At 35.5% G+C, this 72,089-nt stretch overlaps 2 protein-coding genes across 2 annotated transcripts; one reads left to right on the top strand and one right to left on the bottom strand.

The window, feature by feature from the left end:
- Positions 1 to 10,296: 10,296 nt before the first annotated feature.
- Positions 10,297 to 17,309, top strand: LOC105051215 (protein PUTATIVE RECOMBINATION INITIATION DEFECT 1). Its single transcript, XM_010931538.4, is given in 11 exon segments — positions 10,297 to 10,822; positions 11,987 to 12,099; positions 12,174 to 12,361; positions 13,066 to 13,371; positions 13,493 to 14,462; positions 14,545 to 15,244; positions 15,555 to 15,714; positions 15,717 to 15,834; positions 15,902 to 16,571; positions 16,880 to 16,940; positions 16,943 to 17,309. Coding segments are annotated over 11 exon segments (3,963 nt in total). The 5' UTR covers positions 10,297 to 10,303; the 3' UTR covers positions 17,101 to 17,309.
- A 17,216-nt stretch (positions 17,310 to 34,525) lies between these two features.
- Positions 34,526 to 42,196, bottom strand: LOC105051214 (uncharacterized). The gene is made up of 5 exons (XM_010931537.4): positions 41,409 to 42,196; positions 41,010 to 41,112; positions 40,133 to 40,893; positions 35,028 to 35,132; positions 34,526 to 34,918 (listed from the first exon to the last, which is right to left on the bottom strand). Exons 1-5 carry the CDS (start codon positions 42,090 to 42,092, stop codon positions 34,868 to 34,870), a joined length of 1,704 nt encoding a protein of 567 aa, XP_010929839.4. The 5' UTR covers positions 42,093 to 42,196; the 3' UTR covers positions 34,526 to 34,867.
- Positions 42,197 to 72,089: the final 29,893 nt, after the last annotated feature.

Below are 72,089 nucleotides of genomic sequence, written 5' to 3' on the forward strand. Positions count from 1 at the left end.
TTAAAATATATTATTGATATGTGAAAGTATGCATAGATTTAAATTTTATTCTAGAATAATTTTTAGTTCAAATTGTGTGATATGTAGATACATGTATAAATCTAAAATTTTATTTGACCTAATTTATGATTCATATATGAGATATATGATTGCATATTTAGGTCAAAAAATTATTTTTGATATGATATATTATTTGTATATGAGATATATGATATCATTTTAAAATCTGAATTTTTGTTTAGATCTAAATTTTACATATATATATATGAGATATATGTTTATATAATAAATTTAAAAATTATTTTTATGATTTCAAACTTATCTTTCAACAAAGAATTTAGATCTAAAATTTAGTTTTAGAATCTGAAATTTATGATTATGCATGAGGATTTTGGTTATGAAACAATCAAAAATTAAGTCATGTAATTAGATTGCATCTAGAATTTTTGATTTGAATGTAATAGATTTAATTTGATTAAGTAATTAATCAAACCAAGTGTTAATTAGGACTTGATCAATTAAGTTATATGAGCAAACAATTGTTGTTGATCAAATCAATTGAATTCTATATGTAAAATTAATTAACCTAAGAACCTAATTTGGCTCAATGATTTAAGCATGATTCGCTTGAGTTAACCTATTTGAACCAATTGACCTATTGATGTATAAGGTAAGTAATTGAGAGATGGTTATTTAATTGATTCACTTAGCTGACCTAGTCAATTTATTAGTGTCTAAGGAAAGCAACAGGAGGATCCCTACTGATCTCCACTTATCTGGTCAATTTGAAAGATTGAGTCTTGAATAAGGTCACTTGACATTATGGTTTAGCCCATGTCAATTAGATCAGTCATATGATGACTGATTAGATGAGACCTAAACCTAAATCTCTCTATAAATATTAAGTCCATAGGTCTTCTACCGTTGTACATGTGCTGGCATGCTACTGGTGTTGATTGTTCTCGTGGTACAGTTACACTGGAAACACGCAACCACTTTATTAGCAAAGAGTTGCTCCAGAGTAAGGATGGGGTTGGGCCCCAATAACTGTTAGGTGAGGGATCCAATGACGGCCTTGCACCTACTTGTGAATGATGGGTCGGGCTTAACTAAGGAATGTAATCAATAACTGTTAGATGAGCCCACATAACTTAGAGACCAAGTTGTAGCAATATGCTTAGAGAAGTATCTGAGCAAAGAGTTGTCCACGTATTGGTGTGCATGTTACAAATAACTATTAGATGAGGTACATGGCATCGGTGGGACCATAGCACTCACTAAAAATTTATTTATCGCATTAGTGTGAGTCATTGTTTGTATCTTAAAGTCTCTAGAAGTAAATATAATTTTAAAAGTATAAAAGTCTAACTTGAATCTCTACTCTCGTAGTTAAATAATATCAGCGTCAAACCTTTTACTCTGCATCTTTGAATCAAATCATTTGACCGAAACAAACTATAAAGACTGACTAAGAAATCTCAGGATTATCCTGACTTCTAGAAAACTAGGTCATGTACTCGACTAGAAACCCCTATGTTACCAAACCATCCTACTGCTGAGCAAAGAGCTGCTTATGAAAAGTGGACGGATGAAGACAATCAGGTCAAGTGCCATGTGCTGGCATCTATGTCAAATGAGTTGCAAGTCAGTATGAGCATATGCCCACTGTCAGGGCTATGATCACTCACCTACAAGAGTTGTATGGTGAGCAAAGCCGTATAGCACACTTCGAAGTATCCAAGAGACTCTTCAATTTGAAGGTGCACAAAGGACAGTCATTTCATAAGAATTATATGACAGTAATCAAGGACATTGAAGAGCTTGAGAATCTCGAACTTAATATGCAAAAAGAATTGCAGATGGATTTGATCTTTCAATCCCTTACGAGTTCATATAGTCAATTCATTATAAATTTTTATATGAACAAACTTGATTGCACTATATCAGAAGTGGTCAACATGTTGGTCACTACGGAAGGAATCTTGAAGAGTTCAAGGAGCACTATTCTCGTTGTGGAGTGGACTTCTTTCAAGAGAAAGTCTAGTTGAAAAAAGAAGATAAAATCTGCTAAAAAGCAGAAAAAAGAGAGCAAGCCAAAGAAGAACGTTCCAAAGAAGGCTGAAGCAAAAGGAAAGTATTTCCACTGTGATGCTAAAGGCCACTGGAGGAGGAACTGTCCACTCTATCTGGAGAGCCTAAAGATCAAGAAGGGTGATAAACCTTTAGAAGGTATGTTCGTAATTGAATCTAACCTTACTGTTTCTTCTACTTTTAGTTGGATATTAGACTCTGATTCGAGTGCTCATATATGTACCTTAATATAGGGTCTAATAGAAAGTAGGAGGTTGAGAAAAGATAACATGATCTTTTCGATCGACAATGGAACAAAAATTGCTGTAGAAGCCGTTGGCACTTATCTTCTTCGATTACCATCAAATTTTAGATTAGATTTAAGAGACTGTTATTTTGTTCCTATAGCTAGTCGGAATTTGATTTTCATGTCTGTGCTAGTATAGAAAGATTTTGAATTTAATTTTAATAAAAATTTTTATTTTATTTATTTATAAAATAAATTAGTTGCATGTGATCTTTTAATTCACTATCTGTATCACTTGCATGTTGATGCGAATATGAATTTGAACGAGCAAATAGTGAGTGCCGTAGGTCAAAAGAGATTCAGAGATGAAATTAACCAAAAGTACTTGTGGTATCATAGACTAGGCTATATTGGAGAGGACAGGAAAAATAAACTGAAAAAGAATGGGATCCTTGGCTCTTTTTATTTAAAGTCATATCCAGTTTGTGAATCTTATCTTCAAAAAAAAATGATCAAGTTATCCTTTATAGGACATGGAGAAAGAGCCACTGAGTCACTTGCCCTAGGACACATCGATGTATGTGGACCATTTGATGTGCAAGCTATAGATGGTTATAGCTACTTTATTACCGTGACCAATGATCTGTCTAGGTATGGATATGTGTATCTGATGAAACATACATCTAAAGCCTTTAAAAAATTTAAAGAATTCAGAAATAAAGTAAAAAAATAAACAAACAAGCCCATTAAGGTTCTTCAATCTGATCGAGAAGGAGAATATCTTAGTTAGAAATTTTTGAGATATCTTAAAGACAACGACATAGTCTCTCAATAAACTCCTTCCGGAACACCTCAGCTCAATGGGGTATCCAAAAAGAGGAATAGGACCCTATTAGATATGGTCAAGTTCATGATGAGCTTCGCTGATCTATCTTTATATCTTTGAAGACATGCCTTATTAACTGCCATTTACTTATTGAATAGGGTTCCATCAAAATTCGTTCCTACCACACCTTATGAGATATGATACGATAAGAAGCCAACTCTAGGTTATCTTAAGATTTGAGGATGTCCGACTTATGTCAAGAGATAAATGGCTAATAAATTAGAGGATAGATCTGTAATAGCTCATTTTATAAGGTATCCAAAAGAATCAATAGGATACTCCTACTTTTACAAGATCATAATGTGATTGTGAGTCGGAACGTCATATTCCTAAAAAAATAATTTATCTAAGATGGTGGCAGTGGGAGGTTAGTTGAGCTCGAAAAGAAGGTCTCTGAAGAGCAAAGAGCTATAGATCCTCAAGAACCCATTATTCATGAGTCAGTAGTTGACGTTCTTCTATCACCTCGTAGATCTAGCAGGATCTTCTGACCTCCTGAAAGGTACATAGGTATGCTTACAGAGGAAGTAAAGAAAATACTCCTTATAGAAGATAAGGATCATGGTGATGATCCTAATATCTTTGACGAGATGATGTCTGACATCGATTTCGAAAAATGGTTAGATGCAATGAAGTCAAAAATTGACTCGATGCATTCGAACCAAGTATGGACCTTAGTGAATCCATTCGAGGGTACAGTACCCATTGGGTATAAATGAATCTACAAAAAAAAATAGGTGCCGATGGTAAGGTAGAAACCTATAAAGCTAGGTTTGTAATAAAAGGTTATAGCCAGCACGAGGGTATTGACTATCAAAAAATTTTTCATCCATAGCTATGCTAAAATCTATCCATACTCTCCTTGCTATTGCAGCTTATTATGATTATGAAACCTGATAGATGGATGTAAAAATTACTTTTTTGAATGGATATCTTGAGAAAGATATCTATATGGAGTAGCCTTTGGGTTTCACATTTGATGATGGTGATCATAGAGTCTATAAGCTGTAAAGGTCCATATACGGATTAAAGCAAGCTTCTCGGAGTTAGAATCATCATTTTGATGATGTGATCAAATCATTTGACTTCATCAAGAATGAAGATGAACCTTGTGTATATAAAAGGATCAGTGGGAACGTAATAACATTCCTTGTATTGTACATGGATGATATTCTTCTCATTGAAAATAATATTCTCATGTTGACCACGATCAAAAAATGGTTGTCCAAAGAATCCTCCATAAAAGACCTAGGAAAAGCATCCTATATTCTTAGAATAAAGGTCTATAGAGATAGATCTAAAAGGATGCTAGGCCTGTCACAAAAGTTGTACATAGAGAAAGTGTTGAAGAGGTTTAGCATAGAAAACTCTAAAAGAAGACTTTTATCTCTTAAGCATGGTATTCATCTTTTCAAGACAATGTGTTTGACCACATCTGAGGAAGTTCAGTATATGAGTAAGATTCCTTATATCTTAGCCATAAGGAGCCTCATGTATGTCATGCTATATACTCGACCTGATATTGTCCTTACTGTAAGTGTTACGAACAGATATCAGTCGAATCCAGACAAGGAGCACTAGATAGCTGTGAAGAACATCCTTAAGTACTTGAGATGAACTAAAGATTTATTCTTGATCTTTGGAGGAGGTTCTGAGTTACGAGTCAAGGGGTATACTGATTTAGACTTCATATCTGATCTTGATGATAGAAGGTCTACGTCAGGATATATGTTCGTATGTAATGGTGGCACTATCAGCTGAAAGAGTTTCAAATAACCCATCATAGCGGATTCGACCATAGAGGCTGAATATGTCGCTGCTTCGGATACTGCAAAGAAAGGCTTCTGATTCAAAAAATTTATTACGGAACTTGAGGTTATGACATCAGATGTCATACCACTTTACTGCGACAATAATGGAGCCATAGCACTTGCTAAGGAGTCGAGGTCTCATCAGAAATCAAAGCACATCGAACAACGGTATCATATCATATGCGACTACCTCAAAAATAAATATATCAAGATGCGAAGAGTAAACTCTGCGAACAACATGATAGACCCACTGATAAAGTAATTGAGCCAACCAAAAATAGAAGTCCACCTTGAGAAGATGGGACTTAGATTAGTGGCCAAATAGCTTTAGTCCAAGTGGAAGATTATTAGATGTATGTCCTAGAAGTCAATATGGCTGACACATTGAGATATAGCTAGGACACAATTTTATATTTAATACATTGATTTGATCAATAAAAGGATAAGTTTATTTTTCATTCAAGTGTGATGTGTTCTTGAACTGTCCATGAAATTAATATTTCGATACATATTTTCAAAATGTTAAGAATTAGAGACATGTATTTAATTTCTAAATACTCTCGATCATAGTATCATCATGAAGACGGTACTCGATCCGGATAGATCGATGCATAGATCACTTCCTTCGAGGTAGATAAGTCTCTGGTCTACAGTATAGAGATACTGAACGATGAGTGCAGGTAGTTATTAGAGAACAACTAGTACTGAGCATGACCATACGAGAGATCACTTGGATTTCTATTCGATCGTCAGTGATTGTTCCAATACTGTAGTTGTGTGAATGATCTTTTGATCTGCGATGGTATGACTGCTCACAGTGAGGCTGCTAAAATTTGACTGACACATAAACATGGTCTCAATGAGCCCTTGTAGTGGATGTTGGCAATAGTTGGTCCACTGTAGGAGTAAAGTGCATATCAAAATAAAATTTATCGACCTTGATAGAAAGTAGTTCTATGAGATTTGAGAGGCTAAGTCTAAGAGTCTATGGCCATAGTAATGTGATTGATGAAAAAAAAATTTATAAAGATCACAATTGGACTTGAGCTGATCAAATCTATCATATGACTGATGATGAGGTTTGACGATTTATCCATGACCTGCCATCTAGTCGGGACTCATGATAGAGGGACTGAATCATATGTGAACTACACCTTGAGGTTCTTTTCAGTTCTACTGGATTGCCACTACATATTGCTCGATGTCACTGATGGATTGTGAGAGCTCACTAGGATTGCTCAGGATCGACAATCCTTGATGAGTTAGAGTAAAATTATTCCAACCCATTGAAAAGAGTTTTAATGATACTATGATAGAGATTATTATATATCTCACTATCTGATAGAATTAAATTTATGGGGTCACACAACAAAGGGATTAGATCTGGAATAAGCAATTGAACTTATGAAATCTCAATTGAACATAAAGAAATCTTATTGGGTTCAGGATAACCTTGCTAGCACATGGTTGGACCCAATTTTTTCTTTACATTTAATTTTTTATTTGATAAGATTAATTTAAATTTAATTATCTGCTAATAACCTAAATGAATTAGATTTATTGAGCTCCAATTATTGGGTGCCTAAAGCTTTGGATCAAATGAATTAAAAATTCAAGTCCTTAATTAATTTTCTTGATAGTTTTGATTGGACGCCACTTGATTTGATCAAGTTGGGCATGTCCACCCATTAGAGGGCATGTGGAACCATTATGGGGCATCCCATGGGTGCCATGTTGGGTGTGTTCTTGTGGGTGCAAAGGCTCTAATAGTTGGCACCTAAAGGATCTCCTAAAGGGAGTCAAATAACTAAAGAAATAAAGATTTTTAATGCAAGTAGGACTTGTATTAAATGATTGTTTGATTTTGAATAGGATTCAAATCTTAAGCCTATTTAAAGGGGCCTTCCCTAAAGCCTCTAAGCAATTCAACCAGCAGTCCCACACCTCCCTTGAAGAGCCTACGCCCCCTTTCTTCTCCCTTGGAGATCCAATGCCTAAGCTTGAGCGTTCTCCATCCTCAACACCCAAAGATGTTTGGGCATCCCATATTCCTTGCTGGTTTCTAGTCCCTGGTTGCTGCATAATCTAGAAAAGAAAAGTAAGAGAAGAAGAAGATCAAAGAAAGGATCAAAGAGTTGATCGTGATCCATACTTCATTCAGATTCACAGGCTGATTTTTTTTTAGAAAAAAAATCAATATCAAATAGGATCATTCTAGGCTGATCCTTAGTGAATATCCGTAGAGGTCAGACACTTGTGTGGCTAAGAAAGAGCTTTTTCTCTTTCAGATTCAGATTTAAAAAAAAAAATTATAAAATAGATTAAAAGGTGTTTTAATCTTCTATTCCGCTGCGATGTTTAGAAAAAATTTTTTGAAATAAACATGCATGCCCTGACATAGAAAATCTAACAGTTGCTGATAGAGATCATAACATATCTCACTATCAAATAGAATTGGACCCATGGGATCACACAAACAAGAATTTTAGTCTTGGATTGCATAATTAGGCTAAGTATAGTCTAATTGGGTTAGGATTAATTAAGTCCTAGCTTTGGATTTAAGGAAGCCATGCTAGCACATAGTTAAACCCATTTTCTCCTACTTAATTTGGATTTCCTATTAAATAGGATTTAACCAAGTAGAAGCAAGCTTGAATTGGGTTTCAAATGTTGGTTAGCACAGGTTCAATTCATGACCTAATCAGATTAGGTTTGTGGAGGGCGCTAAGTGTTGACGCCATCTAATTTTTCTCGCCAATGGAAGGGATGTGCGACCACATGGATTTGATCTATGTGTGTCGTCCAAATTCAGATAAGGGAGAGGGAGTGGGATAAGCCTCATCCACTGGTAGATGAGGATAAGAGATATGATCTCATTTGAATTCAAGGTTGATTCAAAATTTGAATTGTTTGAATTCAAAATAGAGGAGTTTGAATGGGTCAATAACCACCCTATCTTTTCTCCATGCCATCTAACTTTTCTCGTTAGTTTTGTGTGATGAAATGTGGGAGAAAATCAGATGGGGTGGTAATAGAAGAGTCCTTTTGTTTTAAGCATCTAATCCGATCAAATGAAAAGACATATAGCACATTGTCCATAATAGGAGCAGTTTTTTTTATAAGATAAAAATTCTATCGCCTCCTCCCATTCTCTCCATGCCAATTCCCTCTCCACTCTCTAATATCTAAAGCTTTTCAACATCCAACTGTGTTGGACACATCATCTGATGGATTCGAAGTGTCGAAAGCCATCAGATCTGTGCAAGGAGTGAGAAGGCTGTGATCTAGCATCGATCAAAGCCCTATCGGAGATCAGATTTGAATCTAATCGAGGAGCTTGCATATCCATCTAGGAGTAGATGGATTGAAGAAAGAGAATGCGTCTCAGATCAGACCCGAGTGAATACATATAGAAATCGGTCAAGTGCGTGGCTCGACAGCAAACATCGGATCCATGGATCATCGGATTGCAGTGTTCTTCTACCCGCACAAGATGATAAACATTATCATATTTCTCTTCTCTCTTATATGCTGATATAAATGGTTAATAAATCTGATTTAGATCTATGCATCGCATGCTGGGTCAGATCAAAAAAATTTTGAAATCCGTTGTCTCTGATCCAAAGTGATCCAGTACAAAATCTGATCGTTCACCAATGCCATGGTGGACAATCTATTTTATAATATATCAATATTTTTTTATTATTTTGTATAATAATTTTTATTTTTATTTTAAATTATTCAGTTTGCAAAATGATGGTGAGAGAATGTTAATGTAAAGGATTTTTCTGGCATGATCTTACAAAAAGAAAATACCTATTATATGTTTATTATTTCTTTATAGCTAGTAGTTTTGTCGTTTTTGTTATATAATTTGTTTTGACCTTTCCTTATATATGACTAGCTTTTTATTTTATTTTTTACTATATTGAAAATCATCATTTTATTTTTGATCATTTATTGTTACTTTTAATTAGGTAAAAAAGCAACAAATGATCAAAAAAATAAAACTATGTTTTTGATATAGTGAGAATTAAGACTTTTCATTTATCTAAGATCGAGATTTTATTTTTAATATATATAGCCAGAATAGTATAAGCAATATAGCAAAATATTTCTTGATTTCTAAACTTATGTATTTAATATAGTAGAGAGTAAACACTTCATAACTTAATATATCTTTTTGCAAATTTATTAGCTAATATGTATGTGATGCCAACTCTAATATTTGAATATCACTTGCTTCTTAAAAGAGCCAATAAAATAATATATCAAAATTTTAATCAATATAAAATTATTAATTTATTATAACTAGTAGTCAACCCCCATGCTGCAGAGATTTAATTGATAATAATAATAATATTTTATATTAAAAGTTACTCTCAACAATTAATCCCATGATGAGCTCAAAAGGATCTATGAGAGTTATTCTTTTCAAAGATGGTCTGCCAAATAAGTGAAGGTTGCTACATTTAGTATTTTTTATCATACTATTTATATTTTTATTTTTTATTTAAAAAATATAAAAATAAAAAAAAATAAAACTTGACACGTGGTGTTGCGAAAAATTGTCCTATAATCTTACGTGTCAATACAGAATATCACCTCTAATACCTGTATATTATTTTATTATTATTATTATATAGATAGATAAATTTTTTTATCATACTATTTGTGCTTTTATTTTTTATTTTTTATTTAAAAAATAAAAAAAATAAAACTAGACTTGTGGCATTGCGGGAGATTATCCTATAATCTTACGTATCAATACGAAATGTCACCCTTAATATTCATATATTACTTTACTATTATTATATAGATAAAATTTTTTATCATATTATTTATATTTTTATTTCTTATTTTTTAATTAAAAAATATATTGAAAAAAATAAAATTTAACATATAGTATTGCAGGAAATTATCCTATGATGTCACCTACCAACACGAAATATTATTTTTAATATTTATATATTATTTTATTATTATTATATAAATTATTCGATGTCTGGTTTTAGTTACATAAATAAAATTATTTGAATAAAATTTATCATTTTCGTTTACTGAAATTATGCATTTCTGATGTCGGACATCAAATTGTGCCAGCGATTGGGTTATTTGTTTGGTGCCACACGCATTGGATTGTTATTTTGCAAGATTTTGGCTCCTCTTGTCAGCTGTCACCATCGTCATACGTAAACGTTCTCCGGCGGAATATCTGAACCCCTCGCTCGTCCTATATTAATATACCCGTCAAACTCTTTCAAAATATGAAATTCCGGCAGGCGAGCGATGAGGCGAAGACGAGTGGAAGAAGAAGAGGACGAATTCGAAGCGGCGGAGCTCTCGCCGTCGCCACCAACGCCCCCGCCGCCGGCGGAGGAGGAGGAGGAGGACGAAGAGGCGGGGCCGCCAACGTGCGGGAAGGGTCACCGGTCGTCGCTGGTTGTGACGACGGCGGAAGGGGGGTTCATTTGCCTCGCATGCTTCTCGGCGCTGCTGTCCGATCCCTGCTCCCCCTCCCACCACGTCTCCTACGCTCTCTCCCAGCTCTCCCTCGCCATCCGGAGCCCCGCCTTCCTCCGCGACCTCCGCACGTGCCACCCCCACCTTCTCGTGCCCCCGCTCGTGCGAGCTCTTGCCGCCTCCGATGATGAGGCCCTCGCCCGCGAGCTGATCGACCTCGTCTCTGATCTCTGCTACCGCTGCGGTGGCGGCGGCGGATCCTCCGTGTCCGGCGATTTCATCGCCCTAATCGCCGATTTCCTCTCTTCCGGCGCACTCGCGTGGAGCCGACGCCAGGTTTATATGGTACTGTTTCTCCCTCCCCTTCTGTTGGTATTAATTTTTTCGCCTTTTTTTTTTTTTTTTTGCCGGCATTTAGATCGCGGGAAAGATTAAATTTTCGAATATTTGGGCCCGATATGGAAATTTTGGGGAATTTATGGCGTCTACGTTTTTTTTTAATATTTATTTATTATTATTATTATTTAAGTTATGGCGTTTTTCTACTCAAGCGTCTGCTCACCAAATTAAAAATTATATTTTCCGGCTGACCTGGGAATTTATATTTTAAACATATAGTTTTGTTCGTGTCAAAAGCAAACATCGTCAAATGAAGGTTTTTATTCCAATCTGTTATAGTAGTATCCGCTGTTTAATTTCCATTTTAACGTGCGTTTCGGAAGGGTCGGGGTCGTACCTTTCGTACGATAAAATGGTTGGATCATGTTTTGAACAGTTTTCAAAATACTTTGAAAGCTGTGCAAATACGATCCAGTAATTCATCTGGCGAAACAACATCAACCATTCTTTTGCACGAAAGATACAGTCCGAGTCCTTTTAGAGTTCTAACAGAATTGGACTGGATCTCCTATTTGCATATAAACTAGGATTTGGGCCAGCCCTTACAAGACTCGCTGGATGGGCCAACAGGCCTGATACCTTTAGAATATTCCTACATGAATATCGAAACAAGCCCGATACTGCAAAATGGGAGGAATTAGTATATATTTGGTTGCAAGAAAACCGCTTCGAAAACTTATTTCTTTCCTTCCTCTTCGTTTTTTTTTTTTTTTTTTTTTTTTTTCGCTTTTGCTCAGAGAAAACTTATTTTTCTTGAAAAATGTAATTTATCTTTTGTTTGTTTCATTAGGAAACTACCAAAATCGGAAAGTATAAATCTCTAGATTTCCAGAGAAATTAGTTTTCCTTTTGCATTTCCATGGATTTTCCTGTAACCAAAAGTATGAAAATTGGGTGCATTGGATATAATCCATACGAAGAGACTATATCGATTTTATTTGATTAAATGATTGAAAATGGATCATGAGTGCTGTCAGTTTGCTGGATGGATTTTGATGGTTTGCATCCTTATAATGAAGGCTTGGAATAAAGTTGGCGTTCATTTCTTTTGAATCTTGAGGTGTTCGCAGCTTAATTCACTGCTTGCATGGCTTTCAACCTGTAATGCAGCTGCATTGCTTTGGGATCCTACTGAATTCTCATCCGAATGATAACCCTGCATCCCACATCAGAGATAAAGATGCCCTTTTCTCCAACCTCATCATTGGTCTTCAGCTTCCAAGGTGAAGACAAAATACTAGACCTTATCTGACAACATTTGACCATCATACCTACCATCTCCTGTTCCCTGTTACAGTGAAGATATACGTGGTGAGATTATGTTCGTCCTGTATAAGCTATCCCTTTTACAAGCCACACCTTGGGATGAAGATGACAATGATCATGGTGACACTGATATGTCATCAACTCGAGAGAGGCTGCTGCACCTTTCACTTGAAGTTCTGCTCAAGACACAAAATGACGACGTCCGCATGAACTGTGTTGGTCAGTGTCATCTATTCCTGACTGCTGCAAAAACAAATGCTTCATTGCACAATGACATTATAATCTGCATGGGCTGCATAAGCTACTTCATTGGATGAGAGATTTCTATCAAGGTGCCTCAAGTATCATGTGGAATACATGATATTTATGAGACTCCAGGATCCACTGAAGTGATAGCTGGAATAATTTGCTTTTGTCAAAATCATTGAATCTGAAGTCTAAAAATTTGATGTTCTGATGATCAGATATTTAGATCACAAGCTGTGTAAAATTTGATTTTGACAAACAAGTACAAAAACTTCCAAGGGAAACCCAATTATATAAACTGATGATTGTCTAGAGATAGTGATGACCAAAGTTCTAAGACTTTAGATTTGGGAAATAGAGATGGTGATTCATAAGCAAGATGGTGTTGAATTAGGAGCTAGTAATGAAAATTGTCGCTATCAACAAACCTAAGGCATCCAAATTTATGGTTGAAAGATGACACATCCCAATAAAACCATTACCTTTGATAATATGCTGTAAAAGAGGGGCACTTCCTTGTAGATGTCTCTTTTCATTAATGCATAAATCCACAAGAGCCACATGTTCCATGCTAGGCATGTTTGTTGTAAATCATGTTGTCTGCAATGTATGAGCAAATTAACTTGCTTTCAAGTTTCAACCAATCACGTCTGGCATATTGTATGTTTACCTCTCAGCATTGCTAACGGTGTTAGCTCGAAGAGGCATCTTTGAGGACTTACCTGCAAATGATCAAACTGGTAGTAACGTCAGAGGAGATAATTTTGTGCATTCAGATGACACAGTGTTGCATATCCCTCTTATTAACTTGTTTGCTGATGCGATAAAAGGTCCTCTTCTTTCTTCTGACACTCAAGTGCAAATCAGCACCTTGGACTTGATCTTTCATTTCCTATCTTCGAGTGTGTACTGTGCTAAACAGATTCAAGTTCTTGTTCAAGAAAGTATTGCAGATTATGTTTTTGAAATACTCAGACATTCAGGTAACATGAACAAAATTTTTGATATCTGCAGGAAATATACTTCATAAAGAGAGTTGAAGAGTATCTAGTTCATTGCAATCTATAAAGATGGTTTCTCATTCAATGTAACGCTGATCTGCAGGAAGCAAGGATCCCCTGGTCATTTCGTGCATCCAGGTTCTAACTCTTTTAGCAACAGCAGAGGAAGTTTTCAGACAGCGAGCTGTGATAGGATTTCCTACATTGCTTTCTGTTTTCCGCTATGTAACAGAGATACCTCTCCATCCAGTTCAATCTCATGTGTTAAATCTTGTTTGGACTTGCATCTCAGACTGTCCAGGAATTATGTCCATGTCTCAAGTCGAAGAAACAGCTCTGATCTTGACCGGAATTTTCAGAAGACATACCAGTGGGGAGCTTGGTATGCTTCCCAAAACCTTCACCTTGGCCTGTTCAACATTCGTGGAGATTCTTAAATCACCATCTGTTTGTCATGTCCTGAAATTGACACCAGCAATCCAAGAGGCATCAAGAAATGCTTTGATGTTGTCTCTTACATCTCAAGAATATCCCAATGAACTTCTGTTATATTCCCTCTACCTTCTGAAAGAAGCACATGCCTACAGTTGTGAAGAAAGTTCTGCTACGAACTCAGGCAGCAAGGAACTGGAGAACAGCATAATAGAAACATGTGAAACATATCTGATGCCTTGGCTTGGAAGGGTCATTGATGAAGAGCAAGATGAGGAAGTAGTACTAGGAGTTCTCGAAACTTTTCATCTTATTTTGCTTAACGGATCTGAATGTCAATCCAGGAAGTTTGCAGAAACCCTGGCTTGCTCAAATTGGTTTAGTTTGTTATTTGGATTCTTGGGCTTGTTTCCATCAGAGCAGATGAAAATAAGAGTATATTTGATGTTTAGTTCAGTAGTTGATAGACTTCTGGGCACCAACTCTGGACAACCCATCAGAGATGCCTATGTTTATCTCCCGTCGGACCCTCTAGAGCTGATATTTTTACTTGGGCAAAGGAGCTCACATGATTTAAACTTGGCTTCCTGTCAAGATGCAGTTCTTCTAATGTTATATGTCAGCACATTGTATGGTGATAGGTAGTGTATCATCAATATAAATTTGCTTCACTCTGTTAAGCTTCTTCATTAGTTCTGCATAGCTGATAGTTCATCTTTCCAGGTTTATTGATGGGAACCAAGTGTTGGCTTCATTGGAGCAATATATCCTAGTAAACAGCAACGACTTCTCATGTGGGGTTGCTGATTCCATGATGCTGACTGAACTGGTGCATCTTTATGGCCTTGTCAGAGGTGCTCCAATTGGCTACAGGACAGCATACAGTCCAGAAGCTGAGAAAGCTGTGTTTCATTTGATAGCCGAAAATGAGTGGGATTTGCTCTCTATGGGCATCCATCCAGCAGCATTAAAGTGGCTTTTTCAACAAAAAGGAATTATGAAACCCTTGTCTTACCAGATCTTGAATTTCTGTACATCCTATAGCACAACCAAGACCCAAATATGTGCGCGCACTAACAATGTCCACACACTGGACCTCCAAGTGATTGCAGAACTCATTGTTTCTGAAGATAATTATGTTGGATTACTGCTGGTGTCATTACTTGGAAAGGCAATAGAAGAAGGAAGAGAAGATGATATAATGAGTTTGGTGAATGTCATGACAGGAATTCTGAACATTTTTCCTAACACTTCCAGCCAATTCTGCTTGCATGGCATTACTGATGCACTACGGTGTCTCTGCTACTCAACACAATCTCCACAGATCTTCATAAACTGCTTGCTTTTGATTTTCAATATTCTTTATTCAGCAGATTACAGGACACTTACTCATGGTGAAGACTGGCTGGCACTTTCAGTAAAGGTACTCCTGTTCTTCTAACTGAAGCAATTTCTTCTTTATCCATCCTCTCAAGACCAATAGGATTGTCAGTAGCCTTTACTGCCATCCACCATGAAGTGTTTCTGGTCCAGTTTATTACTAAAACACATCATTGTTGCCAGAAAACTGAACTGTTTGGAATATAGACCTTTAATTGAAGGACTCCCTTTGGGCTGCACAAAATCCTGCAGTTGTCAGAGGCTGCAAAAGAAATAGAGAATAACACAATGAATCCATCTGACTTCATACTTGTAACAGCACTTAGCTGATTGTATCATTATGTTCTGTGCAGTTGCTGGAACATTTAAATACTAGACTACCTTCCCAGTCATGTGGCCAAGAAGAGCACCTAATAATCAGCATTTTTTGCCTCATTCTTCACCAATCCACAAACCAAGTGCTCAAAGAAGCTTCCAAGGTCATATTGCTGAATAATTCTTTGGTTACTGCAGCTGGAGCCTAATACAGACAGCCTGTGCCAAAGGCCCAGCTTTAGTTGATTACGATGAAGAAACAACTCTTGGAGAATCCTTGATATTTGTACTTTTATTATATTTTTTCTCTTTAAAAAGGTCTGCGACTCTATATTTACCCCTCAAGCTGACTGCTGCCAGCCCATCTAACAATATTTCTTCTCAGCTTGCATGCTACATTGCAGGAAACCATGGATTGGCAGGATTTCCTTCAGTCATCCAATGAAGCCCACATGTTATCAGTGCTCTGTCTCAGATGCCATGATTTATGCAGGCTGATACACTTTGGATCTTCTCTTATCAAGTTGGTTGCCTCACAATGTCTTGTTGAGTTGCTCACCAGAATTTCAGATCAAAGGAACGGCAAAAATGATGAGCTGAGGTGCTCTCTGAGATACCTAGAATCCATGATGGCTGTGACAGAAGGCTTACTTTTCTATGGAGATACAACAGTAGCCACAAATTGTAGTGTCTGTTTTTCCATTATTTTAGGGTGGGAAAAGTTTGGGTTGCAGGAGAAGAGAGCAATCAAAGATTCCAAATGGTGTAGGCTAGTCATGGAGGAGTTGGCAATGACTTTGGCTGCTCCTGGTTTAGCATCAAGATCTTTCACAAATCAGCACAAGCCTGCAGCTCATGTAGCTGTTGCATTGCTCAAACTGGACCAAGTACCTGGGTGGATGAAATTCGTGTTTAATACTTCAAGCATCTCTGGGATAATTGACAACCTTTCTGCCAGAAGTATGACTGCAGAGATGGTTAGGCTCTTCACGGAGCTAATGACCAGGAAATATATGAACAAAGAACAGGTTTCTGCTCTACATCATTTGTTCCAGGTCAGAAATCTAACATTTTCTGGTTTTGGTTTTTTATTTTTTTCCCTACTAAGATAAAAAAAGCATATACAATATCAAATCGACATCTTTCCAGCTAATTTATTTAGTTATAATAATTAGTTTCAGTTTCAGTAGAATGCCTTCTATGGAATCTCATGTCCCGATCTCCATTTCAATAAATTCTAATTACTTTATGCTTCTACTATTTATTTTCAGTTATATGACAAGATGGAAGAAATGGTTCATGGAATGGGAAACAAATGCACTTACTATGATAGTTCAAAATTTATTTCGTTATGAAACTGCAGGTATGCAGAAAACAAGTGTACAATGACAGTTACAAAAAGCAACTGAGGGAGGAGAATCGTGACGTGTAGTTTTGATCCCTGAAGATATTGGTAAAGTGTGCAGCCTGCTCATTCACCTCATGCTGTCTCCACCTATGGATGATCATAATGAAATTCAAACAGAGCAAGAAATTCTTTTGAAAGAAATTGAAGTGTTTTTTCAAGAATCAAGCAGGGAGTAATAATAGATCAAATAAAGGCTTCACTTCTACTTTTTGAAATCCCATATATGTGCTCTAATTGATATCACTATTCTCATTATTGATACATTTTTTTGTGTATGTTGGTTGAGTGGATGGAGCAGCTATTACAATTTATAGCATGTCATTCATCTCTTGTTATCGATTCAAATATGGACATGAATAATACAGGGGCTATTTGTTTCCATTCAGTCAATTTTGCCTGATAGACTGACAATTCTGGGAGGTTATTGAGGAACGTGAATACTTTTTTATTTTTTCCTGAGTCTTTTTTCTAATTGGCTGTTCTTACTTCAGCAAGAGATTCTATAATCCCAATGTGCATAGAGTTTTCTTTCCAGTGTGCTTGATCGGATTGAATTCAAATTGAGAACGATATGCGTGTAGAATATAAAAAGAGAAGAGATACACATAGATGCCTAACCAATGGAAAACATATGTCAAAATATTTTGAGCTTAAATAATTCTGCCGAGAACATGGAAGTAATGCTTATAACGCCTGGATAATTGAATAAAATATTGACACATGATTGAACATCAGTCAGGCGTGTATACGCTTGCAATATTTCATATTATTGAACATGCAACTTGGAAAATATATGAATAAATTGGAATTTAATATATGTGGAATATAATGTATGGTTTGGAAACTTAAAAAGATTTTTTAGGACTCTGATCTTAGTTAGGGAAAAGCACCATAGGAAACTGGTTTAATGGCCAGGGAAATTTGCCCTTCATAGATTGACATACTACGAGGCAGCTCAAGTTGTGGAAACGTTCAAAGAACCGTGACGTTCCTCTACTGTTAAAACTTCAATCCCTCGTGATGAGAATCTTTCAAAATTTATGAAGCAGAACATGTCATTTTTTTATTCTTAAAGCTGATCATGAAGACCTGAGAAAGGCATAGAACTCCAATATTGTTCAAGTTGCACCAGATAACACCTCTGCCATTTCAACCCTAAAATTAGACTGATCATATGTCCACAATTTTACCTTTATTATTTTAGAGGCCAGGGGGTGTAAATTTTGTTACAAATGCTGTTTAAAGCTTGAGGATACAATTAAGAAGCATTTGGTTAGCCATTAAAAAAATAATTTTTTATTTTTTGATTTTTAAAAAAATAAAAATCAAAAAATAATATTTAATAATATTATGAAAAATAAAAAATTAAAATCAAAATAATCAAAATAATTGTTTCATATGTAAAGTAAAAATTTTTTGTTTTTCAAAATTTATTTTTCTACTTTTTTTTGCTTCCATACATTTAAAACGCTAACCAAAAAGTAAAGAGTCCGAATCTTTTTTTCTCGTTGAGCTCTTCACTTCCCCACCTCCTTCTCCTTCTCCTTCCCTTCTTGAATCATTCTCCCTCGTCGAGCTCTTCACCTATCGTTCCCAAACATTACTTTTTGCTTTACAACAACGTGGTTATCAAATATATTTTTTATTTTTTTATTTTTACTCAATAGTAAAAATTAAAAAAAATAAAAAATATTTTTTAAAAATTAAAAATCAAAAAATATAACGCAGCGCACCTCTAGTTAGTCCAATCTGTTTTCCATGCCACAAGGATCTGGCTTGAAGGCAATTCCTCTAGAGTCAACAGCTGGGTGAAATTGAATGGGAGGTATATCGTCCCTTGCTTCTTGCTTGAAGTCTTCTGTTGAAAGGATTGCTTAATCGCAGCCCAGGAGGCAGCTGTTGGGGCTGATGTAATGGAAACAACTTGTTTTGTTCACTTGACCGTCCGAATCCTGAAAACCTGGAGGCCAGCAAATGGAGAACACTACTCAATAAAAAGAGGCTAAAATATGAATTTTGATGACATTAATGGCCTTAAGTTTAGAAAAAAAGGATACTAAAGGTCCAAGCAATCCAACATTTAGTCAAGTCTTTTTTTTCTTTTTAATGGTCTGTAAGGTTTGATGATTTTCTACAGAAAAAATTCTTTGGGTTCGTTTGGTTGGGGTATGTATTGGTAGATGTCTGACCAGGACACCACTTTTTAGGATATTTTCGATACCACGTACTGCAGTAGGAAGAAAAAAGAAAAAAATAGAAACAATCAAATACGTGGATCAGTCAAAAAAAAAACTCGTCTTCACGGGACATGCAAACTTCACTATGAGAAAAGAGAAAAATTACAAGAGGAGATCATACCCTCAATCCTTGTACACCCAATCTCTCCCTCACAGGAAGCTCTCCCTTACAAAAGTTCTCTCTAGGAAGACCCCCCTGAACTCCCGAAGCAACCGCTGTCCAACAATCTGCCAGAAGCCCCCTCACAGGAAGCTCTCTCTCGCATCTATTCTCTGTTCTCTAGGTTTTCCGCCGAACGAAACTGCGCCACACCCTCTCTGTTCATGAACAGGGCCTTATAAAGGCTTAAATCCATGAAATAATAGGAATCAGAATCTACAGCACCCAAAAACCACCCAGGACCGTCGGATCATGACCGACAGCTCCCCAAGCCATCCGATCGCGACGTGGTCCACAAGAAGACACGTAGACCATGAGAAACGCCAGGAAACGGCATTCGATCCATGATGGATCGTGAGAAACAGAGGGGAAATGCCCCCTCGATCCACATGCCCCTTCGTGCACCGCTCGATCCACCGTGGACCGGGATACCAGGCGCTGAACCCGCGCGCGCGTGTGTGTGGGCCTGGGCCTGGCTGCGCTCTGGGCCTATGCTATGCGTGCTAGGCCATGCTTCGCGCGCGCGTGCCAACATGTCCGCATGCGGCTGCGCCACCGGCTACCGCCGGTTCTTCGCCACTCCAAACTTCGTACCAACTTCAATCGAGCATATCTCGATCATCTAGACTCCGTTTGAGGTGATCTTGTACTCATTGGACTCCATTCATCATCACGGATCTCGCTGTGAGCTCAATATGGATCAAATCTCGAGATATCAAATCCTAACAATCTCCATCTCGACTCAACATTCAGCCTCTTCCTGACTCTGAGAGCTTCTGGATCTCCTCGCCCCCATGTCCTGGGGCAATCGCCTGCTGATCATGGATGGACAGACATGAGAGTCAAGCCAGGCCGCTCGATCCCATCTCCATCGTATGCTGTGCTCTTCCTGATCTGAGATCTGCTTGGGGTATCATCTTGTGGCAATAGAAATCTCACCTTGCGATATCGCTTCTCATCTTTTCGAGTCTCGCATCTCGTGCCCGATCAATCTCTATCTGGAGCTCTACCTCGCTCTGGACTCCTCTTGGCTCCTGAAGCTCCACCTCGTACTGGGCTCCCCATTCGGTAGTAATGTCCTCTCATCTTCTTCTTTCCTTCCAAAATAATTCTATCGCCGCGTAGAACCTTCAGGATTCCTCCACCAGCTACTGTCCTATAGCCTCTCGAATCCAGTCTACTCAGTAAGATAAAATTCTGTCTGAAATCGAGTATGTATCAACCTCTCCCAATCTCCTCACTGCACCATTATGTATCTTCCAGCTGACCGTCCCAACATCTCTGATCGCACAACTCAATCCATCTGACAGATAAACATTGCCCTTACTGCTTTTCAGAGAGTCAAATTGCTCCTCTCTGCAACATACATGATAAGTGCATGCAGAATATAAAATTCACTACTGGAAAGAAGTAGATACCTCGTCAGATATCTACAAGGCATCACCCTCTGAATCGCTATTGGCCGTCGCTGTAGTAGCCCTCATCCGATTCCTAAGTTGAGAGCAATCTCTGACTAGATGCCCCAACTCGTTACAATAGTAACAACTGATCTTGCTCAAGTCCTTCATCTTGGACTTGGACCGCCTTCATCACGATCTTCTATCGCTCCATCTACCTCCTCTTACTCCTCCAAAAACCATCAAAGCTAAGCTGCCGCCGTCTGAGCTCGAAGCTGGATTCTCCTTCCTGAGAATCTCATTCTGAAGAATCACCATGGTAACCTCGTCCATCTTGATGGTGCTCTTCTCTACTAAAAGAGCAGTCACCAAGGACTCATATGAAAGTGAAAGCGATGCTAGCAAGACCAGCACTTCGATCTTCTCCTCAATTTTCTCGCCAATGCTGAGGAGGTCGGTGAGAATTTTCTGAAAGTGGCTGAGATACTCCTGCATGCTCTGCCCCTCAGTTATCCGTAGTTGGTAAAACTACCTCCAGAGGAAAAGGATGTTGGTGAGAGACTTCGCCATATACAACTCCTCGAGCTTCGACCACAGCACCGTCGGAAAAGTATCACTAAGCACATGGATCACCATCTCATTCGTTAGGTACATACGAATAGTAGTCACCGCCTGCATCTGTAGCCGTCTCTAATCCTGCACCTCTATGGTGGTCGGCTTCTCCTCGTACAAAAGAGTATCGATCAACCTTTAGTGGATGAGTACATCCTTCACCCTTGCCTACCACAAGGAGAAATTGCTTTTTCCATCAAACTTGTTGATCTCTATCTTGATTGATCCTATCTTCTCCATCTTCAATCTTGCTCACCACCACTGCAATTTGCGTCTTGGTACTGCCTTGCTCAGATATCATTTGTTGGTGGATGTCTGGCCAGGACACCACTTCTTAGGATCTTTTCGATACCACACGTCGTAGTAGGAAGGAAAAAAAATAAAAATAATCAGACACGTAGATCAGCCAAAAAAGGGCTTGTCTCTTTGAGGCATGCAAGCTTCATTATGAGAAAAAGAAAAATTACAAGAGAATATCACACTCTCAACTCTTGTACACCTAATCTCTCCTTCACAGGAAGCTCTCCCTCACAATAGCTCTTTCTCTAGGAAGACCCCTGTGAACCTTTGAAATGATCACTATCTTCCACCAATCTGCCAGAAGCCCCCTCATAGGAAGCTTTCTTTGATGTCTGTTCTCTGTTCTCTGGGTTTTCCTCCGAACGAAACCACGCCACACCCTCTCTGTTCATGAACAGGGCCTTATAAAGGCTTAAATCCGTGAAACAATAGGAATCATAATCTCACAGCACCCCAAAAATCACCCAAAACAATCGGATCATGACCGGCGGCTCCCCAAGCCGTCCGATCGTGATGTGGTCCACGAGAAGGCACGTAGACCACGAGAAACGCCAAGAAACGGCGTTCGGTCCATGATGGACCGCAAGAAAATGAGGAAAATACCCCTTCGGTCCATATGCCCCTCTGTGCACCGTCCGATCCATCATGGACCGAGATTCCAAGGCGCTGAACCCGCGCGCGCATGCGCATGGGCCTGGGTCGCTCCTGCGCCTGCGCACCTGGGCCTGGGCCATGCACCGCGTGCATGCACCCAGGCCTGGGTCACGCTCCACGCCCGCGTGCCCATGCATCCGCATGCTGGGCCACGCAATATCGCGTGCAGCCACGCCACCGCTCCTCCGCCGGCCCACCGCCGGCCGTTGTCGGTCGTCCACCATTTCGGACTTCGTGCCAACTTCAATCGAGCGTATTTCGATCATCTGGACTCCGTTTGAGGTGATCTTGGGTTCGTTGGACTCCATTCGTCGTCGCGGACCTCGCAGTGGTCTCAATGTGGATTGAATCTCGAGGCATCAAATCTTAATAGTATGTTAGATTAGATGATTCCTATAAATCATTTATCTAGGAAAATGATTGCAAAGGAAATTATGATTTCTGATTTGGTGTGCTTCTAGAATTCTGCTCTATTCTCCCTGGATTCCATGCAAAGGAACCTCATTGGAGTGCTGCATGTGAATTTTAACACTTGTGACTTGAAAGATGACCAACAGCATAGTAAGCTTTTGATTCTGTGCTTCATGTTAGATTATCATATTTTTAGTTTGATTCTGTAGCAAAAGGTGTTCATTGTGATGTATTAGTGTTAATCCCTCATTTTTTATGTCTCTATGTATTTATCTTTGTTCGTGGCTGCTAATACTATTGTAGTGAACAGGAACGAGAAACTGAAAGGTGATAATTTTGATATTTGGCACTAAAAAGTTTATTAATTCCTTAAAGAGAGAGAGGTTTAGTAGACTTTCAACCACACTGGGGGTCGCCTGAGCATGGAACTATTGTTCAAGATAGAAGAGATGTTGAAACATATTAAAATTGGGGGGGAAAAAATAGTATAGCTTGTAACATGTTGCCGAGCAGTTTGCAAATGATTGTATGTGTGAGTTGGAGTACCCCATTGCTCAAGATAAGTCAGTTGCCTTGAAGGATAAGTTTATGGAGACCTCTGATACTAAATTTAGGAGATTGACTATCAAGTTTGATGCCTATAGGAAGCACCTAATCGAATGCATCTTAGAGAAATATCAAATATAATAAGAGAACTAAAAGCAACTGGTCACATCCTAATTGATGAGTAATAAGTTCAAGTTGTGATATGGTCTCTGTATACATATCAAAGTTAAAATGATGCACAATAAATATATCAAATATTTTAATGATATAGTGCATCATTTTATGATATCCCGCTCTAAACAAAAGAAAAAAAAAAGGAAAACATTAAATACTCCAGTTGGGAGTCTTCTTCTGTGCGACCTCATCGGAAAAGGATGTTGAATCTGAGAAGGATTCGACCTCTCCTCTGTCCTATAAAACTATCTCTCCCCCTCCTAAGCAACCCACAATGACCACCGGCCTTCCTCTCCTTTCTCTTTGATTTCTCTTATTGAATCTGTGGCCTTCCGTACTCATGGCCATCGAAAATTGGAGCCGACAACGCTGCTGAAGCCCGAGGTAAACACTGGCCCTTCTTCCTCTCTTCTTCTCCTTCTTCCCATGGCCTTGAGTGCCGCCATCAGCCATCAGATTTGCTGAAAATCAATCATAAAGAAAAACCCCTATTTTTATACATTCTTTGATAGAGTTTTCCCAAACTTTCGGGCCATCTCTATCACCGGCATCCCTTGCCAAGGGTTTCGGCCTCCCCTTTGTACCTATCCACAGCCAATGCGGGGCCCCAACCACCGGCAAGTGGATTGAGACCCAAGAATAATCAAGAAAAGGCCACAGCTTGGCCCTATCTTTCTGGTGATTTTGCCTGGTCGGTCCTCACCGCCGGTCATCCCTTGCTTCGCTGCCATCGGCCTCCTACTATCACAGTCTGCATCGGTCTTCCGACCCCCAGCCACCACGAACGGCCAGCCCCAATGCCCTCCCTTGTTCATCCAAGAAAAGAAAGAAACAAAGAAGAAGAAGAAAAAGAAAAAGAAAAACAAAGAAAGAGAAAGAAGAATTTTCTCTCTCCTATCTCTCTTCTATGTCTCTCTCCTCTCTTTCATGTCTTTCTCTCTCTTTCTCTCTCTATCTGACCTATGGATCCCACTATGATCTAAGATGATCTTTTTAAAGAGATTCAGAACCACTTTGATATCCATGTAGTTTATCATATCTCGGCCCGATCCTCACCAGAAATTTATAGAGTTTGATCACCGTTGATCACTATGGAGTCACCATGATATGACCTCTGAGGATTTTGATCACAGATTCTTCTTTTGAGGAATACGAAAATTTTCTCTCTATTTTCTCTCTACTTTCTCTCTTCATCCATTTTCTCTCTCTAAAAATACCTATGGATCTCTATCAAGTCATGTCTTTCTCTTCTAAGAAACTATGTTGACTCTGATAAGATGACCTGAAATTACTTTGATATTTATGCTGTATGACAAATCCATGTCGAACCTGTCTACTATTTTTGAAATCTACTATTGATGAACTCTGTTGATCGATCTTAATCTTGATCCAATCTATACTCCATGATTTTTTTATCAGAATTGGTTAGATCGGATCCTCAACTAGGAGACCATAAATTGTATCGATGTCCAAACTGTCTATCAGACCGATCATCCGATCAACGATCTCTTTTATTATTTAATTTTATTGAAATCATTGAAAAAAAATTGATGATGATTAGATATTTTAAATAAAATTATTTGTGAAGTCTAAAGATTTAGGACAATTAAGGTAAGTGGATCTTATATTTTTTATTTATTTTTAAATGATTATATTTTTCATGCAAAGAATTATTGATGATGAAATCATATTTTTTTTATAAAATAAATATCAGTATATGAGATATAAAAAAAAGCATGTTTTATTATGAACATTGATTTTATGAATATGTTTTAATGAAAATATAATATTTATGAAGTATGAATTTTATAATTTTTTCATCTATGTATATGTATGTTTTAAAAAAAAGATATAAAAATTTTAAAAACTCTCAAATGACTATATATGAATCCCTTCGAAAAGATCGATATCGGAGCTAATATCCACACAAAATATGGCTCCATCAATGGGTATAAAGTTGGCATACGAAATAAGAATTCTGTCGATTAAGAAACATGGCCCGATCATGGGTATAATAGTGACTTTAGCATGAATATCTGTGAGCAATATTTTCAAATATCATATGAATACATGATAAGAATGATTTATGATTCATGTTTATGAAATATTATTATTTATGCATACATGATTGGTTTATGACTTATTTTATTATATGTTCTATAAATATTTTATTTTATATTATCTATTATTTTTTAAATATTATATTATTATAAAAACTTAGGCTGGATCCGGTAAGGAAGCATAGGTTCTACTTACTGGGCTAGTGTAGCTCATATTTTTTTATTTTTTTATTTTATAAAGAAAAAAGATTAGGACTGATGAAGAATTTAAACTTAGATATCTATGTAGCAAGCTTAAAAATTTAGTAGTGAAAGTTTAGTTTATTTTATGATAATGAAATTGAATCTTTTATTTGATAGATTTTAGCTGATTATGATTGATTGGCTTCATGTTATCGTGGATCTCATCTCTCGATAGCATGGCCATGTTATGTCTCAAATTTGGAGCGTGACATTTTATGGTATCAGAGCCTAGGTTAAAATTACTTGGAACTGTGGATTAAGTGACTAGGGCATGATATAAGTAATATCAGAGCTTAGGTTATGATCAATAGGACTATGACTTAAATGGGATTTAAGTATGAAGATTATGATCACAAGAAAATTGATAGAAGTAGCAGAAAAAATTTAAAGTCTAGATTTCGGATCAATAAGCATTATAATAATTTTTTTTTAAAAAGTGGTATACGATGTGTATTAAAGAATTGGATGAATTATATCTTGGATTTCAATAAATAAGGCTTGGCATAAGTATGAGAGATGTTGACTCTAAAATAAAATAGGATATATTGATATGTTGTATTGAGTATACTTGTTCAATTGTTATTTAGATGATTCCAGAGTTCTAAACTTGATATGGGTGAAGATTATGATGGCTTTTCAAATTTTGATGTTAATTATTTGATAATTATAATTTTGGATTTATTAGAATAAATTTGTTTAGGATATGGCTTAAGAAAGAATTACATCATATAAAAAATAAATATTTTTCAAGCATTGAACCTATAAGAGGATCATGTATAAAATTTATAGATAAATGAAATATATATATATATATATATAGTTTATTTATGGATTAGATGACATGCATATATTAGTGAAATCTTTAATAATTTATATTGCCATTTTTTTATTAGATTATTTGATCTTTTTTAAGTCTGTTGAAGATAATGAAGTACATTGATTATTTCAAGTCAAAGTTTAGATTTTGGAGCTGATCTAAAGTATCTTGCAATTATCAAATTTTTAAAAGATTTATATGAGTTTTTAATAAATAAGTGATAAGATTTCATGTCGATTTATTTATTGATGTAAGAGTCATGATGAAAGAAGCTGTCTATAAAAGATAACCAAGTTGATTCTACTTACAATGGTATTGACTTGAGACCTTCTAATTTATTGGAGATTTGAGTTAATCATTTTATAAAAAAAAAGTTAGTTTGGAATTATCTCAATTGTCAGGAAATCTAGAGTTAACTTTAAATTAATTCTAGATATATTGAATTCTAAATGAGCGGTGAAAGCTTATGAAATAATTTTAAATATAGAAAGTGGATCAAGATTTAATTTTAATATGGCATGTTCGAGGAATAGTAAAGATAAAGAAACTTAAAATTTTATTCTAATTCTATGTAAAAAAAATGAAAGATTAGATTTTTTGCTAGGATTCATCCGATAGCCTTGGAGAATTCGATGGGTTCATATCAAAGTGCATAATAAAAATATGATGGTTGAATTATACTAAAACTAGTTAAAAATACTAATGCAGTAAGTGATATGAATGAAGATTTAATTTTTGTAAAAGAGACCATCATTAATAAATGAAAGGACAAGATTATTGATTCTTGAGCTTATTTAGATGTTGCAATACTATCTTCGATAATTAGTTCTTTTATTATAGCAATGGTTAGAAGAATTTTGAGCATCTAATGCTCTAAACTTTTCTATATTTAGAAGAATAGATAGGATTAATTATGATTCTCATGTAAAATTAATCAAAAGCAAATAATTTCATAGATAAAGTATTATGAAATTTCAATGTAAGATTAAGAGATCAAAAAAATTTATTATCTTGTAAATAGAAATAATCTAGATTCAAAATACCGTATAATTATTTATGTTGAAAACTCATGGAACAAGTACTTTGAGATTTGGAAGCTTAAGGACAATATGAGGATTATGTATTTTAATGCTCGAAACCTCAAGTATGCCAAATTTCAAGAATGAAACTTTTTTCAAAGAAGGTAGAATGTGATATCCCGCTCTAAATAAAAGAAAAAAAAATATTGAAGACTCCCGCTGGGAGTCTTCTTTGCGCAACCTCATCGGAAAGGAATATTGAATACGGGAAGGATTCGACCTCCTCTCTGCCCTATAAAACTCTCTCTTCCCCTCTTAAGCAACCCATGATGACCACCGACCTTCCTCTCCTTTCTCCTTGATTTCTCCATTGAAGTCATGGCCTCCTGTACTCGTGGTTGCCGAAAATTGGAGCCGACAATGCTGTTGAAGCCGAGGTAAACACCGACCCTTCTTCCTCTCCTTCTTCCCCTTCTTTTCGTGGCCTTGAGTGCCGCCATCAACCATCAGATTTGCCGAAAATCAACCACAAAGAAAAATCTCTATTTTCATACATTCTTTGATAGAGTTTTTCCAAACTTTCGAGCCATCTCTACCACCGGCATCCCTTGCAAAGGGTTTCGGCCTCCCCCTTGTACCTGTCCACGGCCAATGCGGGGGCCCAAACCATCGGCAAGTGGGTTGGGACCCAAGAATAACCAAGAAAAGGGCCACGGCTTAGTCCTGTCTTTCTGGTGATTTTGCCTGATCGGTCCTCACCGTCGGTCATCCATTGCTTTGCTGCCATCAGCCTCCTACTGCCAGGATCTGCCATCGGTCTTCCGACCCCCAGCCACCACGAACCACCAACCCCAATGCCCTCCCTTGTTCAGCCAAGAAAAGAAGAAAAGAAAGAAACAAAGAAGAAGAAGAAGAAAAAAAAAAGAGAGAAAGAAAAAGAAAAAGAAGAATTTTCTCTCTCCTATCTCTCTCTTGTGTCTCTCTCCTCTCTTTCATATCTTTCTTTCTCTTTCTCTCTCTATCTAACCCATGGACCCCACTATGATCTAAGATGATCTTTTTAAAAAGATCCAGAACCACTTTGATATCCATGTAGTTTATCATATCTCAGCTCGATCCTTGCCAGAAATTCATAGAGTTTGATCACCGTTGACCCCTATGGAGTCACCATGATATGACTTCTGAGAATTTTGATCACAGATTCTTTTTTTGAGGAATACGAAAATTTTTTCTCTACTTTCTCTCTTTTCATCTATTTTCTCTCTCTAAAAATACCTATGGACCTCTATCGAGTCATGTCTTCCTCTTCTAAGAACCTATGTTGGCTCCGATAAGATGTCCTGAAATTGCTTTGATATTTGTACTGTATGTCAAACCCATGTCGGATTTGTCTAGTATCTTTGAAATCTACTATTGATGAACTCTATTGATCGATCTTGATCTTAATCCATTCCATGCTCCATGATTTTTTGATCAGAGTTGCTTAGATCGGATACTCAACTAGAGATCATAAATTATATCGATGTCTAAACTACCTATCAGACCGATCATCCGATCAACGACCTCTTTCATTATTTAATTTTATTGAACTCATTGAAAAGAAATTGACGATGATTGGATATTTTAAATAGGATTACCTGTGAAGTCTAAAGATTTAGGACAATCAAAGTAAGTAGATTTTACATTCCTTATTTATTTTTAAATGATTATATTTTTATAGAAAGAATTATTGATGATAAAATCATATTTTTTTATAAAATAAGGATCAGCATATAAGATATAAAAAATATATATTTTTTATTATAAATATTGATTTTATGAATATATTTTAATGAAAATAGAATATTTATGAAGTATAAATTTTATAATTTTTATATCTATATATATATATATGTTTTAAGAAAAAAATATAAGGATTTTAAAGGCTCTCAAATGGCTATCAATGAATCTCTTTGAGAAAGTCGATATCCGGAGCTAGTATCCACATGAAATATAGCCCTGCCAATGGGTATAAAGTTGGCACATAAAATAAGAACTCTGTCGATTAAGAAACATGGCCTTGTCATAGGTATAATAGTGATCTTAGTATAAATATCTATAAATAATATTTTCAAATATTATACGAATCTATGACAAGAATGATTTATGATTCATATTTATGAAATATTCATGATTTATGCATGCATGATTAGTTTATGACTTGTTTTATTATATATTCTATTAAATACTTTATTTTGTATTATGTGTTATTTTCTAAATATTGTATTATCATGAAAAACTTAGACTGGATCTGATAAAGAAGCATAGGTTCTTCTTACTATGCTAGTATAGCTCATATTCTTTTTTTTTTTTTTACAAAAGAAAAAGGTTAAGACCGATGAAGAATTTAAACTTGGAGATCTGCGTAGCAAGCTTAAAAATTTAGTAGCAAAAATTTAGTTTATTTTATGATCATAGATTTGTAGTTATTTATTTACGATTGTTAAGATTTGGGTTGGTACTTGCTTTTGGATTTAAATACTCTGAATCAATATTGATTTAATTATTTGATGAATAATGAAATTGAATTTTTATTTGATGGATTTTAACTGATTATAATTGATTGGCTTCGTGTTATCGTGGGCTCCATCCTTCGGTAGCATGGTCGTATTATGTTCTGGATTTGGGGTGTGACACATTTAGAGCTAAATGATGAGTGCATGGAGCCGTTAAGACTAAAATGATGCACAATAAAAAAATCAAATATTTTAATGATATAGTGCATCATTTGGACCTAGGCGATGAGTGCATGGAGCTGCCAGGACCTCTAGGGAAGCTTATTTCAAGTCCAGCTCATGTAAGGCTATGAGTTTTAAGTGCAAGAGGGTGGAGTGACTTCCCAAGATAGATGGAGGGACTAGATAGGCACCAAGAGGCCAAAATCACTCGATGCAAAAGGGGTAAGCACAGGGGTAGAAGGGACAAAATGGAGATAAGTTGCTATTATTGCAGCGAAATAGGTTACCTTACTCGTGAATGCATTGAGCCAAAGAAGTAATTACCCTATTCCATTATACTTCTAGGTTTGCATTACTCATGGAATTTTATTTTGTGGACTATGAACTCAAGAGTTACAGACCATGTAGCTAGAAAGTGCAGAGCATTCATAGAGTATGGTAAGGTCAAAAAGCTGAACAAGATGGATGTACATGAGAAAAATAGAAAAGTGGGAGTGATGGGCATTGGCATCTACAAACTGAAGTTGCATCATGGTCGGACCTTATTCCTTCATGAAATCTTGTATGTGGTTAATGTCCTGCGTAACTTCATCTCTGTGCTAGTCTTTTTAGGCCTAGGATTCAGCATCAATTTCCATGGTGGTAGGGTTGATTGGTATTTGATGACTAATTACCATTGCTTTGACCTTCTTAATAGGTGGCTTTATGGTCTTAAACTTTCATTTTGGTTCATTTGATGGAGATGAGAGTTGTTTTTCTTCAATTACATCTTTTAGCAAAGTGAATGTTGATACAAATACTTTGAATTCTAGGTTAGGCTAAGTTGTGTAAGATAGAATTAACAGATTAGCTAAAGCAGGTCCATTGGGACATTTGCTAAAGTTGATTTGCATATTTGTGTATGTTAAGCATGAAAAAGAACTAGAAAACTATTTAGCAGAAGAATTAGCGTTAATACCCCATTGCAATTGATCTATGTTAGAGTAAAACATGAAGCTTCATATTTCATCACATTCATAAATAACCATACATGCTATAATCATGTTAGTCCGATCTCCTAAGTTAGAAGCATTGAACTGCCTGAGGCAGAAATGAGTTAGATTGAGAATCAGTAAAACTAAAGAATTTAAGTATTAAGAATGTACCGAAGGTTCAAGTATCTATCCAAGCAAGTTAACATGCTTAATGATGAAAAAGGTATAGCTGGACTGCTGACTATTCCTAATAGTCCATAGCAAAATGGTATTGCAAAGTAAATGAATAGAACTCGATTAAAGATGGTTAGATCCATGATGGTGCAGACTAAACTTCCCATGTCTCCTTGATGAAATGTCAACTGTTGCCTCCATACTTAACCATATGCTCACTAAGTCAACCACTTCTGCCCTCCATGACTAATGAACAATATTAGATTCCAAAACCGAGTTAGATGTTTGGGCTGGAATTAAGCATCAGCCCAGGCCCACTTCCAAGCAAGAGGTTAGACATTGAATCTTGAGTGGTGTCATCCTCAAGATTTTTGCACCATCAGACTTTTCCCCAAGTAAAAATCCTGGGTTTACAAGTAAAAATCTCACAATAGGTCCAGCTACCTCATCTTCCACAGAACTTCCCTTATCTCACAAAAAGGAAGAAGAAGAAGAAGAAAGATGAGGCACCATCCTGCATTATTTTTTTGTTATTTATTATTTTATAGAGTGATGCCATGAACTTGCCTTTTGTGCAAATTGAAAATTTTCTAGGTGGCAAGGGGGGATCGGTTCACTTGTAGGAATTACGTGGATATATCTTTAATCCTTAACAAACTTTTCTTGTGTACTGTGGGCCTACTCTTTGGAGGGTAAAAAACTTACTCAGAAATCAGTAATTTTCTATATAAGTGTTTCTTGGGCAACATTGCAATAAGAAAATAATTTTTATATATTCTTTTATGCATTGGAATGGTCTCGGAGTTTGTTATCCATATTTTTTTATATTATTATTTTTTCGGATAAGTTGTTAAAATTTATTCATATTTTTCATAATTATCTTTATTATATAAAAATTATTATGTATAATTATATTATATAATATATTATATTATATCATATCGTATTCTATAATAATGATATAATATATATTATATCATTATTAGTATTAGGAGTATTTTAAAAATAAAATTAAAAGATTATTTTTCAAGCTGATGAAAAAATAACTTATCCATCTTTTAGGTGGATAAAATTTTCTTCTCATTTCTAAAGTAAATACTATCTATGGATAAATAACTAATCGATCTAGAGAAGCATAAAAATATGAGAAAGTTGGTCAATAAAAAGTTAATAAACTTTTTCCATGATACTTATCTAGCAAAGAATGGGTTCATAAAGCATCTTTTTTGACTTGTGCGACAAGCTTGAACAGCTATTGCAGAACTTGAGCAACCATCGCACATGATTAGCCAAGTCTCAACAGCCCATAAGTTCAATTTGTTTGGCCCATTTGTGACCCTACTTGCCACTTTGCAAATCATGGATCATTCCTAGTAAACCTTATCAATGTATATTTTAGTTTAATTTATTAACAATCCATATATTTGCTATATATGTATAAATTGCCATGCAGGGGCATTCTTGTAGCAGTTATTTGTTTGAAGTGATGAAATGCCATGCAATATAGATGGGGTTCAAATATATACTATCGTACAAGGAAAGCCCCCCAAACCCATTCCACTCTTCCCACCTCTATAACTATCAAACATTCATGTTTAACAAATACACTTACCCAAAGCTCTACTTCACATGGAGAGAGTAAAGCTAAATGCGCCTCCCAAAAGTTGAAGAGCAACCATCAAGTTAACAAATCATTATCATTTTAAAGCAGATAGAAGATCACATTCATCCATGCTTTCTTTCACATGCATTACATATACCAAATACTAAAATATCATAAATACAGAACGACTGGCTAGAAAACAAAATTTGGAAGAAGCCCTTCAAGTTATGGTATCAAATAGCAAGCTAAAGTTTGATGGCAATTTTCATGAAATTTCAACTTTCAAGGATGATGTGAATTGCTAATCAATCTTCCTAATTGCATCATTCCAATTAAATGCATGTTATGATATAGATACATGCATATTGGTGAACCATAGACTCCTCAATTGCCAAATTTTTATTATCTCTAATTCAAGAGGATCATCAAATTGAATGTAGATCACTTTGATCATTATAGATATCTAAGAAGATCATTAGATTCGATATAAACTATTTTGGATACTATAGATATCCAAAAAAATTATCAAACTCGATATAGACTATATTAACTATTGCAGGTAGGGCTAAATAGGATCAGGAGCGAGATTTACATCAGAAAGCTGAATCATGCACCAAATTTTTGAAATTATAATTTGATCAAACAATATCCAATAAAGATGATCTATTTTTCAAAATCTAATAATTTTTCAAGATGTACAACTTAACACCATCTTCTAAATATTTAAAATAGACTAACATTCCATCGTTTGCATCTCAAAACAGATCGATTAAACCAAAATTTTCTTTTCGAAAAAGATTTTGATTAAATGTATTTTTTGATTAATTAATAATTAGATGGAGCGACCAAAATTGATGTAAAAATTGAAATTTACATTCTATAGAATTTTAATTTTTTTATAATTATTTTTGTTATTTGTATTTATTTTTGAAAATCTAATGCTATTCAAACTAGAAACGATATCTCGATTTATGTGCCTCCCTACTTCTATTTTTTTTTTATTTTTTGTAAAATTTGAGTTGAGTCGTTGAGAAAATTCTTCATTCTTTCCAACAACAAAATACAATTGATAATACCAAACATCAAACTGAATTCCTTTGCAACATAAAGAGCCTACAATGGATTGAAGATCACATGTATCAGACTGAATTCCATTACAGAGATGTATTTTGAAAACTCAGAAAACATTTGCAATTACAGGCACAAAGGAAGACACCTCTCAACCAAATAGCAAGCTAAATTTGGAGCTTGTTTGCTTCTCTAATAAGAATGAAATGGATATAAGACAGAACATAGGAGATATAGAATGGTGCTTTTTTCTTTTCTATGTGAAACATTTGCGAAACTCGACAGTTATTCCAGAATCAAAAATAAGCAGCATAGGCAAGCTATTCTTGATAACTGGCAACTCATAAAGTCGTACCAGTCTGACATGAAGATCTTAGCAAGCACAATGAATCAGATCTAAGAGCTCAGTGTTAGATGCTAGGAAGACCGGTCATATGATGGCTAAGAGTGACAAGCACTTGTTTCAGTTCCAAATTGGATTGCATGATAACTCTAGAAAATGTAGCTAACATTTGGTACAACATTCTCTTATATATACCCCTCAAGCAATTTAGAGCTCACAGGAAATTCTATTACAAAGAAATAAAATATGAGTCCCATCATTTTTTTTGGTAGCTGATCTCGATGCTGGTACAGTTTTGTAACTGTGGCTTTGCAACATGTTTTCAATGGCAATAGACCACAGATATCCTTCTTAGTTACCGCAGAAACTTGCAGGAGGAAAACACAGCATAAAGACAACATTTCCCCCTGTTACCTATCATCGCTGCTGTTACATTACGGAGTGATGCTTTGTTCAACACATTCTGCAAAAGTCACCCTTGGTCCCTGTAACCAATTTCAGAAAAATCAATTCAATATAATTCATAATGCATGCCTTTAAAAGGGGGAAAAAGAGTTCATTAATATTATTCATTTCAAAGTGCAGAGAAATTACAGGGATTTTGCAGTGTATGTTGAGGTCATTAAACATTTTTCTGCGACCGTTATTTGCTACCTCCTCTGCTCTGGAGGCTCTTTGGCAAGCTCCTTTTAGCAGTTCCTGGTACAAGCATAAAGCCATGGTTACTCATAGGATAGACACTAAGTGGAAATATGATTTTGGTCAAGTGAGAATAATAAAGAAGTCTTAATAACTGAAAATACAAGCCCAGAAAGCAAAACACATGCATATAATCAGTATCCTATTGAAGATGAATGGTCACAAGTGCAAAAAATGTTCATTTTAAGCATCCTTTCAGGGTGTATCATATTGTATCTTCGGGTCAGAACATCCTGGTAATGGAGAAATAGGATAACAAAAACAGCAGGTGAGCTAAGGAAAGATAATACAAGGAAATTGAGTGACCGCAGCTTATGACATGATGGTGACCAAGAAAAGGGTGGAGGGAATGAGTTATACTTGTGGAAGGTTCACATTTGTCCAACTAATAATGTACCATCAAGAAGTATATTCAACAATTAGTTCCTGGTGTCATTCTTGTGCACATTTTTTTTTCTTTAATAGTTAGTAAACTAAATATGTAAAAAATATGAGTTATAACAAGAACATGAGAAATAAAAAAACTGAAAAGTTAAGAAATTTCTGGAAAATGAGAAATCACAACAAAATAAAACATTTAGGATGGGACCTCTCAAGCATCTGTGCTTAGTTCTATTCATCAATCATGTGAACTAGCTTATTCACCAGCAAGTTGGCTTCCTAACGTGACGATTCCAAGTACTTCTCATTTCTGACCATCTCTAAGCATTCTTTAACCACAAAGCTCCAAGGATAACATTCTACAGCCATCAAACAAAGGTTCAGGAGTTTTTCAATCACCTCCAGCATTCAGCTTTAACCCACTCACATTTAGAACCTAAGCTAAAAGACAACCAATATCTAACGCCATCTGAAATTTGAACCCCTTCAGAAAAGGAATTTGTAAGGATTAAGAATTGCACCAAACAAAACCCGGATGCACCTACCAAATATAAACGGATCCTTCAGTTGGCTAGTGCATAGGTTTATCCAGGAGTCTATCAAATGTCTTGGCCAGTTAATGTTTGGCAATCTATAAATAGCACTCATTCATTTTGGCAGTAGTTAATTCTGCAGCTAGTGCTTCTAAGCCAATTTTTCCTAGCTAATTAACCCACCTGATACCAAGCCAATTCCACCAGTACTTCATACTCTGCCATGCTCCACCATCTTTTCACCCTTTGCTTATTATTTGACCCATCATCCATCTCATCTTCCACTTCCCAGCCAACACTTAAGCCAGCTGCTTGAAGATGCAGAAACTCTAGCATTGGTTCTTGAAGAAATATCAATCCACTGGAGGTCTAAAGAATGCAATTAAATATAGAAGCTTTCCTCCTCGTGTCCCTTTCTTTTCATTTCCAACAATGTTAATTACTTTATTTTCCATCATACATCTACGCTTCAGCATTCGTATTCCCACCATAACTTTCATACATTCTAGAAGCTAATCAGGAAGAACAGAGACCTCATTCTTGCAAGATTCCTTTCCTTCCATGCTTAACACCTTACCTGCAGGTGCTTAACATGATAACATTGATCCAAGAGGTAAAAATGACAAATCATCAAGCAAGGATATGCACCTCCAACAACATTGACTGACATTGTCATTCTATATATACCAGAAATCTGTAGTTGCAATCTACACTTGGTCAGAATTGTTATTTTTCTTATCTGCATGGACTTCTGTAAACAACCAAAATAAACACCGATATATGTATTCATTATGAAGCCATTCACATGCAGAATCACATAAGTTCACCCACATATACCATTTGTTTACCATTTATGTGGAGAATCACATAGCCTTAACCAAAATTATTACTTGTTCTATGGTATTTGCCAAAGTATTACATCATCTTTCTTCTTTGCTCTCCTATTTTCTAACTTCAATATCTTATGCACTGTTGGAAACCAATTTACTGAATCACGGCATCACATCTTTTTCATCTTTGCCTATTACAAACTTAAGCAGGTTTCATATATATCAAATTATATGGTTCCTAAATCCTTCACTACTTTTTTTTCCTAACATCAATAACTTATGCAGTAGCATTTCTTCTTCAGTCAGAATCCAACTTATTGAATCATGGTATATAGTTCTTTTTCATCTTTGCCTCACACAAACCTAAACAGCTTTGCATATGTCAAATTAAAGTCTACTCCTTTGTACTGATGTGATTGGCTGAGTTGAAGCTTAATCCAACAACTTTCAAGAATCCTAGATTAAAACAAAAAGAACCTAACCAAGAGTCACCAAATCTCCTTCAACATCAAATGCAGTACATGGAGAAGAAATTATCATTTGTAAAATCATGCAATAATGCTGCTCTTATAGATGTGTTACTAGCAAGTTCTAGGTCTATCCACATCAGAGGTATAGGACATATTACATGAACTATTTCTTCAACCATCTCCAGCTAGAAAATTGCGTCTTTATACTGAGGATTGTATGATTGAAAAGAGCTCTAAAACCATTGCAGAAATATCAGAAATGTTGCTGATTCACCAGCTGTCATTGGTAAAAATTTTCTGACTCAGACTTAGTTTTCTTTCCTCTTGATGGTTTGAGACTAGATTACTCTGAACTGCGAGTGCAATAAACACCAATCTGAAATGCTCCTTTTCACTGAGCTTCATGATAGATTGCTGAGTCATGATGGATGGTTGCATGCTCTAATGCTAACTCTAGCAATCACTACCTTAGGTATGTTTTGGCTATCCTATCTCTTACAAGACTTGCATAATGATGTGCGACAAATGTTACTGGTATTGTTCCAACATTAATGCCACCTGGATGGATGGGAATGCATTATTTCATGCATCTATAAAATATATAGAGGTGGATTATCATTTTAGTCAGTGAATTTGTTGCTGTTAAAGTTATCATTGTGCTTTGCTCCTTCAGATTTATCAGCTGAAATTGTCACCAGGGCATCCCACTGCCCATATTTTCCAAAATTTCGTCCCTCAATCCCCCATATATTTGAGGGGAAGTGATAAGACTAATGACAAATTATCAAGCAAGGAATAAGCACTGACAGCAACAAGTCAGCAGCAACCAACTCTATCATTCTGTCTATACTAGAAGTCTGTAGTTCCAACTTACTCCTATCTACTGGTGTAACTTCTTATCTATACAGCATTCTGACAAATATAAAAAACTCAAACATATATTCATTAGAAGCTGATTTATGCAGAGAACAACTGAATTAAACCTGCAGGTACTCCTCTTTTTCTTTTTTTCCTTTCAAAGAAGACACTGAACTTATCATGATACCCCCTCTTCTTTTGTTCTATATGGTGAGGAGCAACTATCTGACATATAATTTGGGAGGGACCAGCCCTGTTCTTGGAAAGGAATGCGCATCCCTCCAAGGTGCCTCAACAGCATTGAACCCAAGCATCTCATGTGGCCATGAACAGCATGGGTGCCAATGACAGGTTTGGTGGGCATGATGAGGGCACATTAAAATCAACTTTAAATCATCAATCAATGATCCAAAATCTGGGTCCAACCATTTGCCATGGCAGTGGAATATCCATGTTACATGATGAAATCTTCTTCTACTCAAACTTTACTGGCATTGAGGTTTAAAATGGCTTTCTGAATCATCATATTCTTTAACAACCATTTTCGAAGATCTTGGACTTCCACTCTGTTGATTTAATAACTAGGTTCCAAATTTCTTCATTGAAGAAAGCTTAAGATTTATTGAACATCCCACAAGCATCTGACTTATGACATTGTAGTTTATAACCATTTTTCAGATGGAAAATATTACCAGGAAAATTTGGTGATTTTATCATTAAGGAAATCTTATAATTAGAAGAAAACACCAGCTAATGGAGCAACAGATTTCTACCTGTAACTCCAGCACATGTAATCTCTCCAGACTACATCAAGCCCTTATTCTTTGTTTATGTGGTTTCTCTCTCCTAATATGCTGAGGATCTTCTTTCTTCACTGGGCAAATGACTTTAGTGTTTGACCTTAGCAAGTCATGTTCAAACAAATCCAATAACACTTTAATTTTTCACCAGGCTTATACTTGCATGCTATATGATTCTAAAAAAAGTAAATGAAATTCAAGCCATATGAGCTCAAACCAAAAGTCTTGGGCCAGTAAGCAAGGATCGCAATGAACCACTCCTAGGACTGAACTTAGGAGAATCCTAAACACATTTTCAAGAAGATGGCTTCTAATTTATGAGAAAACAAAACATATAGTTCACACATAAATATCACTCAGAGATGATAAGAAAGAGTCAAGATACTTCAGTCTACGTGTATGAGATAGCAAACAGAAAACAAACTTCAACCTACTTTTCAAGCCACCTTCAAAGAAACCGGCTTAACTTTCAACAAGAGTTCAGGTAGTCGATTCTCCACTCAGATACTAGTCATAATCTTTAACACTAATAAGGAATATCCAAGTAGCCAGACTCGGTCATCAAAGTTATTTACACCATTGTTTTTATAAAAGTCTCAATATTCCCCCAACCAATAGCTCTTTCAATTTTTCCCTGATGTTATGATTATCCAAAGAACATTCGCTTAAGGATAATCCAAAAATGAATATTATAGTGATATCAGATTGTCAGGTGTATCCTCTCAAATGGAAACCTTAAGGATTACCAACATTCTTATGTTTACCAGCAGAATATTATTCATCCCAAACCTGGTTATGAACAACAAAATCAATTGTTAAGGTATCTTCCAGCTCTTATTATGTTGCATGCTAATAATATACTGATTGTATTCAAAGTTTAAAGATTATTAAGTGATGATCTTCCAAAGAAAATTATAATTATAACAGTTCTCTTTGTATAAAGCAGGGAAAATTTAAATCAACCACAAATGCAACAAGTATCAGTTTAAGATTTTTGTCCTCTTAATGGCTGGAATAGCAGCTAAAGTTTGAAAATTTCATACTCGAACAGAAGAATAGAAATATGCCAATTTCAAAAGAAAGGAAAACAAGATACAGAACATGCATGTGTGCACAAGATGTCATTACCCGATTGAGTTGAAGAATTGTGGAGCTTCCACCACCAACCATTGGTATAATAGTTTTATCCACTAGATTTCTGAGATTTGCCAGCTCTTTCATCAGTCCCACTATGATTTCATCTGCCTCGTCCATCTGTTTCCTGGAGAATTCATATGCCCGATCTGCATGGATTCGAAAAGTGGCACATTCCAAACACATGCAGATACCTTTGCATCCTCTCCCATATCTCTTTAAAATCCCTCTTTTCGGAGCAAGGACATGTCTTGCCGCAGAATGGACGACTTCTAACTGAGATTCCCTTTGAGGAGGCTTCGGATCCATATTCAATAATGGCAACATCATTCTGCAGCCCACATCAACTTCTGATGGCAGGTATGAGAGGGCTTGCACATTACCAGCCAACTCGTCAACTGATAGATCTTCATGAATGACGGGAGGAGACAAATATGAGTTATGTAACATCCGTGATTCAAGAATAGGATCTTCGAAATAAGTTTCTGATTTAACCTCATCAACTTGCATTGCTCGTCCATTGCCAGAATCAGGCAGTGGTGATATCATTGTTGTCATATCATAAACATCCTCTCCAGAAGTTTTCAAGGAGGAACTTTTGTAGACTGGATTTTCATCAAAATTCCAATTGTCACTCAATTTTTCAGTCAAGGAACCCTCAGAGCCTCCCAACTGAAGTTGTGGTGGTTTTGGCTTTTCTTCCATTATTCTTTCCACTTCAACAGCATTCTGGCAAGGAAGGATTTTTAAACCACCTATACATATCAAAGTGTTTGAGTAAAATCAATAATCCAAGGCAAACCCAAAGATGAAAAGAAATAACAGAACTCTATATAAAAAAGAAACCAAAATAAAACAAAAAGCTAATTACTTGAACTCTCTTTCTCTAGATCCATAAGAAATGGCAACAGTCTTCTGTAGCTAAAAGAACTTGGATTCCTAAACAGCTTCGAACGTGAGCATGGAGCAAGTCCCTGAAAGAGATTAACTTCGTTTTACTTCTATAAGTAGCTCAAATATTGCACAACAGGTCAGGACAAAGAAAAGAAGCAATTTTACTCTAATTAGCAGAGACGGCGAGTAAGGAAACCATTAAAACAAAACCCGCCCTTGCCCTAGCCACAGGTTTTGAAGATTAGAGAATAAAATGATGATAATCATGAAACCATAACCCTAATTTAGCGCTTGAAGCTTAATTGCATGAAACCCAAAGCAATCAAACAAGTAACAATATAAGAAACTTGGCCCCAGATATCAAATTGACACTTACTTCTCTCCTCTTTAGAGGGTTCCCCGAGTCCAACTTCGCATCGGCCCTTTGATCTTTGGAAGAAATCCCAATTGCTTGATCTCCAGAAGCTATATCAGACCCCAAGTTATCGGTCTGTTGATCGATGGGAGGAACCTCCGTTTCTCGTTCTCCAGGAGCCGGATCAGGCCCCAAGGATATGATCCCAGCAGGTGGTGTACTCTGGACAAAAGCATCACCAGATCCACCAAATATGTTCGAGGCCTCATCAACTTCTCCACTCCCCTCCTCTTCGGTCGCTTCCTTCTCCAATTGATCAATCCCGTCCTGCCGATCATCGTCAGGCTTGTTCGTGGCCATCGGATCAGGTGAGGTCTCGATGGGGATGGAGGCGGGGGAGAAGACCCTTCTGGCCCGGAGATCCTTGACGGAGGCGAGGAGGACGTCGCCGGTGGCGGCGGTGGATGTGGGGAGGGGGGACGGCGGCAGGGCGAACGAGGCGAGAAGGTGGCGGCGGCGACCGGGATCGGGGTTGGCCCAGTCGCGGCCGGAGCGGGTGCGGTGGAGGAAGATCTGGGATTGGCTTCGGGTGAAGATACCCCTCATGGCGGATGAGGGTTGCTTCCGCCTCCTCGGCATGGCTTCGCCTCGGGATAGGGTTTGTGTGTGAGCGTGAGAGAGAGAGAGAGAGTTCGAGGGTATCATCACATATGGGAGAGGTGGCGGGAAATAGGAGATGGAGGGAAAGCGATTGGGATTTTTGGCGGTAAAATGATTTGGAGGAAAAGAGACGACGTACTTGCTCGCGTCGCGCCCCAGCTTAGGAGAAACTTTGTACACCGTGTGTGGTACACAAAAATCATACTTTCCATTGGACCGCATAATCATTATTTTTCAATTTTTATAATTTTATTTTTTTATTTTAAATTTTAAATAATAAAAATATTTTTAAAAAATATAATATTATGACATACGGTAAAATTATAATTTATATATATTATATCATAATTTTTTTATAGATAATATCATGACCTCTTACGATAAAATTATGACTTTCTGCACATTATATCATAATTTTTTCATATAATATCATAATTTTGATAAAAATATTTTCATCATTTAAAAATTTATAAAATTTTTAATAATAAAAATATTATTATATTTTTATGATATCCTGTAAAAAAATTATGATATGCTATAAATGAAGTCATAATTTGACTACAGTATATTACAATTTTTAGAAGGAAGAATATTTTCGTCATTCAAAATTTCAAATGAAAAAGTGAACCTGCAGACATTAAATGTGTATTGAAAAATGGTGACTATATAATCCAATCAGATGAGATAGTGTATTTTTTCTATGTTGCATATGGTGCATAAAAAATTTCCCCTTAGCTTAAACCATGGATAGCCTAATGGGACAAGATGGGAATATTTTTGTGGGCCTAAAAAATTGTTGGACCGATCATGCATTTCACGCAAGAATGGTCTAAACCAACCTGATTTGCCCAATAATGTAAAATATTTTATATAGTATAATGTGTCATTAATGCAATTTTAACTAAGTTATCCTTCGAATTTAATTAAATTGGATCATATGGAAGAATGTAAATTTTATAAACTGTTCGAATGCCTAAATAAGTTGTGCAATGAGTATTTCCGATGTAATTTGGGTTCGAAACATATTATAATATTAGGAATGTTGAAATTCATGATAGTGAAGATGTGATAGAGCAATACCGGATTGAAGTAGGGAACAAAAAGAAAGAAAAAGAACTAAAGATTTCTTTCATTCCTTTTTTATCTCAAAGTTGAGTGTGTCTAAAAATCTAATTATAAATAAAAAAAGAGAATATGGTGATAGAAAATTACAATCCAACTATCACAGAGTTAAACCCACAAATAAAAAATGAGGGCCATCCATCATCTCTAAAACTCCTCCTCAAGTTGATGTGTCGATATTAATATGCCCAACTTGTTAATTATATGATGTAACCTTTTATGGCTGAGTTCTTTAGTGAAGATATCGACTAGCTAATATTCACTTCTTATATATAGCAAATATATTACTTTTGAGAGAATCTTTTCTCTCACAAAATGGCAATCTATTTCAATGTATTTCGTTCGCTTATGAAATACTGGATTGTTAGAGATATAATAGTTGTTTGATTGTCACAATACATAGATATATAATCTAGAATAATAAAGCCAATCTCGTATAATAAATTTTTGACCATAAGACAACTCACAAGTTACTAATACCATAGCCCTATACTCTGCCTCTACACTAGATTGGGCAATAATAAATTATTTCTTACTTTTGCAAATGAGCAAATTTTCTTCAAAGAACGTACAATACTCAACTATAGATTTTCTATCACTTCATGATCCAGTTCAGTCAATATCAAAATAAAAGGGCAAATAAAGAATTCCTTGGATAAGACCATGCTAATGGGCCAAGAAGTTAGAAGAATAATATTCAAATGATAGTCTATTTAGTACTTTTTTTTCTATATTTTTTTAAAAAATAGAAACATGGAATCCAATACAGAAAATATATTCGATTATCCTATTTTGTTACTATTTTTTAAACAACTTCTATTAATTCTGAAAAAAATGAAAGTGAAACTCACTTCTACTTTTTTTTTTTTTAAATGGGTTTTCATCTTTCTCCTCCCAAACCCTCTTCTTCCATCAAATCTCACTCCCAACCCATTGCCCCTACCCAACCACCCTGGCTTCTCGAGCCTCATTGGCCATCTCTCCACCTAATGTCGAGCTATCCCTTATCCTTGGCCACATTACCAGCCCTATCTCTATTTTCTTTTCCTCTCTACTCCCTCATTTGCTTCTTTGCTCGACATCAAGCTCTCTCTTATCCTTGACCTTGTCGCTAGCCCCATCTCCTCTTTCTCATCTCTAGCCACGTCATTGATCCTTGTTACAGAGAGAGAATGAATCAAACATATTTTATACTATCAAAAATCTAACAAAAAATAGAAATAAGTTCTTATCTTTATTTAAAAAAAATAATGATAATGCCAAACATAGCCTGACAATTTATTATTTCTAACCTCTCCATGACTAGTCCTATGTGAAGGTCTCTGCGGACCAAGAATCTCTCTAAAGAGTTCCAATTGTCTTGGTCTTTAAGGGACATATTGACATAGGGAAATGCAAACCAAGTAGGTTTTGAAAAATGGAGAAAAGGGAATGGAAGATATATACCTCTAGGCTTTTGCAAAACTTCTTGAAGTAATCTGCAAATGTAAGAAAGAGGCTCTCTAAGAGAGCATATCACAAACTAAAGGAAGTAACCTTAGGGATATCGATCAAAGGTATTCATATCTCTAGTAAATAAGTGTAAAATTAGAGCTGGAAGATCTGTAAAGGACCTCCACATCCCTAGATGTTTGAATTAATCTCCTTGAGATGTTGATAAAGTTAGGTTAGTATAAGAGGAGCTAAAGTTATAAGTCCAATCTTCGACAAGGGTTGTGACCAATCTAAGATGTATATTCACAACTTTGACCAATTCAGAGCACAGAAGATACTTGCATACTTAAATTTAGAAAAAAACATGTTCTTAATGAGATATTGGCCCAATTCATTAGTAGAGTACTTGCACGTAAGCATTATAACTAACCTTCTTACCCAAGTCCAGGCCAAAGTCATTATTGGAAACTTCAACTAGAGTATTGGTATTAAATACTTCACTAGTGGGTATGAGGTTAAGAAAAATCCCTAAATCTGGAAAACTAGGGCTGATCATCCCATGATTTAGATGAAGAGTATGGTTGATGTTGCCCAAAAATACAAGGATGAATTAGAGATCAATTAACTATGGGAGGAAATGGAATAAGCCAAGATGTCTGAGATATCATTATTTTCCCCAATAGATGATTTCTAAAAGGAAACACAATTGAACGATCGATTTTGGATGTCACACTGGCTGGTTAAGGATGGTGATGGTTGGAGTTCATCCAATTAGATATTTTAAAGTCTGATCTTTCATAGATAAAAGTCTCTTTGGGATGATGAGGAAGGAAAGAGGAAAGAAGTTCCGACACATTGGACTTGAAAACAAGACCAAGCATATAAAGACTAAAGATATCTCAGATCAACAACTAAGGGTCCGCAGATCATAAAACCCTAAAATACTCTAGCTACTCGTCTTTGACAAGCCATTATATGAAGCATAGCAGATATTGACTCATCTTGTTACAAAAAAGAAGCAAAATTGTAGAAACTTGGCAAAGACAAATGACGCCTGGGAGGCTGGAAACTATTGAGGACAAAGAAGGTAGAAGATGACTTTATAAGATTTTATAAAGACCTCTATGACATACTAAGTTATAATCTAGAATGATTCTAATGGATTGAAGACATGTGGTCAATTCTTAGAAAAATAGGAAATATGTTAGTTGGTGTCATGAATAGAAGCAAAGAAATCTCCAAAAAGTGAAAGAATCTCGAAGACAAATTTATTTAAAATACCTATCGGCACCAATGTTTCACATAGGCATGAATGTGATGTTTGGTACATCCCATCATTCTTCTAATTGAAGGCTGATAAGATATGAAGGGCATTTTTTACACTATATCCTAACTAATAATGACATCCAAAGAATAAACATGTGCTCAGCCACATGACAATGTCAAGGCAAAGAAATGATGATGGGATCTCGAACTAAGTACCTAGATTAATGGAGAAATGATAGCTTGGAAGCTCTAATATCCTCAAATTCCATCAAGGAAATAAACCAAATAAGCTAAGGGATGGCTCAATAGAGTAGCTGCATAACACCTCGTGGGCCAAGCAAAAAAGATGTCGACTAAGATAGGCCGCATAGCTGATGGAGACAAACCAAGTAAAGATTAAATATATCAAACTTAAGATTGATTAGATATGGTGGCCCATGGGCATTATCCCTATCAACCTAGCTAGTAGAGATTGTGATATGGTATGAAGCATAGTAGTTATCAGAATATAGATAGTGAAGAGTTGTAGGCTTCAGCCACTGAATTGTTAGAGAAGTGAAGATCAAGCCCAAGTAGTTATCAATACTAGGAGTAGATTGTTATTTGAGTATTTGAGATATGATGTATAAATATTGGAATATAACTCGAAAAAAGATCTTTCAATCAATCAAATACCTATTATTTCATTTATCTTCTCTTTATCTTGGATGTACCATTAGTCACCTTACTTTATTCTCATTATATTTAACTTGTAGTCGTTAGCAAAGAGTCTTAGCTTCTTGGCTATCATTTACTTACTCCAAATAAATGGTCTCAGCCATGGAAGTCTTTGAAGCTTAAGGTATCAAGACCCCCACTATCAATCTTTTTATCCTTTTTTTGATTTTTGACAATGGTGGTCTGCACGCATGCACAATCTGGCTAGGGACACACACACCTTTCTGCTCAATAGAAATTCTAGCACCAATAAGGAGACCAAAAAATTTTCTAATAGAAATTATGTATCACTTATAAATAATATAATGGAGTATCATTACTCTCAACTCATCCATTTCTATAATTACCAAATTGCATTTTATGAACTGAAGCTTTATCTATATTAAACCACATAGTTAAAACTATAAATCAAAACTCTAATACCAACTTCTCTAAGGAAAAAAATAGCTCAAGTACTATCTTAGTGCCAAAAAATAAATAAGAGAAAATGTAATATAAGGATATAATGAATAGGCTCTTAAAACTCAAATAAAATGTACAATTAAAGAGAAGAGGGAAAAAAGAACTATTGCTTAAGAGTCAAGGAAAAGAACTTTTCGTGGCTCAAAAGAAGCTAATTTATTTTAGTATATAGTTTTATTATATACGAGTTCATAATCCTAAGAGATTATAAAATTAATAACTTTCAAAGTCATCCCATATTTTTTTCAGGGTGATTAAATACTACAACAAAAAATAAAATTCTTGACCAAAAAAATTGTCACAAAAAAAATAATTCCATCATAAAAAAATTTCATGATGAAAAAATCATCACAATGCTTGTCATGATTTTCTCATCAAATATATATTAACTTTTAAGTACGTTGCTAAAGGTGTAAAATGGCAATAGCAGTATTTTCTCATCAAATATATATTAATTATGATAAAAATATATTCATTACCAAATAATACTGTATTTGATGATAATTTGTTTCATCACAAGAAATTAAAAATTTTATCATGATATGATATATTTTTTTATTACCAAAGTTTAATCTCTATTGACGTTAAAAAGTTTGTCATCAAAGATATTTTATTTTTATGATAAAATTATTCATCATGAAAAGTTTAAAAATTTTATCACTAAAGAGTGCACCATTGTCACCAAAAGATTTAATAATGAGTCTTTTATGAAGTTATATGATGTAAAAATCCAGATTTGGTGATGCAAATATTTTGTTATTGAAGATTTTGAAATATCTTTGTTTTTATGATAAAATTATTCATCATGAAAAGTTTAAAAATTTTATCACTAAAGAGTGCACCATTGTCACCAAAAGATTTAATAATGAGTCTTTTATGAAGTTATATGATGTAAAAATCCAGATTTGGTGATGCAAATATTTTGTTATTGAAGATTTTGTAATTTTGTGATATATAAGATTTTGTCATAAATTATTGAATTTGGTAACAAATAAAATTCAGCACTTAAATATTTTTTTATGTTCATAAGGTGATAATTTTTTTTATCATAGAATATTATAGTGATTTATGATGAGTCAAATTACATCATTAATGCTACATTTGGTGATAAAAGAAATTCATCACCTATATGCTACATTTGTGGTGAACATATGGAAACTAAAATTTTTTATCATTCAATATAGTGATAATTTCATGATACATCAAATTTCATCACCAATGGTTTTTTTTAGATTAAAATTCATCACCAAAAGTATTGCAATAATAAACTATATTGATGACTTGACAATAAAATTATTTTATAGTTAAACTAAAACGTATGAGATATTCTATCATATAAAATAAAAGCATTACATATATGAAAAATATCAAAAAAATAAAAAAAATTAGAAAATATAGAGTGCCTAGATAGCAAAAAGGAAGAAAATTTTGGGGACCAAGGGTTGGAGATAAATACCTAGATCTTGATGGCTTGATGGTAAATACTAAAAACAATTAAAAAAATATTAGAAAAGATAGAGTATTTAGATAGTAAGGGGAAGACAATTTTGGGGATGTAAGCTTGGAGGTGGATGCTTGGAAGAGATCTTGAAGGACTTATGGTGGATGCTAGAAATAACCACCATTTTGGTGAGGAAGAAGAATGGGAAGTTCGTAGTTTTTGGCGAGAAGATGGTTAGGAGCATGGAATTTTGGAAGAGAATTTGGAGCATGGGGAAATTTTGTGCTTCAAGAGTCCTACATAGAGAGATATCTTAATATGAAAAAATATTTATAGGAAACAAAAATAATATCCCACAGATTCTAGAGCACTGAATTCTACTAAAAAAAAGGCATGTTTCGAAGTCGGAGTATGGGGTTTTCATTTTGAAAAGAATTGGAGGCATAGGACTCATCGAAGGAGAGGCATTTTGGGGTCGGGTTTTCATAAGAAAAAGAATTGGGTGTATGGGACTCTTAGGAGGAAAGTTCCTTTGGGGTGGGACCGTGGGGTTTTCATGAGGAAAAGATTTGGGGGCATAGGACTCTTAGGAGGAAAATCCTTTGGGAGTCCTATAAAGGGAGGGAGATCTAGATACAGAAGTATATTTATAGGAAACAAATAAAAGTCAAAGTACCTAGAAAAAAGAGTGATTCTAGATATGACAAGAGACTCTTTATTATGATTAATTAGGAAAATAGGTGGACATGTACGACTCTTTGTTCATTCTCATAAAGCAACTCTTGTAAGAAAAATTCTGCATTTTAGGGAGTCTTAGAGAAAGAGAGATCTAGAGATGGAATATAGGAAATAAACAAACATTCCATATTTTAGATTCTATGATTCAAGCCGAATTCTACTTGGACAAAAAAAAATGCATGTGTGAGATTTGGCATTTGTGGTATCAAGGTATAGTGCAAATTTTAGATTTGAAATTCACTTGGTTGAGCTCAACTCAGATTCAAGTTCAATTATTAATTTTAATACCGACTCAAAGGCTCATGAGCTTAGATAGGTATATATACTTTTAATACTCTATTCCTTTGATGTTTTTTTTAACAATATTTTTTAATTATGATCAAAACTCAAACTCAAACTGAGTATGTGTCGGTTAATATTTAAGTCAAGGTGAGTTGTACTGATTGGATAATCTCTTTGTCCGAATATTTCGATCCAATTTGAAGATCAAATTAATCTTTGATTTATAATTTTTGCCCTAAACTACCTTGAAGTCTGAGTTTATTTCTATTGATCACATTTATTTTAGAAAAATTAAATCCTATTTAAAATAGAAAATAAATATGGCCTAAATTATGCAAGTTTAAGGGTGGCAATTGTAATTGACCTATTAGATACCTAATCCAACTAGTTTAAACCCTAAAATGAATAAACTATCCAAAGTGGGTGTTGCTCCTAGATTGATTTTGATGATTACAAAGCAGATTGAAGGGATACAAATAATTTTAAAATGAAAAAGTCCTTATGCTCTTCAAGGGCAAAATCATAATTTCACTAAAATCCTGATTTGATAGTACCATTTGGTAGAACAAATGATTTGAAATCTATTGGTGAAAATTTTATTATTTTTGGACTTATATTTTTGAAGTTATGAAGGTTTGAAGTGCATGAGTCGACTCATGAGTCAACTCATGGCACTATGAGCTGATTGGCACGCAAAAATTCTCTTTGGCACGCTAGTTTTCTGGCTTGGCACGACCTGTGAGTCGACTCATGAGTCGACCCACAAGGCATGAGTCGACTCATGAGTCGACCCCTGCTGATTTGAGCCAAAAATTTTCAGAAACGCATTCTCTGGTTTTTGCAACAGAAGTCGACTCATGAGTCGACTCCTGAAGCATGAGTCGACTCATGAGTCGACCCCTGCGACGGAAAATGTCAGCAACGGCTATTTTTTTGCCCATTTTAATTGCCTTTTATGCTTCCTAAAAATCCTCTAACGGCTCTTTATCTGCCTAAATTATTTTCTCTTGCTTCTAATGCTATAAAATGCTTCAAATGGTGAAAGAATTTGCAGATTAAATAGCAGATCAAACGTGAGATCAAAGACAAGAGAGAGGATCCGAAATCTGCACGAAAAAGCCTGAGATCAACGAGATATTTGAGAGAAAAAGAAAAGAGGATCCAAAATCCACACGAGAGATTGTGAAAGAGATTCAAGAGCTTTCAAAGAGAGGATTTGTCACGCCTATTGTTTCAACTTTGATCTAGAGATCGTTCAAAGCTTTCAAGAGATTTCAATCAACGATCAACCTCTTCTCAAGCATTCGTTCAAGCGTTCATCTACCTTGAAAAATCCTAAAAGGGTTTCTTCATTTGAGTAAAGTTTTTATTGTTATATTCGCTCATTTAAGGAGCTGTTATTGTATTAATCTGTGCTCTAAATTATCTTACTCTTGTAAGTAATTGTTCTTGTTTTTGGAGGATTTCCAAAATAAGGAAAGGTTGATCCGAACCTGAAATCGGAGTGTTTTGGGTTTACTTGTACCCGAGAAACAAGTGATCTAGCTTGAGATAGCTAGTATCGGAGTTTCTGACGTTTTGTATTCAGGTTGAATACAAGCATAGTGGATTGAAATTCCCAAGTAGGAGCTTGGGGAGTGGATGTAGGTGCAAGGTTGGCACCGAACCACTATAAATCCTTTGTTTGTGGTGTGCTTTATCGCTTTACCTTATTTCTTTATTATATCTTGCAATTCTGCTTCAGGTAATTAATATTGAATTAAAATCTTTGTCTTATTCATCATAAGTTTTTTAATTAAGTCTAAATTTTTAGAAACCCAATTCACCTCCCCCTCTTGGGTTGCATAGTTGGGCAACAAGTGGTATCAGAGCCCGGTGCTCTAGCCCTTCTTTGATCTAACAATCAAAGAGCCAAAGATCTATGGCAACCCATGTTGGTACTTCTCTAGCCGAGGGGCAATCAACAAACCGACCTCAACTTTTCAATGGGTCTAATTACACCTATTGGAAAGCTCGGATGAAGATTTTCATACAAGCACTCGACTATGATATGTGGAGTATCATAGTGAACGGTCCTCACACACCCACCAAGATTATAGATGGTGAGAAGTCAACCAAACCCGAAAAAGAATGGGATGAGTTGACAAGAAATTGGCACAATTAAATGCCAAAGCCATGAATGTTCTTTATTGTGCACTAGATGCAAGTGAATTTAATCGCATTTCTACTTGTGCATCTGCTAAAGAAATATGGGATAGGTTAGAAGTAACCCATGAGGGAACAAATCAAGTAAAAGAGTCTAAAATAAACATGCTTGTACATAAATATGAATTGTTCAAAATAGAGCATAATGAGTCCATAACTGCTATGTATACTCGTTTTACTGATATAATTAATGGTTTGAAGAGTCTTGGCAAATCTTATACTAACAGTGAACTTGTAAGAAAGATTCTCAGGTCACTGCCAAGAACTTGGGAAGCCAAGGTGACTGCCATCCAAGAAGCAAAGGACTTGAACACTCTACCTCTAGAAGAGCTTCTTGGATCCTTGATGACTCATGAACTTAGCATGAAGCAACATCAAGAGGATGAAGTCAAAAAAAAAAGAACCATTGCCCTCAAATCCACAACTTCGCCTGATTATGAAACGGATGACTCTGAAGATGAAGAACAAGATGAAGAGATGCACTCATCACCCGAAAATTTAAGAAGTTTCTAAGAAAAAAGAAACAGGGGATGAGAAAGAAATTCACAAAAGGGGAACATAGCAAAGAAAAAGAGAAAGATCAACCCCTTATATGCTACGAGTGCAAGAAGCCGGGGCATTTCAGATCCGAATGTCCACAACTGAAGAAAGGTCCAAAGAAGTTCAAAAAGAAGACAATGATGGCGACTTGGAGTGCGAGTGATGACTCAAGCTCCGACGAGGAAACCTCAACAGAACAAGCCAACCTGTGCCTTATGGCACACGAAAATGAGGTAACTTCTGAATCCACTAGTGATTTTACTTTTGAAGAATTGCATGAAGCTTTCTATGATTCAATTGATGAATTAAAGAAACTAGGGAAGAAAAACAAAGAACTGAAATTGGAAAATCAGTCCTTAGTAAAACAAGCTGAAAACCTTTCAATTGAAAAATTCACATTGATTCAAGAAAATCAAAACTTTAAGGATGAAATTAACAAGCTGAAATCTATAGTAGATAAGTTCACCTTAAGTTCAAACAAACTAAATATGATCCTTGATAATCAGAAAGCTATATATGATAAGGCTGGACTTGGCTATAAACCCCTGAAGAAACAAAAATTTCTGAAGGATATTTATGTAAATTATTCAAGTAACAAGTCGACAAATATTACCTGTTTCAAGTATGGAAGAATAGGACATAAATCGTACACATGTCTTATTAACAAATATACAAACACAAAAAAATATGGGTTCCAAAAGGAACCATTTTGACTAACCAAAAAGGACCCAAGAAAGCTTGGGTACCTAAGACAGAAACTTGACCTTTGCTTGCAGGTGTGTCTAGCATCCCAAAAAGGAAACAGAAAATGGTATCTTGACAGTGGATGCTCGAGACACATGACTGGTGATGAATCACAATTCATCACGCTTGATGTTAAGGATGGAGGGATGGTCACCTTTGGAGATAATGGCAAAGGAAAGATCATCGGGATAGATAACATTGGTATCACTCCCTCCAAATACATTGAGAATGTTTTATTAGTTAAAGGTTTAAAGCATAACTTACTTAGCATTAGTCAATTCTGTGATAAAGGGTATAAAGTAGCTTTTGAATCATCTGTTTGCATTGTGACCAGTCCCATTAACGATGGCATTAAATTTATAGGACATAGGCATGGCAATGTTTATATGGTAGATTTGAATGATTTAGCCAAATTAGACATGCAATGCCTAGTATCCTTGAATGCTAAAGTTAATGAAACTAGTTGGCTGTGGCATTGTAGACTTGCACATATTAGCATGCATTCTCTTTCAAAATTAATTAAGAAAGATTTAGTTCTTGGTTTGCCAAAGCTGAATTTTGAAAAGGATAGAATTTGTGATGCATGCCAATTAGGTAAACAAACTAGAGTTTCATTTAAATCCAAAAATACTGTTTCAACTTCTAGATCTTTAGAGCTCTTACATATGGACTTATTTGACCAACAAGAACCACTAGTCTAGGAGGAAAACGATATGGATTTGTAATAATAGATGATTACTCTCGTTTTACTTGGGTTTTCTTTTTGGCTCACAAAAATGAAACTTTTCATATTTTCACTAAATTTCATCGAAAAGTTTCTAATGAAAAAGGATTTTCAATTCAAAATATTAGAAGTGATCATGGAACTGAATTTGAAAATCAAGATTTTGAAAATTTTTGTGATGAAAATAGAATTGACCATAACTTCTCTGCTCCTAGGACACCCCAACAAAATGGAGTAGTTGAAAGGAAAAATAGAACCTTAGAAGAAATGGCCCGTACCATGCTTTATGAAAGCAACCTTCCAAGATATTTTTGGGCGGAAGCAGCATGTTACATTTTAAATCATGCTTTAATTAGATAATTTTTAAAGAAAACCCCCTATGAACTTTGGAAAGGAAGAAAACCAAATATTGCATATTTTCATATTTTTGGTTGCCGATGTTTTGTATTAAATAATGGCAAAGAAAAACTTGATAAATTTGATGCAAAATCAGATGAAGCAATCTTTCTAGGTTACTCCTCTACTAGTAAAACATTTAGAGTTTTCAACAAAAGAACTTTAATAGTTGAGGAGTCCATACATGTTATCTTTGATGAAACTAACGATCTTCCTTCAAGGAAGAATGAGGGTGTTGATGATGCAGATCCACTAATAGAAGGTATGAAGGAGATCACTCTGAAAGATTCAGCAACTCCAGAAGACAGGGATCAAGAAGACGAACAAAATGAGAAAGGTGAAGAAACTCAAGAACAACCTCAAGGTACAAATGACCTACCCAAGAAATGGAGGTATGTTCACAACCACCCTAAGGAGTTAATTATTGGTGATCCTATGCATGGGGTAAAAACCCGTTCTTCACTTAGAGATGTAGTTAATCATTGTACTTTTGTATCTCAACTTGAACCTAAAACTTTTGAAGAAGCTGAAAATGATCATAATTGGATTAATGCTATGCAAGAGGAACTTAATCAATTTGAAAGAAATAATGTTTGGATCTTAGTATCAAGACCTAAAGATTATTCAATAATTGGCACAAAATGGGTCTTTAGAAACAAATTAGATGAGCATGGAAATGTAATTAGAAATAAAGCAAGACTGGTTGCTAAGGGATATAATCAGGAAGAAGGAATTGATTTTGATGAAACCTTTGCACCTGTTGCTAGATTAGAAGCTATTAGACTTCTACTTGCATATGCTTGCCTTATGAAATTCAAGTTATTTCAAATGGATGTTAAAAGTGATTTTTAAATGGATATATCTCTGAAGAAGTATATGTAGAACAACCCCCTGGATTTGAAAATCATGCTTTTCCTAATCATGTCTTTAGATTAAATAAAGCTTTATATGGATTAAAACAAGCATCTAGAGCATGGTATGAAAGGCTAAGCAAATTTCTACTAAATAATGATTTTACAAGAGGTAATGTAGATACAACTCTATTTATTAAAAGAAATCAAAATGATATGCTAATTATACAAATTTATGTTGATGACATAATTTTTGGGTCTACTAATGAATCCCTTTGTCAAGACTTTGCTAAGCTTATGCAGGGAGAGTTCGAGATGAGCATGATGGGAGAACTCACCTTCTTCCTCGAACTCCAAATCAAACAATCAAAAGAGGAAATCTCCATCACCCAAAGCAAGTACACCAAGGAACTACTCAAAAGATTTGGAATGGAGAACTGCAAACCAATTGGCACACCAATGAGTCCCTCATGTAAGCTTGACAAGGATGATGAAGGTAAATGTGTAGACTTAAAATACTATAGAGGTATGATTGGCTCATTATTATACTTAACTGCAAGTAGGCCTGATATCATGTTTAGTGTTTGCTTATGTGCTAGATATCAATCTAATCCTAAAGAATCTCATTTGAATGCTGTTAAAAGAATCCTTAGATACTTAAATGGTACTCAAACTCTAGGTTATGGTACTCTAAGGACTCACAAATTGATTTATTAGGATATTCAGATGCTGATTTTGCTGGATGTAAATTAGATAGAAAAAGCACAAGTGGAACTTGCCAATTTCTTGGAGTTAACCTAATCTCATGGTTTAGCAAGAAACAAAATTCGGTGGCACTGTCTACGGCTGAGGCCGAATACATTGAAGCCGGAAGTTGTTGTGCTCAAATCTTGTGGATTAAGCAACAACTCGAAGACTTTGGAATCAAACTTAATGAAACACCAATAAGATGTGACAACACAAGTACCATAAATCTATCTAAAAATCCAATTCAACACTCAAGATCCAAACATATTGAAATAAGACATCATTTTATAAGAGAACATGTTCAAAATAAAAATGTAATTCTTGAATATGTTTGCACTGAAAATCAATTAGCTGATATCTTTACAAAGGCCCTTAGTGAGGATAGATTCTGTGAAATTAGGAGAAATCTAGGAATTCTAGATCCATATGCCTAAATTCTCTCTCAATTTCCAAGAATTGATGTCAAAAACTCTTAGAGCTCAATTTCCAACATCTATCCTGGTCCCAAAAGCTCAAATTTATCATTCTAAAAACTTATCATTGAGCAAAATTCTTTCTCCCAAAATTTCGATTTTTTTTGGAATTTATTCATATTTTTTCTGAATTTCTGAACTTCATGAGTCGACCCCCATGAGTCGACTCAATGGCAAACTTGTAAATCCCACCAACTTCCATCGGGATCATTGTTTTTAAACGGGAACCCTGAGACGACTCATCTTCTCCTTCCAAAAGCCGTCTTCTCCAACTCTTTTTTGCCAAAATCCAAGGATTTATTTCGAAGCAATTCTCCCTCCTCCTCTCCACCAAAAATCGCCACCTTGATTAGGAATCTTTCTGTGCTTTCTCGCATTGCTTGGCGCGGTTGGAACGTGCCCTAGCACTTTACCGAACTTCCAAAATCCACTTCTTTTCTCCACCAAAATCCTTCTTCACTCTCTTGTGATCCCTCCTCCACTCAATTCAAGTCTTCTTGTCTGCTACTATAGTGGATATGGCTCCAAAGATGAAGCTTCCCCAAAGAAGAAAGTCAATCCGTGAGCCTGAAGAAATTGTCAGAAAGAAAAGGCAAGCTGGTCAGTCTTCCAGTGCTCCCACTCCAGTTTCAGTACCTGCTCAAGGTCCCTCTCAATCCTCCATGAGCCCCAGTGTGAATCCTCTTTCTGATAGAAAAGTAGAAACCGAAAAAATATAGATTTTCGGTTCTTTGAGAAAGAAGGCTTTACTTTTGCAAGTAAGATTAAAAATCAAGGATGGGAACTCTACTGCTCCCTTAAGGAAGTCACCTATGTTGACCTAGTTAGAGAATTCTACCAGAACCTACATTATGAAAATGGGTCAGTGACTTCAACAGTCAAGGAATTGATATCTGCTTGGATTCTAGGATATTGGGAGAAATACTTCAGTTGCCTAGTGAAGGATACTCATATATGGAACTCCCAATTAAAGAAGAGGGGATCAGAATTATTTTAGGAGAAACCTATTCAGGAAGTTTAAACAAATTGGAAGCAAAGATTCTGTCCATTGAGATGAGGGTCCTGCATCAGATTGTAACAAAGCTATTCTTTCCTAGGAGTGGTAGGCATGATCTACTGTCTGGCAGAGATGTATGTATCATGTTTCATGTCATCACTCAGACCCCCCTGAACCTCCCTGCACTTATGATAGAGGCCATGAGAGAAACTTTGAACAGATCCAAGGCACACTTGCCTTATGGTATGGCCCTTACTAGAGTATTTAGGAGGTTTGGAGTTAGCTGTGAGGGGGAGGCACCTACCAAGCTATCTCATGTGGACACTTTCAACCAACACAGCCTGCACAGAATGGGAATTACAAAGACTGATGGTGGTTGGATTAAGGGCTCTGAAGAAAGAACTGAGGATAGAGCTGAAACAAGAGCTGAAGACAGAACTGAAGGCAGAGTAGAAGAAGAAGGTCCATCTTCTCCTGTACATGATTTCAGGGCAGCATCACCAGATACACAGTTCATTCCTGATACAGAGGTTGGCCCTTCAGAGTTTACTAGGATGCCCACACCAGTGTATCAGCCAGAGACCAGAGCACATCCATCAGAGTTCAGACTGGCTGACGATCAGATCGAGCATATATCACAGCGTGTGGCTGCCTTGCTATCTAGTCAGTGGAGTAGTACTTCTTTTGCACCAGGAGCCACCTCTTCTGATCAGACCATTACTCCCCACATCTCCACTGTGATTCAGATGATGTCAGATCAGTCCATCCGGATCCAGCAACTTGAAGACACAGTCTGGAGATTGACTGGCAGAGTTCTAGACTTGCAGGGGCAAGTCCTTGCTTTGGCCCATCCCAAGCCACAGGAGTCAACTATTGAGGTCACAGACCTCACTGCAGAGGCTGGCAGGCTCAGAGGAGCACTAGAAGGAGGATATGAGTTACTGAGGAAAGAGATCCGAGGATCGAGTGAGCATGCTACCACTCAGTTCACTGCTCTACTTTAATCTGTTTCCAGAGCACTGAACGTACTTGATTCTATCAGACTCACCCTTTCTGTTCAGTCCTTAGCATCTCAGCGTTCTCAGCCTCCCAGTTCATCTCGCTCTCCTGCTCGTGCCAGAGGCAGACGGGGTAGAGGACGCACTTCTGATCCATCAGCTTCTCATACCATATCTGATGACTCCGATCCATGACTTTGTCTTGATCATTACTAGATCCTAGGTGTTAGTGTCTTGTTCTAGGATCTGTACCTTGGGGCCATGTATTGACAATTAGCTGGTTAATTTTTATAATAAGAACTATGTAATGAAACAATTATGGTTTTAATGGAATCATCTTTTACTTATATTTCTACCTTTTGTAATGATGTTGATCATATTTTGGTCATATATATTCTCCTTGTTGAAATATTGTCTTCTCTTTGTTGTTTGCTGTTGATCATTGCTATATTAAGGGGGAGCAAACTTCTGTGATAAACTCTAAAAGGGGAGAAATTAAAGAATATTTCAGAAAAAAGAAAAGTTAACCATGTCTGATGATGTCAAAAAGGGGGAGAAAGTAAACAATTAAACAAAAAGCAAGAAACTCATTAAAAGCAAAACCCTAAACTATGAGAAAAAGGGAGAGAAATTAAACAAAAAGCTACTCATCAAAAGCAAAACCTAAAAGCAATTCAATTATTGAGCAATTAAAGAAAAAGCAACCCATCAAAAGCAAAATTACAAATTATGAGAAATTAATTGAAGCATTTAAAGAACAATACCAAAAGTACAATGCTAAGTACAATGCAATTATGTAACTTTTAAATTACTTCTTTATATATGCTCTGATTTACTTTAAAAATTTAAATATACTCTGATATACTTCAAAATTCCAATTTACCTTGATACATTTTAAGAAATTTAACTTACTCTAATACTCCCTAAAATTTCTTTTAACTTGCTCTGATACATTATAAAATTTGCTCTGATACAGTGTGAAATTTTCTCTGATACATTGTAAAATCTTTTCTGATAACATTGTAAAAATTATTTTTCTTGCTCTGATACATTGCAAAATTTATTTCTTACTCTAATATATCTTAAACTCAAAATGATCTAATACCCTTTTCAAATCTTTAAGAAAATGGACAAACTATTTTTGCATAAATATTATATGCCAAAAGAATCATACTCTTTTCAAGCATATACACCTATAATGCATTCTTTTGAAATTAGTGATTCACATAAATGCTTTTGTTCAAATATTTTGTCATCATCAAAAAGGGGAGATTGTTGCTCCTAGATTGATTTTGATGATTACAAAGCAGACTGAAGGGATACAAATAATTTTAAAATGAAAAAGTCCTTATGCTCTTCAAGGGCAAAATCATAATTTCACTAAAATCCTGATTTGATAGTATCATTTGGTAGAACAAATGATTTGAAATCTATTGGTGAAAATTTCATTGTTTTTGGACTTATATTTTTGAAGTTATGAAGGTTTGAAGTGCATGAGTCGACTCATGAGTCAACTCATGGCACTATGAGCTGATTGGCACGCAAAAATTCTCTTTGGCACGCTAGTTTTCTGGCTTGGCACGACCTGTGAGTCGACTCATGAGTCGACCCACAAGGCATGAGTCGACTCATGAGTCGACCCCTGCTGATTTGAGCCAAGAATTTCCAGAAATACATTCTCTGGTTTTTGCAACAGAAGTCGACTCATGAGTTGACTCCTGAAGTATGAGTCGACTCATGAGTCGACCCCTGCGACGGAAAATGTCAGCAACGGCTATTTTTTTGCCCGTTTTAATTGCCTTTTATGCTTCCTAAAAATCCTCTAACGGCTCTTTATCTGCCTAAATTATTTTCTCTTGCTTCTAATGCTATAAAATGGTTCAAATGGTGAAAGAATTTGCAGATTAAATAGCAGATCAAACATGAGATCAAAGACAAGAGAAAGGATCCGAAATCTGCACGAAAAAGCCTGAGATCAACGAGATATTTGAGAGAAAAAGAAAAGAGGATCCAAAATCCACACGAGAGATTGTGAAAGAGATTCAAGAGCTTTCAAAGAGAGGATTTGTCACGCCTATTGTTTCAACTTTGATCTAGAGATCGTTCAAAGCTTTCAAGAGATCTTCAATCAACGATCAACCTCTTCTCAAGCATTCGTTCAAGCGTTCATCTACCTTGAGAAAATCCTAAAAGGGTTTCTTCATTTGAGTAAAGTTTTTATTGTTATATTCACTCATTTAAGGAGCTGTTATTGTATTAATCTGTGCTCTAAATTATCTTACTCTTGTAAGTAATTGTTCTTGTTTTTGGAGGATTTCCAAAACAAGAAAGGTTGATCCGAACCTAAAATCGGAGTGTTTTGGGTTTACTTGTACCCGAGAAACAAGTGATCTAGCTTGAGATAGCTAGTGTCGGAGTTTCCGACGTTTTGTATTCAGGTTGAATACAAGCATAGTGGATTGAAATTCCCAAGTAGGAGCTTGGGGAGTGGATGTAGGTGCAAGGTTGGCACCGAACCACTATAAATCCTTGTGTTTGTGGTGTGCTTTATCGCTTTACCTTATTTCTTTATTATATCCTTGCAATTCTGCTTCAGATAATTAATATTGAATTAAAATATTTGTCTTATTCATCATAAGTTTTTTAATTAAGTCTAAATTTTTAGAAACCCAATTCACCCCCCCCTCTTGGGTTGCATAGCTGGGCAACAGTGGGTTTCGATAAGATGCATGTAATGGTGTGTCCTACCTCAAATCTGATCCATTATAATCTTAATCTAAATCTCTTATTTCAAAGATATATTTTGTTACCCAATAAGATAACCTAAGAGGAGGGCGGTGAATTAAATTTTTCAAAATTTATAAAAGTAGTGTGCTGTTTTAAAAATTAGTGAAGTATTAATGAGTGCAGAATTTAAGTATGCAAAAATATAAAATGCAAGAAAAGCTAGAAAGAAGAATACAAGTATAAACACACACGATATATAGTGGTTCGATGCTTCTTACATCTACGTCCACTCTCCAAGATCTACTTAAGAATTTCACTATAATTATCCAAGATTATAGTCGGATAATTTTTCAGGCTCACTATCTAAAATCTAATTAGTTTTACACTGAGTTACCAACCCTAATCAACCCCAAGTCAATCCTTGACTTACAATCTAATTTTCAGACTTGGATGAGTCTATCCCTTTGCTTCAAAATCCAATTGAAGCAAGTTATAAAAAAGAATGATAGAAAACAGAATAATAAAACAACAAAGCTCCTTTAATGAGTAGATTGGGAGTTGATGAAGCTTGTCTACTCAGTATTTGAATGCTTATAGTTAAGGCTCTTGAATATTCTTTCAATGCTCTCACAAAAGTCAAGAGAAAGTAGGTTGGAAGTTAGTGAACTCTCTTGAATATAATAAATTTTGAAAAGTCACTCTTTTCAACTTTGAATGGTATGAACAGTTTTTTTCCTTTGTTTACTTGACTTTTCTTATATATTGGAATGATTCACACTAAGTTTTATGCTGATTGAGCCCAAAACTAGCCATTTTTATTCGTTGGAGATGAAATATAGCCGTTGGAGGAGTTTTGGACAAAATCTGGTCTGCTGCAGAACTAGCCATTAAAGACTATTAGAGCTCCTCGAGTCAAGTCGGTCTGACTTCGAGTCGACTCGACTAATTTTTGAGTTGACTCGAATGGTTTTCGAACAGACTCATTCTTAGTCGATGGAAATATGCCTCTCTATAAAATTGTGCTCACTGAGATAGAGTCGACTCGACTTTGCTTTGAGTCGATTTGATCTCAGGCCACAGAAATTGATCTTCTATTTTCTAAGATGGAGTTGACTCGGCTCAATTTTGAGTTGACTCGATACCATATTATTTCTGTATGTCATTCCAAAAATATGTCAGAGTCAACTCTATTTCATCTTAAGTTGATTTAAACTTCTTTAAATGATATTTCTACATGGGATTTGACTCCAACTTGTATCTAATTAGCTTAAGATGTTCTCATTTAGTTTCAATGGTGCTTTGCATCTACAAAAATATTTTTTGATAAAATTTGAAAGATATTAGTATCCCTTTATACTTCAATATTTAGTCATCATCAAAATCATCCTTGGGGTCAACATCTTCTCTTTTTTGATAATGACAAAATATTGAGCATATGCAAAAGAATGGCTCGAATTAAACCAAGTATAAGATATACATTTGTGAGAACTTAATCGTAATACATATTTTTATTTTATGAGATATAATTAGTAAAGAATTTTCAAGAAAATTCTTTTTAGCAATGGTTGAGCAATTGTCTCCCCTTCAATTCAAGCTCTTCTGGTTAGTGATTTTTAAAGTTTATATCGTTTTATATTTGCATATTCTCTTCTTTTCTTCCCCTTAATAAGTATGAGATTTATGTAGGTGAAAATTTTTTAACATCCATTAAACATTCATTAACATGCTCATCAATTATGTTAATATGCTCATTAACTTATATTATGCTCAATCTCTTTTTCTCCACCTTTGTGATCATCAAAATCAAGCAATGAGATATCCATAAAAAGATAATTGCATTAAAGAGATAACTATGTTTGTATTGTTTACAAAAAGATGCCAATTAAATAATACAACATAGTTAAGGTCATTACAAGCAAAAAGTGAATCCTAAGGCTGGAGAGACTAATCCTCATCAGATGGAAACTTGATGATAGGTTCAGAAGATGAGGAAAAGGGTGTCGGGTGCCAAGTCTTGCTCCAGATCCTTGCAAAGGGTCCAAGATAGACAGAAGAAAATCTAGTACCAGATCTAACTGAGGCATTGAAGGGGGGCCTAGCTGTAGATGGGTGAGGTTGACTAGTGGAAGGTCTGAGTTGGATAGACTGGCTAGTGGATAACTGATTCATGAGCTAACTAATCTGTGCCTCGATCTGTCGAAGTACAATGATGAAGATCTCCATGTTGTCGTGCTATGAAATAATAATTTCTTCAACTCTTCTTGCAAATCTAACAGCTTCTATAGTAAATCACTCAACATTCTAAGATAACTTAGATATTTGACTGAGTCTTTTTCAAAATTTTTAGTCTCTCAGACAAATTGCTAATCTGCTGGCTAAGCATATCAAGATATCCCTCAGATGACACCCTGTGCTTCTTAAATTATTGTAAAGCTGCACGCAGTGTCTCCACACTCTCAGGCTGTGAATTGATGGCATCATCAATTCTTTTGTTCAACCTAGCTACCTCCTAAATCAATGAAGCAATATGATCTAAGGCATCAGTCCTGTGGCTCTCTACCCTCTCCAACTCTCAAGTCTCAGGGTAAGCCTAAGTATGTCACCATAGAGCTGCTGAAACTGTGACTGAGTATCCTTTCGAAGCTCATCATGGCTCTGTAATATTTGAGACTTAACATCTACAAACATCCTACCTATTCGCTCAATAATCTAATCCACACCAGCCCCCTCTATAGAAATGGTTTGATGCATCCATGGGGTGTGGGATGAAGCTGGAGCAAGAGAATGTTGTGGTGCTGTTGGAGGTGCTGAAGAGGGGCCTGCCGTTGAAGGTGAGCCAGGTACAATGATTGAAAAGGGAGGAGAGGGTGGCCCTCGTGGCTCAAAGTCATCTAAATATTCTCCCTCTTCAACCTCAGCTTCTCTTCTAGCCTGCTCCTATCCTGACTCCATTTGAATCCATCTGCCCCGAACCTTATGAATCTTCATGCGTTGCAAGGTCTTAACATTGTAGTAATCAGTATGCATAAGAGATTGACTTCAAATTCTCTAAAGATGAGGGTAAATATCATACCATAAGGGAGGCATGCTTTGGATCAATTTGCTACATCCCTAATCTGCTGGAGCATCATCGATGGGAGTTTCATTTGAGCTCCTATAACCATGTAGTATATCACAGCCAACTCCTTCTTTGCTACCCAATCATGCCACCCAAACTTTGAGAAGAAAATGTGGCCTACTATACTGTGCAGCAGTGTCATTTCTACTGAGAGCTATTTGGCACTCACAAGCTCAATTTCTCCAACATCATCTCTCTCTAGTACAACTTTCAAGGCATCAGATTGGTCACTTAAGTTTAGATTATTGATGCCGGTCCTGTGAATCTCCAAAGTCTGCCCTAACTGCCTTTCAGATATGGTGATCTGAACATCCTTTACTATGCACTTAAATGTCTCTCCACCATCCCTAAGATTTTCAAAGAACTCACAGGATGAGGTTAGGATAGGTGGGTACCTCTAAAGAATAGACTTTTTTCCAATCTTGTTGGCGGATCCATGATCCAATCCAAAAATGTTTCACTTTAAAAAACTCAAAATCTACCTTCCAGCCTATGGTGATAACTCGGATACCCATGAATAGTCAAGGTAGAGGAGGAGGAGAGTGGGAGGGAGAGTAGGAACGAGCAGATGGTCCTTCAGAACCTTCCTGCCAATGCTTCATCCTTTTCTCGACTGATTGTGAATCTCTCTGGTGCTTGCTCATGGTAGACTTTGATTTGGGAGCCATGGCGGTCAATACTCTTTGAAAATCAGAATGGAATAGGGATTTGAGGGGGTTTGGTGGGAGAACAAAGAGGTCTTGGAGGGTTTGGAGCGAGTGGACTCGAAGAATAGTGAGAGGGTAAAGGCATGGGTCCGATGAATTGTCCGATTAAAAATGTGGTCCCAACGAATGAGTCGACTAAAAAGCTCTTCGAGTTGACTTAATTTTCAAGTTGACTCGAGTCAATATGAGTACAATCTCAAAATAGAAAAGATTATAAAATTTTCAAAATAGCTTTGAGGCATTTTGAGATGACTCGAATCAATTAAAAATATATCAAAAAGTTTAAGATAAATCAATCAAATCTAAAGGGAGAAATCAATAATTGGGTTAGCTAAATAGGGTCCTTAAAGAGCAGTAGAAAGGTTTTTAGGGCACACAAGAAACATTGATTCAAGAAGTTTTGAGTTTGGACTAGCTCAGTCTAAGATGAAAGATCTAATCTGAATGATAACAAATCTCTAGATCTCTTCTAATGATGCTAAATTTTTCTTCACTAAGTAGTTTGATAAAGATGTCAGCTAATTGTTTATTTGTGGGTATGAATTCGAGCATTATATCATCATTTTGAATATGATCTCTTATGAAGTGATGTCTTATTTCAATATATTTCGATCTTGAGTGTTGAATTAGATTTTTAGTTAAATTGATTGTACTTGTATTGTCACATCTTATTAAAATTTTATTAAGTTTAATATCAAAATCTTCAAGTTATTATTTGATCCATATGATTTGAGCACAACAACTCCCCGCAGTAAATATATTTCGCCTCCATCATAGATAATGCCACTATGTTTTCTTTCTTGCTAAACCACAAGATCAAATTAACTCCAAAAAATTGATATATTCCACTTGTACTTTTTCTATCCAGTTGACATCCAGTAAAATCAATATCAGAGTATCCAATTAACTCAAAAAATGATAATCTATCATACCATAAGCCTACATTAAGTGTGCTAGATAAGTATCTAAATTTTTTTTAATAGTAAGTAAATGAGATTCTCTAGGATCCGATTGATACTTAGTATACATGCAAATACTAAATATAATATCTAGTCTACTTGCAGTAAAATATAGTAGAGAGTCTATTATACCTCTATATACTTTATTATCTACTTTCTTACCCCTTTCATTTTTATCAAGCTTACAGGAGAGACTCATAAGTGTGTCAATCGATCTTGAAGTTTTCATTTCAAACTTTTTGAGTATTTTTTTGTGTATTTTGTTCAATTGATGGAGATTTTTTTTTCACTTTGCTTGATTTGAAGTTCAAAAAAGAAGTTCAACTCTTCCATCATACTCATCTCGAACTCATCCTACATAAGCTTAGTAAATTCTTGACAAAGAGATTAATTAGTAGCACCAAAAATAATATCATCCACATAGATTTGTACCACCAATAGATTATCATCTTTTTTTTTAAGAATAATATTTTATCAATATTTTTTCTAGTGAATTCATTATCTAACAAAAATTTACTTAACCTTTCATACAATGCATGTGCGGCTTGTTTTAGTCCATATAAAGCTTTATAAAGTTTAAAGACATAGTTTGGAAATGCATAATTTTTAAAATCAGATGGTTGTTTTATATACACTTCTTTAGTTGTATAGCCATTAACAAATGTACTTTTAATATCCATTTGATATAATTTGAAGTTCATAAAATACTCGCAAATGCAAGTAGTAGCCAAATTACTTCTAATCTAGCTACTAAGATAAAGATTTCATCAAAATCAATGTCTTTCTCTTGGTTGTATCCTTTAGCTAATAACCTAGCTTTGTTTCTAGTAATAGTGCCATGTTCATCTAATTTATTTCTATAAACCCACTTAGTTTCAATTATAGGATGGTCATTGGGTCTATCAACTAGTATCCAAATCTTATTTCTCTCAAATTGATTTAATTCTTCTTGCATAGTATTTATCCAACAAGGATTATTTTCAGCTTCTTCTATTATTTTAGGTTCAATTTGTGACATAAAAATTAAATAATTATTAATATTTTAAAGATAAGATCAAGTTCTTATCCTTTGTGATGGATCATCGATAATAAGATCTTTAGGATGTCCATGTCCATGCTTCTACTCTTTTGGTAGTTCTTCTCTTAGACTTGGTGGGGGCTCTTCATCCTTTTCTTTTTCATCCTCTTTTGGATCTTCTTTATTGTTTTAAGAAAAATCATCTTTTAGTGTGAGACTATCTATCTTGTTATTGAGAATACCTGCATCCTCATCTAAAATATCTTTCTTTCTAGAAGATTTGTCATTAGATTCATCAAAAACTATATGGATAAATTCTTCAATAACGAGAGTTCTCTTGTTGAAGACTCTATATGCTTTGCTTGATGTGGAGTATCCTAAGAAAATACTCTCATCCGACTTGGCATCAAATTTTTTTAAATTATCTTTTTTATTATTTAGTATAAAATATCTACAACTAAAAATATGAAAATATGTTTATACTTGGTTTCATTTCTTTCCCAAGTTCATATGATATTTTCTTTAGAATAGGTCTAATTAACACATGATTTAAAATATAGCATGCAGTATTGATAGCTTTTATTCAAAAATATCTAGGTAAATTACTTTTATATAACATGGTGCATACCATTTCTTATAATATATGATTTTTTCTTTCTACCGTCCTATTTTGTTGAGATATTCTAGGTACAAAAAAATTATAATCAATTCTTTTATCATTATAAAAAATTTTAAAATATTAATTTTTAAATTCGGTGCCATGATCATTACGAATGCATACAATGGATATGTTCTTTTCATTTGAAACTTTTTGATAAAATTTGAAAAATATATAGAAAACTTCATCTTTTTGTGCTAAAAATATTATCCAAATAACTTTTGAAAAATCATCTATAATTACAAGACCATATTTCTTACCTCCTAAGCTAGTAGTTTTTGTGGATCCAAATAAATCTATATGAAGTAATTCTAGAGGTCTAGATGTTGAAACCATACCTTTTTGGTTTAAAAGAATTTCTAGTTTATTTTTTAAATTGACATGCATCATAAATTTTATTCTTTTTAAAATTTAATTTTGATAGGCTTTTAACAAGATTTTTCTTAATAAATTTTGAAAGTAAATACATACTTATATGGCCTAATCTATGATGCAATAATCAACTAGTCTAATTGACTTTAGCATTTGTTGCAACAAGACATTGACCATTCTTCATGTGAAGATCATCTAGATCTACTATGGAGATATGGTCTTGTCTATATCCAATGAACATGATGTCATTGTCATTGGGACTAGATACTATGCATAATAAAGATTTAAAAGTTACTTCAAATTTTTTATCACAAAATTGGCTAATACTAAGTAAATTATGTTTCAATCCATCAACTAATAATATATTTTGAATAAAAGTAAAGGAAGTGATATAAATGTTACCAACTCCAACGATACGTCTTTTCTCATTATCCCCAAATGTAACCACTCCTCCATTTTTAGGTTCAAAAGTGATAAATTGAGATTTGTCATCCGTCATGTGTCTTGAATAGCCACTATCAAGACACCAAAGTCTTTTCTCTTCTTGGGCTGCAAGATACTCCTACATAAGAAAATCAAGTAGAGTTTTTAGATACCCAAGTCATCTTGGGTCCTTTAGGATTAGTACTTATAGTTTCTTTTAGAATCTAAATTATTTTAATCATTTTTTCATTTAATTTTTTGAAATCACAAGCATAGTATTTATGTCCAATTTTTTCACAACAATAACATGAAATATTTGAAGTAGGATTTGTTGAAGCTTTAACAAATAGATTTTTCAACAATTTTTGCTTCTTTTGTGGTTTAAATCTTAATCTGACCTTGTTAAAAATAGCTCCTTATTTATTCAATAATATTTATAGTTTTTCAAAGCTATAAGTAAAATTCTCTATAAATGGTTTAATCTTCTTTAGCTCATCATCCAATTTTTGATTTTCACAAGTTAGTGAATTAAGTTTTTTTTTAAAAAAAATTATGAATCAAATTAAGATTTTACATCTTTAGTTCTCTATTTGTCAATTTTATTTTATTAAATTCAATCAAAAAATCTATAAATATCTCTTATAACTCATCAAAAGTAAAATCTAAAGAAGTTTCGGTATTTATCTCCTCTTAATGAGCCATCAAGTATAGGTTGGCAACTTTTTGTATTTCTTCATTGAAGCTTGAGTTCTCACTATCGCTCCATGTTGCTATCATTGCCTTCTTCTTGACTTTCTTACTTGATTTCTTGAGAAGAGAGCAGTCTATTTTGAGGTGATCAGATTTCTTGCATTCAAAGCATATGAAAAGTTCTCTATCTTTTTTCTTCTCCCTATCTTTACTTGGTTCTCCTTTAAATGGTCTTCTCTTAAAATTTTGCTTCTTTCTTTTTATGAATCTCTTGAACTTTCTTGCCATTAGTGCCAAATCATCTTCTTCCTCTTTTTCATCGGATTCTTCACTATCATCATATTTGGAGGTTGTAGTCTTGAGAGCTATGGTCCTCTTCTTTTTGATTTCTTCCTCTATATTTTGCCTCATGGTTAACTAATGAGTCATTAAGGACCCAAGGAGTTCTTCCAATGGTAGCTTGTTGAAGTCTTTGGCTTTTGGAATGACGGTGACTTTTGCCTCTCAAGCCTTCAGAAGTAATCTAAGAATTTTGCGAACAAGCTCACTGTTAGTATAAGATTTTTTCAAGCTTTTCAAACTATTTATAATATTAGTAAATCTAGTAAATATTTCAGAAATAGATTCACTTGCTTCCATTTTAAATAATCATATTTATGCACAAGCATATTTATTTTGGACTCTTTTACTTAATTGATACCCTCGTAGATAACCTCTAATCTATCCCAAATCTTCTTAGCTGATGCATATGTAAAAATTCTATTAAACTCATTAGGATCTAATGCATAATATAGAACATTTATGGCCTTAGCATTTAATTCTATCATTTTCTTATCATGCTTATCCCAATCCTTTTTGTTGCTCCTAGATTGATTTTGATGACTACAAAACAGTTGGAAGGGATACAAATAATTTTTATGTGAAAAAGACCTTATGCTCTACAGGGGCAAAATCATAATTTCATCAAAACTCTGATTTGATAGCATCATCGTGTAGAACAAATGATATGTAATCTATTGGTGAAAGTTTCATGGTTTTTGGACTTATATTTTTGGAGTTATGAAGGTTTGAAGTTCATGAGTCGACTCATGAGTCAACTCATGAAACTATGAGCTGATTGGCACGCAAAGATTAGCCATGGCACGCTGGTTTTCTGGCTTGGCACGACCTGTGAGTCGACTCATGAGTCGACCCACAAGGCATGAGTCGACTCATGAGTCGACCTCTGCTGTTTTGGGCCAAGAAAATCCAGAAACCCAATCTCTGGACTTTGCAACAGAGGTCGACTCATGAGTCGACCCCTGAGGCATGAGTCGACTCATGAGTCGACTCATATGACGGGATTTGCCTGTAACGGCTAGTTTTTGGCCAGATTTGGTTGCTTTTTAATGCTGCTTTTTGTGCTCTAACGGCTCTTTTTCTGCCTAGTTTATTTTCCTTGTCTCTTAAGGCTATAAAAGGTTTCAAAAGGTGGAAAACAAAAGTAAGAGAGATCCAAATATCCAAGAGGCATTCAAGTGATTTGAAAAGAGAAAATCAAGAGTATTCAAGAGGGCATTCAAGTGCATTCAAGAGAAGGTTTTTCAAGCCAACTACTCAACATCATTCAAGAGCTCATTTAAAGCCTTCAAGAAGCCATCAATCAAGCTCACCAACTCCTCAAGCATTTACTTCATCTCTCATCCACTTTGAGGAAATCCAAGAGGGGCTTCTTCATTTGAGTAAAGCGTATTTATTGTTATATTCGCTCACTTAAGGAGCTATTCTTGTACTTATTTGTGCTCTAAACTGATTTTATCTTGTGAGCAATTTTTTTGTTTTGGAGGGTTTTCAAAACAAGGAAAGGTTGATCCGAACCTGAAATCGGAGTGTATTGGGCCGGCTTGTACCCGGAAACAAGTGGACTAGCTTGGGATAGCTAGTGTCGGAGTTTCCGACGGTTGTATTCGGGTTGAATACAAAGTATAGTGGATTGGAATTCCCAAGTAGGAGCTTGGGAGTGGATGTAGGTGCAAGGTTGGCACCGAACCACTATAAATCATTGTGTTTGTGGCATGCTTTATTGTTTCTCTTTAATTCTCCATTATATCCTTGCATTCTTGTTTTAAGTAATTAATCTCAAACCAAAGTCTCTCTCTTCATTCATCAAGCTTTTGATATATAATTTTTACAAGTAATTAGTTAAGCCTAAAATTTTTAAAACCCAATTCACCCCCCCTCTTGGGTTGCATAGCTGGGCAACAAGTGGTATCAGAGCCCGGTGCTCTAGCCCTTCTTTGATCTAACAATCAAAGAGCCAAAGATCTATGGCAACCCACGTCGGCACTTCTCTAGCCGAGGGGCAATCTACCAACCGACCTCCACTTTTCAATGGGTCTAACTACACCTATTGGAAAGCTCGGATGAAGATTTTCATACAAGCACTAGACTATGATATGTGGAGTATCATAGTGAACGGTCCACACACACCCACCAAGATAATAGATGGTGAGGAGTCAACCAAACCCGAAAGAGAATGGGATGAGGTTGATAAGAAATTGGCACAGTTAAATGCTAAAGCTATGAATGTTCTTTATTGTTCACTTGATGCAAATGAATTTAATCGCATTTCTACCTGTGCATCTGCTAAAGAAATATGGGATAGGTTAGAAGTAACCCATGAGGGAACAAATCAAGTAAAGGAGTCTAAAATAAACATGCTTGTACATAAATATGAGTTATTTAAAATGGAGCATGATGAGTCCATAACTGCTATGTTTACTCGCTTTACTGATATAATTAATGGTTTGAAGAGTCTTGGCAAATCTTATACTAACAGTGAGCTTGTAAGGAAGATTCTCAGGTCATTGCCAAGAACCTGGGAAGCCAAGGTGACTGCTATCCAAGAAGCAAAGGACTTGAACACTCTACCTCTAGAAGAGCTTCTTGGATCCTTGATGACTCACGAGCTTAGCATGAAGCAACATCAAGAGGATGAAGTCAAAAAGAAGAGAACCATTGCCCTCAAATCCACAGCCTCTCCTGATGAAGAAACTGACGACACAGAAGATGAAGAACAGGATGAAGAAATGGCACTCATCACCCGAAGATTCAAGAAGTTCCTAAGAAAGAGGAAACAGGGGATGAGAAAGAGACCTTTCACAAAAGGGGAACAAAGCAAAGAGAAAGAAAAAGATCAACCCCTTATATGCTATGAGTGCAAGAAGCCGGGGCATTTCAAATCCGAATGTCCA

This window comes from Elaeis guineensis, chromosome 9, assembly GCF_000442705.2.
Source record: "Elaeis guineensis isolate ETL-2024a chromosome 9, EG11, whole genome shotgun sequence".
Classification (NCBI taxonomy): domain Eukaryota; kingdom Viridiplantae; phylum Streptophyta; class Magnoliopsida; order Arecales; family Arecaceae; genus Elaeis; species Elaeis guineensis.

Excerpts from the sequence above, each read along its gene's own strand:
- LOC105051214 (XM_010931537.4), bottom strand. The coding sequence starts at position 42,092 with ATGATACCCTCGAACTCTCTCTCTCTCTCTCACGCTCACACACAAACC. Across the intron at positions 41,113-41,408 it reads ACCCTCTAAAGAGGAGAGAA|GGACTTGCTCCATGCTCACG; the intron begins GTAAGTGTCAAT and ends AATCTCTTTCAG. Across the intron at positions 34,919-35,027 it reads ACATACACTGCAAAATCCCT|GGACCAAGGGTGACTTTTGC; the intron begins GTAATTTCTCTG and ends AATTGGTTACAG.